Below are 72089 nucleotides of genomic sequence, written 5' to 3'. Positions count from 1 at the left end.
TAGCTCAGTAACCCATAATAACAAATGTATACTCCTCCCAAAAAGAAAGTGTTTGCTTCTTGGCAAACAGGTTTGAGGATTAATGAAAAGAGCTTCATCACATATGTTAATTACAAGGATAAGTGAATAACAATGATAATACTAAAATGTAATAATAACAGTAACGACCTCAGAGATATGCCATGGCACTACAGGAAAATCGTAAGGTAATATGACACTCGCAGCATTCAAGGACTTCAATAGCTCTTAATAAAATCTGTCAAGAGAAACTTGCCAAAATTTCAGGCAAGTAGGGGAATGGAGTCAAATGGAGCATAACAGGATCCTGAGGTTAAAAACAAGGGGTCTGGATTAAAATACTAGTGAGGAAGTCATCTGGAGGAGATGGATTTCACAAAACACTACAAAAGTGCCTTAACAGACAAACCGTTTACTTCTTTCTTTACTTGTTTGTTTGTTTACAATTAGATGTTGGGTAACAATACAGAAGAGAGACCTTAAGAGATAAAGCTAAGACAACTACCTGATTTTACCTATATTTTCTAAATATCAAACTCTTTATAAAAATGCTAGTAACTTTTTATGTTAATTGAGTTAAAATTGTTATACAACATTATATGAATTTCAGGTGTACAATATTATAGTTTGACATCTGTATATACTACAAAGTGATCACCACCAAATGTCTAGTTACCATTCATCACCATACAATTGACCCCCTTCACATATTTTGCCCATCCCCTGACACCCTCCCCTCTGGTAACCACCAATCTGTTCTCTGTATCTATGAATTTGTTTCTGTTTTGTTTTGTTTGTTAATTTGTTTTTGTTTTAGATTCTACATATGAGTGAAATCCTATGGTATTTGTCTCTCCAACTGACTTATTTCACTTAGCATAACACCCTGAAGGTCCATCCGTGTTGTTATAAATGGTAAGATTTCATTTTTTTCTTTATGGCTGAGTGGTATTCCATTGAATACATATTCCACACCTTCTTTATCCATTCATCCATTGATGGGCATTTTGGTTATTTCTATATCTTGGCTATTGTAAATAACACTGCAATGAAAATAGAGATGCATGTATCTTTTCAAATTAGTGTTTTTATCTTCTTTGTATAAATACCCAGAATTAAAATAGCTGGATCATATGCTAGTTCTATTCTTAACTTTTGAGGAATCTCCATACTGTTTTCCGTAGAGGCTACACCAATTTGCATTTTCATCACCAGTGTACTATGCTTCCCATTGCTCTACATCCTCTCCAAAACTTATTTCTTGTCTTTTTGATAATAGCTATTCTAACTGGTGTGAAAATATCTCATTGTGGTTTTGATTGACATTTCCCTAATAATTAGTGATTTTGAACCTTTTTTTATGTGTCTGTTGGCCATCTGCATGCCTTCTTTGGAAAAATGTCTGTTCAGATCCTCTGCCCATTTTCATATTGGATTTTTTGTTGTTGTTGAGTTGTATGAGTTCCTTACATATTTTGGATTTTAACCCCATCAGATATATGATTTTCAAATATCTTCTCCCATTCATTAGATTGCCTTTTTGTTTTGATGATGTTATCCTTCATTGTGCAAAAGTAGTTTGATGCAGTCCCATTTCCCTTATCTTTGGAGTCATATCCACAAAAACATTGTTAAGACCAATGTCAAGAAACTTACCACCTGTGTTTTCTTCTAGGAATTTTGTGGTCTCGGGTCTTACATTGAAGTCTTTAATCCATTTTGAGTTAATTTTTGTGTATGATGTAATAGTGTGTGATCTAGTTTAATTCTTTTGCATGTGGCTGTTCAGTTTTCCAGAAAACATTTATTGAAGAGACTGCCCTTTTTCCATTGTATGTTCTTGGCTCCTTTGGCACAAATTAATTATCCATAATTAATTATTATGTGTGGGCTTATTTCTGGCATCTCAAATCTGTCCCATTAATCTGTGTGTCAGTCTTCATACCAATACTATACTATTTTGATTACTATAGCTTTGTAGTATAGTTTGAAATTATGAAGCATGATAATTCCAGCTTTGTTCTTCTTCCTCAAGATTGTTTTGACTACATGGGATCTTTTGTGGTTCCATGTAAATTTTAGCATTATTTATTCTAATTATATGAGAAGTCTCATTGGGAATTTTGATGGGGATTGCACTGACTCTGTAGATTGCTTTGGGTAGTATGGATATTTTAACAATATTCATTCTTCCAATCTATGAGCACAGAATATCTTTCCATTTATTTGTGTCTTATTCAATTTCCTTCATCAGTGTCTTACAATTTTTGGTGTACAGGTCTTTCACCTCTTTGGTTGAAGTTATGCCAGTGTATTTTATTGTTTTTGATGCAATGGGATTGTTTTTTTAATTTCTTTTTCTGATAGTTTGCTATTAGTGTATAGAAATGCCACAGATTTCTGTATATTGATTTTTTACCTTGCAACTCTACTAAATTAATTTATTCTAAAAGTTTTTTGGTGGTGTCTTTAGGGTTTTCTATATACAGTGTTATGTAGTCTGCAAATAGTGATGGTTTAACCTCTTCATTTCTGATTTGGGTGAATCATATTTATTTTTCCTGCCTAATTGCTGTGGCTAGGACTTCTAATACTCTGTTGAATAAAGGTAGCTAAAGTGGGCATCCTTGCCTTGTTCTGGATCTTAGAGGAAAAGCTTTCAGCTTTTCACCAGTGAGTGTGATGTTAGCTGTAGGTTTGTCATGTATGGGCTCTATTACGTTGAGGCATGTTCTAGCTCCACTTTTGTGAGTTTTTATGATAAATAGATGTTGAATTTTGTCAAATGCTTTGTCTGCATCTATTGAGATGATCATTTGACTTTTATGCTTCATTTTGTTAATGCTGTGTGTCACATTGATTGATTTGTGCATGTTGAACCATCCTTGCATCCTTGAAATAAATCCCACTTGATCATGGTGTATGATCCTTTTAATGTATTGCTGAATTCAGTTTGCTAGTATTTTGTTGAGGATTTTTGCATCTATGTTCATTAAGGATATTGACCTGTCACTTTCGTTTTTTGTGGTGTCCTTGTCTGGTTTTGGTATCAGGGTAGTGCCGGACTCATAAAATGCATGTGGAAGCATTCCCTCCTCTTCAATTTTTTGGAAGAATTTGAGAAGGATAAGTATTAAGTCTTTGAATATTTGTTGAATTCACCAGTGAGCCATCTGGTCCTGGACTTTTGTTTCTTGGGAGGTTTTTGACTACTGATTTAATCTTCTTACTAGTAATCAATCTATTCAGATTTTCTATTTCTCCATGAAACATTATGTGTTTCCAGGAATTTATGCATTTATTCCAGGTTGTCCAATTTTTTGGCATATAATTTTTTGTTGTAGTCGCTTATGATCTTTTTTCTTTCTGGGGTATCAGTTGTAAGTTCACCTCCTTCATTTCTGATTCTGTTTATTTGAGCCCTTTCTCTTTTTCTCTTGATGAGTCTGGCTAAAGTTTTGTCAATTCTATTTATCTTTTCAAAGAACCAGCTCTTAGGTTCATTGATGTTTTATATTGTCTTTTTCATTTCTATTTCATTTATTTCCATTCTGTTCTTTATTATTTCCTTCCTCTACTAATTTTGCACTTCATTTGTTCTTCTTTTTCTAGTTCCTTTGGGAGTATAGTTAGATGGTTTATTTGAAATTTTTCTTGTTTCTTGAGGTAGGCCTGTATTGCAATGAACTTCCCTCTTAAAATCACTTTTGCTGCATCCCATAGATTTTGGTGTGTCATATTTCTGTTTTCATTTTTCTCTAGGTATTTTTTATTTCTTCTTTGATTTTTTTACCCAAATTGTTATCCGTAGCATGATGTTTAATCTCTATATTTTTGCGTTTTTTCAGTTTTCTTTTTGTAATTGATTTCTAGTTCCATACCATTGTGGTTGGAGAAAATACTTGATAGGAGTTCAATCTTCTCAAATTTATTGAGACTTGTTTTGTTGTCTACCTTATGGTCTATCCTGGAGAATGTTCCATGTGCATTTGAGAAGAATGTGTATTCTGCTACTTTTAGATGTAATGTTCTGTATATATCTAAGTCCTTCTGGTCTGATGTGTCATTTAAGGTTGATCTTTCCTTGTTGATTTTCTGTCTGGATGATCAAGCCATTGATGTAACTGAGGTGTTAAAGTCCCCTACTATTATTTTATTTCTGTAAATTTCTCTCTTTAGGTCTGTTAATATTTGCTTTATATATTTTAGTGCTCCTATGCTGGTGCATATATATTTATAAATGTTATATCTTCTTGTTGGATTGGCCCCTTTATCATTATATATTATCCCTTTTTGTCTTTTATTACAGTCTTTGTTATAAGTCTATCTTGTCTGATATGAGTATAGCTACACAAGCTTTCTTTTCATTTCCATTTGCATGGAATATCTTTCTCTATCCCTTCACTTTTAGTCTGTGTTCTTACTTCTTAGGTGAGTTTCATGTAGGCAGTATATAGATAGCTCTTGTTTTTTATCCATTCAGTTACACTATGTCTTTTGATTGGAGAATTTAGTCCATTTACATTTAAAGTAATTATTGATAGGCATATACTTATTGCCATTTTGTTAATTGTTTGCTGGCTGTTTTTGTGGTTCTTGTCTATTGCTTTCTTCCTCTTGTTCTTTCTTCTTTTGTGGTTTGATGGCTTTCTTTGCTGTTATGTTTAGATTTCTTTCTCACTTTCTTTTGTGTTTTTACAATAACTTCTTGCTTTGTGGTTACCATGAAGTTCACATATAACATCCTATGTATAAAATGGTCTGTTTTAAGCTGATAGCAATTAAATTTGAACATATTTTAAAGCTTTATATTTTTTACTCCTCTCTCATGTTTTATATTTTATGTCACCTTTTACTTCTTTTATTTTATGCATCACTTAACTAATTATTGTAGTTTTATTTAATTTTACAACTTTTATCTTTTAACTTTCATACTTTTTTTTATAAGTGATTGATCCACTATGGTTACTATATATTTACCTTTTCCATTGAGATTTTTACTTTCATATGTTTTATTGTTATTAATTTGTGCCATTTCTTTTCAGCTTAAAGAGGTCCCTTTAACATGGCTTGTAAGGCCAGTTTAGTGATGGTGAACTCCTTCAGCTTTTGCTTATCTGGAAAGCTCTTAACCTCTTCTTTAATGCTGAATGATAACTTTGCCGGGTAGAGAATTCTTGGTTGGAAGTTTTTTTCTTTCAGCACTTTGAATATGTCATGCCACTCTCCTCTGGCCTGCAAAGTTTCTGCTGAAAAATCTGATAGCTTTATGAGATTTCCCTTGCATAGAATAAGTTCTTTTTTTCTTGCTGCTTTTAAGATTCTCTCTTTATCTTTAACTTTTTGATTTTCATTATAATATGTCTTGCTGTGAATCTCTTTGGGTTCATCGTATTTGGAACTCTCTTACTTCTTTGACCTGGATATTTTTTCCTTCCCTAGATTAGGGAAGTTTCCAGCTATTATTTCTTCAAATAAGTTTTGTGGCTCTTTCTCCCTTCTCCTTCTGGGATCCCAATAATGTGAATGTTATTTCATTTGATGTTGTTCCAAAGGTCTCTTCACTTTAATTTTTTTTTTTTTTTTTTTTTTTTTGCTGCTCTGACTGAGTTTATTCCATTGTTTTGTCTTCCAGTTTGCTGATCTGTCTTCCTGCTTCAACCAGTCTGCTGCTGTAACCCTTTAGCATATTTTTCAGTTCAGTTACTATATTCTTTAGCTCTGTAACTTCTGTTTGAACTTATATTTTCTATTTGTTTGTTGAAAATCTCACTCTGTACATCCATTCCTCTCCTGAGTTCAGTGATCATTACTTTGAACTCCTTATCAGGTAGATTTGCTTATCTCTATTTCATTAATGTTTTTTTCTCAGGTTTTGTCTTGTTTCATTTGGAATATACTCCTATATTTCCTCATTTTGTCTGATTCCCTGTGTTTCTTTCTATGTATTAGGCAAATCAACTACCTCTCCCAGTCTTAAAGGAACAGTCTTATGTAGGAGATGTCATGTGGGGCCTAGAAGCACAGTCACCCCTGTCCACCAGAGCTAGGTGCTCAAGAGGTGTGCCATATGGGGGTTGCATGTGCCCACCTGTTGTGGTAGGGATGCAGCTGTGATGTGGAAGTAGGAAGGGATCTCATCCAGCTCAGCTGTGGCATGCAGCTGCAGTGCAGAGATAGGTGGTATTCTTGCCCAGCCTGTCTAGGGTGTGAGGCTGCAGCACATTACACCTGGGGTGGGCAGGGCTCTCTATGGAGTGCTTTCATCAGTTCTAGCAGGTTAGGGGTAGAGTTCCAAAATGGCACCTTCCAGCACTGGCGTTAGCAAGGCAGAATGAGATTGCAAAAATGGTGCCCATCAGTGTCTCTGTCCTTGGAGAGAATCCCAACAGTTTCCTGTCTCTCCAAAAGTTGTTTTAAGATTAGTAAGTGGATCTCCTTCACCTACAGCCTCCTCACTTTTCAAACTGGTGTTTTTGCACTGCATCCTGCAGCGAGTGAGTCTGCACACATGCATTTTAAGAGTAGGTTCTCCATTCCCTACAGTTCTGTGGTTTTCCTTGACATAATCCCATTGGTTTCAAAGCCAGGCATTTTGGAGTCTCATCTCTCTTGTGCAGGATCTAAGCATTGGGATGCCTGATGTGGAGCACAAACCCTTTTTTCCTCAGGAAAAGTTTCATGTTTTTGAGATCCCTCCTGATGGTAGATTGCTGCACTGGCCTGGTTTTTTTGGTCAGACCATGTCTCTGCCTCTCTTACCTTTCTCACTGCTGACCTTTTTTTTTTTTTTTTTGGGCAAGATTAGCCCTGAATTAACATCTGCTGCCAATCCTCCTCATTTTGCTGGGGAAGACTGGCCCTGAGCTAACATCCATGCCCATCTTTCTCTACTTTCTATGTGGGATGCCTACCACAGCATGGCTTGCCAAGGGGTACCATGTCTGCACCTGGGATCTGACCCAGTGTAACCCAGGCTGCCAAAGCGAAACATGTGCGCTTAACCACTGAACCACCAGGTGGCCCCTCACTCCTGTCCTTTTATCCTTTGTTGTAGAGGCTGTGTTCATTCAGTTTTCAGGTATTTTTCAGAGGAAATTATTTCACATATAGTCATAAATTTGTTGTGTCCATGGGAGGAGGTGACTTCAGGATATTCCTATGCCAACATTCTTGAACCCCTCGTATGCAGTAACTATTTCAACGGCAAAGGAATCACAAGAAAACTTTGAACTGTGTTAAGTAGTATTAGCAGTAACGTTGTATTATTATTTTAAACTAGTGTATGAACATTTCAGGATTATGCATAAATACAATTATGCTAATATCTTAGAAACCAAAGTTTTCAACAAGAGAAACAAGATGCATGAATCAAAGACTTAAAGTTAAAAACTTTGATTACCTTAACGTTGAATTGAAGGGTTCATTAGAGTCACATATATTTTCTTACACATATTACTTTTTTCCTTGTCCTGGTCAGTGAAAAAGCACAACAGTTATGAAAACCTAAGAATGAATAAGCCCAGCACCCAGATTCTGGCATCCAAATATCATTTTCCAATAATTGGTGTAGGTCTGATCCAGAATGTGCCTGAAATATTGTGTTGATATAGAAAGCAAGGAAATAATCAAAGACTTCTGATTTATGTTGTAAAGTTATTGAAGGTCAGGGGTTTTCATATCAAATGATTAGACAATGTGAGTGTCAACATAATAATGAGTTCAGTTGTTTCAGACAAATTCAGATATATAGAAATATATTAGTTCATATGATAGATATTTAAAGATACTCATTGATCATCACTCATTTTGCTATTACTGCATAAGCTTTATTTGCAATTAACTGAATAGCTTGAGGGAAAGTTCTTTATAACACATTCAAATGGAATGATAGAATTAGAAAATCCACCGTTTAAAAATTTTGAATGAAGTCACTTAAGCAGTGATCACCAGTTGATGATAAAATCGCTACCTGAAACATTTATTAGGCCATTCATAATAGAGAGATCAGGCTGTTAACAAGTGAACACACTGATCAGTTTAAACATCTTTAATAGTGAGATAACCATATATCTGTGCCTTGTGCCGTGGTACTCACTCTTCCCCAGCATGCTGAAGTTGCTCCTAAATCTTTTTGAACCTCTACGTCTATCATTTTTCAAGGTAGAGTGAAAAAAAGTAAAAACAACTACAACCAGAAGGTGGAATTTTCTATGGGAGACATATCCAAATTTTTTCAACAAACAACAAAAATTGCCTGGAGAAAAAGGAATCTGTGTTGGGGGAAGTGATTATAAATTACAAGAGACTAAAAATGGATGACAAAAGTATGGCTCTTGTTTAGACTCTGATAGAAACAAATCCACTGTAAAATCACAATTACAAGGCAATTAAGGAAATTTAATTATAGACATAAATGATGTTAGGGAATAACTGTTAAATTTATTAGCAGTTTTCATGATGTTACAGTTATGTAAAAAAGCAGATTTTTAAAAAAATTTGTAATATTACATATTCAAGTATTTGAGTGAATGAATTCATAACTTGAGTTTGCTTTAAATTACTTGAGCAAAGCAATAACAAACTAAATAAATGTATAGAAATATACCTACCTACCAACATGCATACATAAACACATATCTATATGGGTGAAATAAGGTTGGATTACAGGTACATTATGTGCTTTCTTCTTTTGTCCTTTTCGTAAATTTGGAAATTCCATAAATAATTGCATTTACCTAAGTTTTTGGCAAGGTATCTCTCTATGATCAGGAATCCATCTGCCTTTCTGAACACACATACCACCATTCCTCTTATCACCTTGCTCTCTCAATAGTGACCACCTTGGTTTTCCTCAAACACTACAGGCACACTCTTGCCTTTACATTTAACATTTACTATCATTGTAATGCACTAATCCTTGATATTCACAATACCACTTTTACATCTCTGTTCTAAAATCTTCTTCTCGGTGAGTCTTTCTTCTATCCACCCTAGTAAAAATTAAACCCTTCATCGACTTTGTTTCCTATTTTATTTTCTTGTTTTAATTTTTATATTAATTTTCACTATCTACCTTATATACTTTTCTGTTTTAAGTTGCTTTTTGTTTACTATATGCATCCTCCAATAGTATGTGGACACCGTGTGGATAGCAACTTTTATCTCTTTTGTTCAATCTTATATAACCTAACACCTAGAAAATTGACTGGCACATAGTAGTCACTCAACAAATATCTTTGAATGAATGGAAATATCATGTGACAGAAAGAGCACAGGCTTGGAATTGGACAAAATTGAGTTTGAGCATTACTAGGCATTCTCTGAACTTGAAAAAGTAAGCCTTCTCTTATGAGACTAGTTTTCTTTATATACCAAATGGCAATCACAATAGTAACTTTAGGGATTACTGTGGGAGTTAAATGAAATAATGTTTGGCAGCAATGTACTTGGCATATAGGTTTGTTAATTCTTCCTTTTGTACTTGTTATGACCAGCAACCTGATTATCTTCCCCAACCTTTACTGTGTTACTAGAAGGAGTAAACTGTTTGTGCATGTAACAAGTAACAACTGATGAATTAATATTATTTTCAACTTAGTTATAATTCACTCCATGACTTTCTAAGACATTTCTTGTGTGAATCATTCAGCAACTTGAAGTTGAACAATTCTTACTACACCACTTCATGAACTCAAACATAACACACATATTCACAAGAATTTATGTTTATGTTTGGAAAATTTTTAAGGGGTAACAGTCGCTATAGGATTTAAGTTTATTGTGAGATAAATTTACTTTTAAGTGACTCTGGTGGCACTTTAAGCCAATGTTCAGAAAGATTGTTTTTCTACTAAGTCTTCCAGATGAGCATTATAATTTTGATTCACCTGAAATATTTTTGAAAAATATGAAAAACTTTAGGAAATTGAGAGTGAAGGTAATAATGGGCTAAATGAAAAAATGGAAAGAATCCACATTGGGTGCAGGTTTAAGATATTAATTTCTTCTGGAAATTTTAAAGAAGCAAGAGGAATGGAATTTGATATATTGAAGATGAAAATGATTGATCATGTATTGTGGAAACAATGAATTTAAATCTAAATTGTTGGGAATCTATCATAAAATGCATTTTCAATCAATGTAAGACATGTGATCCACTGTTTTTGTTGAGTATTGGACACAAAGGATGTAAAATTCTATCACTATTGACATAGTTTGAGTTTACACACACACGACTAGAAAGATGTAATATCACTATATTAGTTTGCAAGGGATACCACAACGAAGCACCACAGACCGAGGGGCTTAAATAACAAAAATTTATTTAGTCACAGTTCTGGAGGCCAGAAGTCCAAGACGAAGGTGTCAGCAGGATCTGTTTCTTGTGAGGCCTTTCTCCATGAGTCGTAGACGGCTGTCTTCTCCCTGTGCCTTTCCATGGTCTTTCCTCTGTCTCGTGTCCTAATCTTTTCTTACAAGGACACCAGTTTTATGGGATCTTGGACCACCTTAATGACTTCATTTATACTTAATTGCCTCTTTAAAAGCCCTATCTCCACATACAGTCACATTCTGAGATACGGAGAGTTAGGACTTCAAAATACAAATTTTGGAAGGACACAACTGTAGCCTCTTCTTATCCATGGAGGATATATTCCAGGATACCAAGTGGAGGTCTGAAACTGAAGGTGGTACCAAAGCCTACATAGACTATGCTTTTCATATACATATAGATTTATGATAGTTTAATTTTTAAATTAGGCACAATATGATACTAACAACAATAATTAACAATAAAAGAGAACAATTATTACAATATACAGGCATACTTTGAAGATATTGTGGGTTTGGTTCTAGACCACCATAATAAAGCAAATATCATGATAAAACTAGTAGCGGAAAATTTTTGGTTTCCCAGTGCATATAAAAGTTAGGTTTACACTATGCTGTAGTCTATTAAATGTGCAATAGTATTATGTCTAAAGAAACAAGGTACATACCTTAACTATAAAACACTTTACTGCTAAAAAAATGCTATCCATTATTTGAACCTTTAGCAAGTCGTAATCTTTTTGCTGGTAGAGGGTCTTGCCTCCATATTGATGGCTGCTGCCAGATCAGGATGGTGGCTGCTGAAGGTTGTGTGGCTGTGGCAATTTCTTAAAATAAGACAACAATGAAGTTTGCTGCACTGATTGACTCTGCCTTTCATGAAGGATTTCTCTGTAGCATGCAATGTGTTTGATAGCATTTTACCCACAATAGAACTTCTTTCAAAATAGGAGTGAATCCTCTCAAACCCTGACATTGCTTTATCAACTAACTGTATGTAATATTCTAAATCATTTGTTGTCATTGAAACAATCTTCATGGTATCTTCATCAGAGTAGATTCCATCTCAAGAAGCCACTTTCTTTGTTAATCTGTAGGAAGCAACTCCTCATCTGCTAATGTTTTATCATAAGACTGCAGCAATTCAGTCACATCTTCAGGCTCCACTTTTAATTCTAGTTCCCTTACTATTTCTACCACATCTGCAGTTACTTCCTCAACTGAAGTCTTAAACTCTTCAAAGTCATCCATGAGGGTTGGAATTAACTTTTTTCTAAATTCCTGCTAATGTTGATAGTTTGATCTCTTCCCATAAATCACAAATGTTCTTAATGGCATCTAGAATGATGACTCCTTTCCAAAAGGTTTTCAGGTGAATCTGCTCAGATCCATCAGAAGAATCACGATCCATGGCAACAACAGCTTTAAGAAATGTATTCCTTAAATAATAAGACTTGAAAGTTGAAATGACTCCTTGATACATGGGCCGCAGAATGGGTGTTGTGCTAACTGGCATTAAAACAACATTAATCTTGTTGTATATGTCCATCAGAGCTCTTGGATCACCAGGTGCATTATCAGTGAGAAGTACTGAGCAGTAGTTCTCAACATTGGGATTAAAATATTCAGTAAACCATATTGTAAACAGATATGCTGTCATCCAGGCTTTGCTCTTCCATTTATAGAGCACAGACAAAGTAGATTTAGTAGAATTCTTAAGGTCCTCTGATTTTCAGAATGGTAAGTGGGCGTTGGCTTCAACTTAAATTCACCAGCTGTATTAGCCCCTAACAAGAGAGTCAGCCTGTCCTTTAAAGCTTTGAAGCAAGGCATTGACTTCTCCTGTCTAGCTACCAAAGTCCTAAAAGGCATGTTCTTCCAATACAAGGCTGTTTCATCTACATCAAAACTCTGTTGTTTAGTGTAGGCACCTTCGCTAATTACCTCAGCTGGAACTTCTGGAGAACTTGCTGTAGCTTTTACCTTGGCACTTACTGCTTCACCTTGCACTTTTATGTTATGGAGATGGCTTCTTTCTTTAAACTTCATGAACCAATCTCTGCTAGCTTCAAAGTTTTCTTCTGTAGCCTCCTCATCTCTCTCAGCCTTCAGAGAATTGAAGAGAGTGAGGGTCTTGCTCTGGATCAGGCTTTGGTTTGAGGGAATGTTGTGGCTGGTCTGGTCTTCTCTCCAGACCCTAAAACTTTCTCCCCATCAGCAATAAGGCTGTTTTGCCTTATCACTCATGTTTTCACTGGAGTAGCACTTTTAATTTCATTCAAGAACTTTCCTTTTGTATTCACAACTTGGTGAAGTGCTTGGTGTAAGAGGCCTAGCTTTTGGTCTATCTTGGCTTTAGACATGCCTTCCTCAGCTAGCTTAATCCTTTCTAGCTTTTGATTTAAGGTGAGAGATGTGCAACTCTTCCTTTCACTTGAACACTTAGAAGCCATTGTAGAGTTATTAATTGGCCTAATTTCAATATTGTTGTGTCCCAGGGAACAGGAAGGCCAGAGGAGAGGGGGAGAGATGGTAGAAAAGCCAGTTGGTGGAGTAGTTAGAACACACACTATATTTATTGATTAAATTTGTTGTCTTACATGGGCATGGTTTGCGGAGCCCCAAAACAATTACAATAGTAACATCAAAGACCACTGATCACAGATCATCATCACAGACATAGTAACAAGAAGAAAGCTTACAATACTGAGAGAATTACCAAGATGTGACACAGAGACATAAAGTGAGCAAATGCTGTTAGAAAAATGGTACTGATAGACTTGCTTGATATAGGGCTGCCACAAACCTTCAATGTGTAAAAATGCAATATCTGTGAAGTGAAATAAAGCAAAGCACAGTCAAACAAAGCATGCCTGTACTGCAATAAAAGTTACTGTAGGTCTTAGCAACCTCAGCATACAATTTTTTTGCTTTCTTTATCGAGTGGAGAACTTTCCCCTCTTCATTTAAAGGAGGCACTTTATGGCTTCTCTTTGGCATATCCAAATTGCCAGTAACACTACTCTTGTGCTTTGGGGCCATTATTAAGTAAAATAAGGGTGACCTGAACACAGCGCTGTGATACCGTGACAGTCAATCTGATAACCTAGCCAGCTACAAAGTGACTCATAGGAGGGGAGACTATGCAAGGGGGATATGCTGGACAAAGGGGTGATTCACATCCTGGGCAAGAGGGAAGAGGATGGTGCAAGATTTCATCGTACTACTCAGAATGGCATGCAATTTAAAACTCATGAATTGTTTATTTCTGCAATTTTCCATTTAATATTTTTAGACCATGGTTGACTACAAGTAACTAAACCTGAGGAAAACAATACCATGGAGAGGACTGCTGTATTCCCTTGTTTACTATATCTTTCCCTTTTAGATCTTAATACTTCACCCTTAAAATGGAAACACTGAAATTTGGTGACATTATGATTCATTATTTTGGGGAAGTGTGCCATATATAATTGTTCATTATTAGTGCTGTTGACTTGATTCCAATTCCTAGAGGCCCTCTGTACAGTAGAGCAGAACCCTGCCTGGCCTTTGTTCACCATCCTTTCACCTTCTAGCCCTATATCAGACAATTCTCTGCTGCTATTCACAGAGTGTTCATGGCCAATTTTTCTTTTTTTTGGTGAGGAAGATTTGCTCTGAGGTCACGTCTGTTGCCAATCTTCCTCTTTTTTTGCTTGAGGAAGATAATCCCTGAGCTGGTATCTGTGCTAATCTTCCTCTATTTTGTATATGGGTCACCATCACAGCATGGCTTGATGAGTGGTGTAAGTCTGTGCCCAAGATTCAAAACCAGGAACTAGGGCCAACAAAGTGGAGTGAGCAGGACTTAACCACTACACCATAGGGCCAGCCCTTCATGGCCAGTTTTTTTCAGGAGTGAATGACGAAGTCCTTCTTTCTACTCTATCTTAGTCTAAAAGCTCTGCTGAAACCTGTCCACCATGGGTGACCCTGCTGGTATTTGAAATACTGGTGGCATAGCTTTCAGCATCACAGCAACACACAGCTGCCACAGTATGACAACAAAAAATGATGGTGTGTTTCCTTGACTGGGAAATGAACCCGGGCCTCGGCAGTGAGAGCGCCAAATTTTAACCACTAGATCACCAGGGCTGGTCTGTGTGTGACAGTATCTGCATTAACAAACTTGCTTTTGTAGAAGCAATCAGTTGTTATATTCAGATATTACCTCCCAAAGTTTCAAAAAATCATTACAGTCCCATGATCTGCATATTTTCATGATCATTGTTGATAATTTTAGATGGATTACTTATTGATAAATAAAGTTTGTGCTAAAAATAATTTATTTCCTGATTCAGTATTTTCATTTTTCTTCTGTTTTCTCCTATTTAATTAAAATGAAGATATATTAAAGATATTTTCAAATAGCATGCATAATATAATCTTGTTTACTATATTTATCCATATGTATTAAACTGTTTATTGAAAATTTAAATTTTAATTGTCTAATTTCTCACTCTTTTCATGAATGATGGTTTTGTTTATTTTGATTTATCTAGTTTGTTTTTGTATGACTTGTTTTGAAACATACTTCACTTATAAAATAAAATCTATAGACCCATAATTTCTATAAAGAAAAAGAAACAGGTAAGAATTCTAAAGATTCAATGTTACCTTTCACACAAAAAACTATAATTATTGTGCCATGAACTCCCACTTCAAAAAAATCTTGAGGTGACCTTGAGAATACTGATACATTTTTTTTAGCATATGATACTTCGCAAGACTCCAGGAATGATCCCTTATAGACTATAGTATGATGTCTTTTACGACATTTCTAGCACCACTGCAAGTATACCCAAATTCTTCCAGAGTACAGAAGCCCATGAGCATAGGTTGAATCACAATAATGATAAAAAAAAAATATTTTCATACCTTCACTGCTTCACATACTGTATGGGCTCCACTTTTCTTCAAATTTCCTGAATAATTCTTGGTGTCCTCGGGAATTGCTCCTGTATGCGCATGAACTTATCTTCTCGACTAGTTTAAGGAGACCCTCAAAGTTGTTCTTCTCCTAATGTAGTTTGTCAAGATGACTCATCCTAACCAACAATTCTATGCCAAAATATCCAATCTTGTGAAAATACGCTTGTCACCCATCAGCCACTGGGATGTTGCCATAAAACCACCAAAGCATGATGCCCTTCAATGCTTTTTCTCTGCTTCAGTTGTAAGATGATTTACTCTGTGCTCATCAAATGTGTAATGTTCCCATCCAATGTCCTCACTCCCAGAGCAGCTCAAAAAGGGAAGACACCTTTCTTCCTCGCCTGCTCCTACTGCATAGTTTAAAATGAAGTGCTTATTATGCCCACAGTGTTCTGTGTACATTTAATAAAGCAACCTTTTTAGTATCACTTGCTCTTCCTTGTGATTCCTATTATCTGAAGTCACAGATGACATCACAAGCTGGGGTGGTAATTCCAATTGGGAGTTTCCATAGTGTATTAATCACTCCAGGCTGGAAGCATTGGTCACATTATTATTGGATAAATTATGTGTGTTTAACTCTCTGTTTCTTTATAATGAGTTCTCTCTGTGGTCTTACCAATAACAGAATCAATTTTTCATTTAAATGTTGATAAATTGAATTAATTATTATCTCAAGTATCTTCTCAGAGTGCCCATTTGCTTTCTTTTCTTTTCTTGCCTCTTTAATTTTTTAGCCACTTTTATTTACCTACTTTCATGTGTACTAGGTTAGAAATTTATCCCCCAATGTAAATCTTCTGGGTTGAAATCTTAATCACATCATTACATCATCAACATATCAACTTGTTTAATGTGTTTGTGTCTCAGTGAACCCACCTATAAATGGAAGATAAAAGCAGTACTGGCTTCTTTACAGTAACTGTGATTATAACTTTGACAGCATTAGAAAATTTCTCAAGACAATAATTGGTATATAATAAACAATAAATACTAGGTAGTATTATTAGTCCCTTATTTGGTTATTCAATTTGGATGCCCCCCTCTGAGTAATTTTCCTCTTGCCTTAACTCCACAATAATTATTACCATTATCCCTGCTTTTATTGTGCTCTTCAAAACAGAAGAAGCTTAGACATTTATGCTGAAGTAATTGAAAATCAAACCATCCACAGGAGTTGAGTTCAGGTCTCTGCTGCCAGCAGAGAGGTGGTATTTGATATATTATTTTGAACATATGGCTAAATCAGTTGAGTAACAGGATAAGGAATCTTCCTTTCCAGATCCTTCATCCACCTTCTTTGCATGTCTGCTGGTCATGGGAAGATCATAGCTTGGCAGTCTTTCCTGAGCCTCTGCCTTTACACTTCATTCTAGATATTTTTTGCTTCCTTAGGAAGCTCTAGCTTGTTAGTGGAACACTCTTTTTCAGTATATTGTTCTTAAAGCTACTGCTCAAGTCAAAAAGAAAAGGGGTAAAAAGTTAAAAAAATTTCTTTCAGTAGGAAGAAAAAATATGCAACAGTGACAGGCAAAATATTTGCTCTATTTTTATCTGAAGATCTTCTCTATACTAAAAAGATGAAAATCTAAGCCACAAAACTTGTGATTTCTGACTCTTGGTAGGTCTCCCCTATATTTGCATTTGTTTTTCTTTATGATTCAATTTCCCTCCTCCTTTTAGATGGCTTATTCACATCAATACTAATTAATACATGGCAAATCTGTGCACTTTCACAACTAGTTTTTCACCCTTAGAGACTTTAGACAAAAACTAGAGAGCTTTCAACTCACAATATCTTTGTCACAGAATATACTTACTTTCTTGAGGCTTGTGCCTTATCCCTATTACCCAGAATACTCCTCATCTGTACACCAAAGACAAGCAGATTGTGTCGACATCCCTTTATCCATTATCTCATTTGACTAAATATCTATCACGTGCTTTCCAATAATTTATTATCAAAAATACAATCGTGTACTGCATAACGACATTTCAGTTAACAACGGACCGCATATATGATGGTGGTCCCATAAGATTAGTTACCATATAGCCTAGGTGTGTAGTAGGTTATACCATCTAGGTTTGTATAAGTACAGTCTATGACACAATGACAAAATTGCCCAACAATGCATTTCTCAGAATGCATTTCCATTGCTAGGCAATGCATGACTGTGTATTAAATATATTATCCATTTGTTGTCATTTAACTTTTATCTTTTAAATAAAAAATCCTTCTTTCCAACTTTTCAAAATAAAATAAAATTTTATTTTGGAATAATTTTAGATTTACAGAGGAGTTGCAAAGATAGTACACATAGTTCCTTTATGCACCACGCGCAGATTCCCCTAATTATGATCATTTTGCATGCCACGCCACATTGAAAACATTAAGAATTCAGGGGTGGGCACCAAGGGTGAAGCGGTGCACCTACAATATGACTGACAAATAATAGTATACAACTGAAATTTCATGAGGTTGCAAACTATCATAATCTCAATAAAAAGTAAAAAAAAACCCAAAACATTAAGAAATCAATATTGGTATATTACTATTAACTAAATTCCAGACTTAATTCAGATTTCATCACTTTTTCCACTACTCTTCCCTCTCTTTTTTCCGAGAATCAATCCAAGATAACAAGATAATACAAGGCACTTAGCAGAGTTTTTCAAAGAACATGGTTTTCTTCATTTACCTTCTTTAGCATCTTCTAGAGAAAACTTCATAAAAATAAAAATGTAACAATCTTATTATATTAACTAACTTTATGCTAAATGCAACGCAGGTATAAAGGGCATTCTTCTAATTCCTGAAACTGTGTCCCCGTCAGTAAAATAAATAACGTGGAGGGCAAGCCCTATTTTTAAATCAAAATGTTTAGTGATTCAATTTCAGAGTCCTTTTTCAATATTGCTTAGATAGTTGCAATAGCTGTGAACATTACATAATCCTGATTCCAAAAACATATAAAAATAATGCTCTTCAATGCTCCTCAGTGGAAATAATATCCTGATCGGGGTATCTATGCTGGGTTTATGGAAAATGTCAGGAGACGTTATTGTAAAATAGAAGAAAGTCTGCTGTCAAACTAGGTCGCTAGACATAAATGGCCAGAGAATTTTGAAAACCTACTGAAATCATAGTTGTTTTCAAAACAATAGCATTTAACTTATTATATCTTAATATTACTGGCACAGACTTCTCTGGAAAGAGGTACCTTTAAATTCACATGCCTTAGTTTCCTTCACAATACTGTTTATCTTAATTTACCCTTGCTGTTTACTGATATGCTTCAGTTAGGAGAGAAGGTCGAACAGTCCTCCTCAGGGCATTTCAATCTCTGGCAACAATTTTTATTTGCTGATCATAAATGTACTTTAGATTTCTGCATTGTTATTTTATGTAATAATGTCAAGGACAAACATTCTGAAGCATGTCTAATAACATTGAGATCCATTTTCTTTCCACTACAATTCAGCACCCCATTAAATTTAAAGATAACTGGACAATTCTTTAGCTTGGTAGGGGGTATTATATTTTCTTCAAAAGGTTTTGCTTTTGTTTTTTAATTGTCCTCATTCTTTTCAGTTTGGAGAATGTCTGTGTCCAGACTAACATAAAGTATGAGAGAAGAGTCTAGAGGAAGAAAACATTCCACTACAGTTTCTATGATATCCTTATTCTTGATTCTATTGAAGCAATAAATGAGAACAAGAATTCTGAATGTAAATAATGCATGAATTAAATGAGAAAACTTGTAGTAATTTAGAATAGGTAACCTATTAAAAACAAGACAACAGGCCCCAAAATGGAGTCATGCATGCTAAGCCCCACATGACCAAACTGAGACTTAAGAACAGTTTCGGTTCTCCCAGAAACGGAATCATAAACCAGTCAGTCAAGAATTGCCTGATCATCACGAGTTAGGTAATCGACCTGATAGACCCCTGCCATCCCCTAAAGGAAAGTGACCTTACAATAACCAACTCGCTTTTTTGCCTCATATAACTTCCTTGGTCCTGCTCCCTTCTACATGTAAAGGTCTTTGACTTTGTACGACTCCTTGGAGCTTCTTACTATTTGCTAGATTGGATACTGCCTGAATTATATGTCATTGCATAAGGCCAATAAGATATTTAAAATTTACTTAGTTTAAGTTTTTTTTCTTTTTTTCTGCTTTATCTCCCCAACCCCCCCCCGTACACAGTTGTATATCTTAGTTGCAGGTTCTTCTAGTTGTGGGACGTGGGATGCCGCCTCAACGTGGCCTGACGAGCACTGCCATGTCCGCGCCCAGGATCCGAACCCTGGGCCGCCACAGCAGAGTGCGCGAACTTAACCACTCAGCCATGGAGCCGGCCCCATCCCTATTCAGTTTAATTTTGTTTTTTAACAAACTTATATGCTGTATACTCTTGTTAGAAACATTTCCTTATAGTGTAAATCATTTTTTAAAAGCCATTTAGAGAGTGTACAAGGACAAATCCACAAGAGGTGCCCATCTGTACTTAAGCCAAATATGTTTCCCACTGTGTTTCTCTGTAATGGATCAGTACACTAGAATATTTCCAATGATAAAAGCTGTGCGTTTGCTTGCCCATCATTACATTCACACAACAGTCCCTCAAGAGGTATTTTGTGTGTGTGTGTGAGAAAGATTGGCCCTTAGTTAACATCTGTTGCCAATCTTCCTCTTTATGCTCAAGGAAGACTGTTGCTGAGCTAACATCTGTGCCAATCTTCCTCTATTTTATATTTGGGATGCCACCAGAGCGTGGATTGATGAGCGGTATGTAGGTCCACATCTGGGACCTGAACCTGCAAACTTGAGGGAACCAGAGCAGAGCACGAGAACTTAACCACTACACCACCAGGCCAGCCCCAAGAGGTATTTTTGAGCACATAAGTTAGTGAATGCTCCAATATGGAATCCTTTGGGGTAATATTTCAATTTCTCGTATGTGTTTTTTCCCATTTTGAAATATTTTTTAATTATATGTTAAATAAAAATATAAAGAAATATAATATATTTTTAAAATATATTTTCTCTCATTTATGTTGCAAATACTTTCTTCCTTCCTAACATGATCTTCTAACTTTATGGCATTTATTTTACCAAACAAATTTGTTAAATTTTAATACATTCAAACATTTTAGAGTCTTATCTTAAGGATTTACATTTCATTCCATAGAAGCTGTTTACCCCATACCCAATTTACAAAAAGTAATATTTTTTATGCATTTTTAAGTATGATGTTTTACGTAGAATCTGAGGTCAGGCATTGATGTCAGATTTCCTGAGTCTGAATATCGGCTCCACCACTTACTAGTCATGTAGTTTCACTCAAGTTATTTAACCTCTCTACTCCTCAGCTTCTTTATCCATAAAGGAGAGTAACAGCAGTTTCATAAATTGTTATGAAGAATAAATCAGCAAATATATAGAGGGAACTTTGAAGAATGCCTCCAGAGTGCATAGTGATCCCCCAATAAACGTCAAATATTCTTTTCATATTTATATTTTTATTATTATTTGAATTTTTTTGTACAGTTTAAGAAGAGCTCTAAAGTTAGGTAAATATTTCAATAGACTTTCCATTCCTTTAACACATTTGTTTGAATTGTCATTCTACCAAAGATTTAAAAGGTCTCCTTTATCAAATCTAAAATCCCATCTATAGATTTCTCCATTCTTGGTTTCATTCCATTGATCTGTTTATTGATACGTCATTTATGTTCGATTTTCATTATTTTAAGTATAATGAATCTTGATACCTATATGTGCAAGTCAGTCATCATTTTCAAATTTTCTTCTTTCTTTTTCTCTCTCCTTCCCTCTTTCTCTTACGAAAATTAAGTTACTTTCTTAACAGCTTTCCTTAAGATAAAATTTAGAAATAACTAAAAAACATTGCAATTTCAACTGAAAGTGATGGAGTTTATAGACCAGTTTAGATAGAAATGTCAACTTTACAATATAAACTCATTAAACCACAAATACGCCCTGTATTTATTGATCCATGTCTTCTTTTGTATATTCTGGTTAAAATGTCATTGCTTTCTAATGTATATTCTGGCATATTTAAAAAATAATTTTATACTTTTGGTTGCTACTTTAATGGGCTATATTAAGGTATTAAATGAATTATTTCAATAAACTGATCCTTAAAATAAAAGTAAACTTAATGCTCCCATTGACCATTACCCGAGCATCACATCACCTTCATAGATAGAAACACCATGCTCATTGCAGTGCACACATACATCCACACCTCTACACATAAGTATTTTTTAAGTGTGTATAGAATGATAATGCAACTATTGTTCTAGAATTTACTTTTTCTTTTCTTTTTTTTCTTTTGAGGAAGATTAGCCCTGAGTTAACTACTACCAATACTCCTCTTTTTGCTGAGGAAGACTGGCCCTGAGCTAACATCCATGCCCATCTTCCTCTACTTTATATGTGGGATGCCTACCACAGCATGGCTTTTGCCAAGCAGTGCCATGTCCGCACCTGGAATATGAACCAGTGAACCCCAGGCGACCGAGAAGTAGAACATGTGAACTTCACTGCTGCACCACCGGGGCGGCCCCTACAATTTACTTTTTCATTCAAATAATTGTCTAACTCATTTGTAAGCCTCTGTATAATATGGATGAGCTGCTCTTTATTTAATTAATTATTAAGAGAATTCGTCCTGTTCTGGGCAAATATGGCAAAATTTTCTCTTGGCAATTATCCCTCCTCAAATCACAGTTGATGTATTTCACATCTAGTTAGCCACACCTGGGTCCACACCTAGGTATATGACTTAAGTCTAGCCATTCAGAGTGGCACACAACCTGGTGACCAATATTCAGAACCATTGATGTGCAATGACGCCAATACTGAGATCGTAGAAAAAAGCATTCCTCTTTTCTGTTCTGTACTTCAATCGGAGAGGATGTAGGTGGGGCCTGTTAGCAGTCTTCTTCCTCCCAATCGCTTGACATTCGATAGCACGTCCCATATGGAGGAAAGACCTGAGAAAGGGGTAAAGACAAAAACTGGAGTACTTCTTAAATTTGAGGCACGTGAGGAGGAAAAATCCTATTTGTTTAGAACATTTTTAACCAAAGTGGTCAAAAATGTCTAGAAGGACAGTGGTGCAAGCATGATCAAAATAAGTGTTAATTTTCTTTGGCTTTTCATACGCATCTTGAGGCATATGTACTTCAGGAATCTAATGGAGAGAAAGTGGAATGCTACTCCTAATATAAGCACATATCCAACCTTAATGCTATTAGTGAGGAAGATGTAATGGAAGAAAAGCAGAAACGGTTCTATTTGGGGTATGTATGTCTTAGTAAATTGTTTTTTATTTATATATTCTTGCAGTTAATTCTTGTCTTTAAGTCTTATAATTTCACACATTTGATAAATGGAAATCATTTCTAGATTCTATACATAAAATACATGCAAAATTTCCCCCAAATTGCCAAGTTTAGTAAAGTAATTAGATGTAATAAAGCTTAAAAATGTTCTCAAAGCTAAGACATAATTCTAGGTTGCTCAGTCCTAGTCTAGTATAATGAAAATAAAATGTGATTTTATCGATTGAAATTTAATTCTTAAAATATGATTATTATTGTGATTATTGTTGTTACTAATCATAATTCAGGTGATGTCTTATGTAAATAATTTTACTAGAATGCAAGTCAAAGTAGGGAAAGGCCACAGGAGGAATACATGCAGAAATGAAAAAGTGTTTTTTATTTCTGCTATTTTCTTAGTCAAGGCAAACATCACATATATATAATATATAGAAGTTAACTGATATGAAAACAGTATCGAAGCAAAAATTGTACTGGACAAATTTAAATAACCAAGGAAACTTTATTCAAGGCTGTTGCTTTGAAACAAAAGCCTCAAAAGTTTTTAAGAGTTGAGGTAGGGGGATCGTAGGCCATCTTTGTTTGCTAATTGACTCTGCCCAAAGAAAAAACCTTTCTCATATCGTTGTGACAAAAGGTAGTTTTACCACGTGGAGTAAAGCTCCTGTCAATATTAGGCTTCGGCCCTCCCACAAAAACTGGGAGACAGGGGCACTATCTTCCTTCATGATTACATTTCAAAGAGATGGCTCCTAGGTCCTTGAGAAACACATTTCTCGGTTGCCAACTGGCAAGAAACTTTTTAAAAGACTTCTATCTCTGAGAGGCAGAGAAAGAATTAACAATGACAAGTTTTCTAAAGAAAAGGAAGATCAGCAAGCTAGCATCAGGACGAAGCCTGTCTTCTAAACTTTGGTCAGGCTGAGGGAACATTTAGGCCCTCGTGGTCAACTGCAAACATCCAATGTTTTCACAAGCACCGCAGACGAAGGTCTTGGAAGAGTTTGTACGACTCTGGACGGAATTGCTTCTAGCTATGTTTCTAAAAATACCACAATTTACAGATTTGCAGGAAAACGCGACTATCTTCTCTATTGGAGAAGGCCTTATAAATGCATCAGCAAGAGCACAAGGCAATTTGTTATTACTGTTAAGAGCTCAGACTGATCCTGTTTTGAATTTTAATTCTATTGCTTGCCAATATGCAAGCTCAGAAAAATTATAGCCTGTATCTAGAACTTAGTTTCTTCTTCAGTAAAATTGCCTAAGTTTTAGAATTTGGGCCAGAATTAAATTAAATACAATTTGAGTAGTGATTAGTATATTGCCTAGTATACAATGTATTTTAACTATTGCTATTTTTATTTCAAACATCACATGACTTTTCCCAAAATTTTGGAGCTGATAAGAGTGAATTATCTGTGATGTCTATAAAACAAGTAAAAATAGTCCAGATACTTTGAATTCTAGTTCCTTCCAAAATCACCAGAAACAAAACTGATTTCTCTATAAGCATCTGATGAAATAATTGCACCTTCATTTTTTCTCAACTAAAGGTCAAGCTAGTGTGCTTTTAAATGTAGAACTAACCCCAGATTCATTGGCTTCCTCAAAAAGCTATTTACTAACATATTTTCTCAGAACTTAGAAGTTGTATTGTAATATTGTATTCTATACATACAATAAAATACGTTTGTTATTACAGTCTCTAGTCTATGTTCTGGTGTCCTGCTGGATGAATAAAAGAGTTCCTGTTCATATCAAGCTTATAGTCTATTGGAATGATTCATAACCATAAGTTCATATTAGAATGACCTGGAAAGTAATTCCCACAACCAAATGATCAAATCAGAATCTTATAAGAAAATACATGGCGTCAGTATTTCAGTATTATTTGAAAAGATCCTGAGATTTTATTTATTGAGGCCTGACTAAAAATTACTGATATAGTAGGTGAGTTCAAACACTACCGTAAAAAAAAGGTTGTGTGCCACATTTACAATAAAAAAGAATATCATCATTCAACATCAAGACCAGCTAAAGCACATATTTATAAAACTAGGATTTCTCTTTAAAAAATGTACCTAACAGAAGAAAGAAACCAAGGAACTAACACGTAACATTTTATATGTTCCCAAATTCATTTAAGATTATAAGCCACAATACTTTTGAGGATTCTATTTCAAATTTAGACAAGCTATATATTTTGAAAATCGAGACAGAAAGTAAGTCTGCCCTGTCCTGGCTATTTGATAAAATGCCAAAAAGGAGATGCAGTGATTTCTTTGCTCATTTGAGACTTTAGCAATCTTTGAGTTGCCTATCCACGGACCATTTAAGAACTCCCTCTCTTCGCGTTCTTCCATTTAAATTTTTATCTGAAATGCTTAGATTTATCCCTAGTCCTAAGGTACCCTAGGATATTTAGTACATCCTAGCTACTGATAACAAGATCTGAAATCATAATGAAAAGAATGACTGACCTAGCGAAAACAAGAAAAAGGTACATAAGCACCTATTGACCACTTTAAATTAGTATGTCAATGATGAGCCATCACTGTCATCGTAAATTGTCAGCACTTTCAAAATTAATCATTCATACTGCTTGTACTTGAGATATTCCAAGGAAATTAATATCCTAAATAATTTTATTTGATTTATAAAAGTGTAATTAAGTACTGCTTGATCCCTTATTCCCAAAACACCTGTATTACTGATCATTGCAGAACTGAGATTTACAGAAGTCAATATATTACACAGTTTTAATCTAACTTAATTCCGTCCATTCCATGAATATATTTAAAAGATAATATTTTTGAAATTATTTTTGATTTTATTGAACTTACTTAGCAAAGTCAGAGCCCATTGTACTGTAAGTTCTTTGTGTCTCTCTTCGAATAACTATACTGTATAACCAAATAAAGTCAGTGAAGTGTATGCAATCATATTATCTAATGCTGTTTGTAATGCTTTAACACACACTTCCTGGGAGCTAAAGAAAAATGTCCTCACTGTAGGAGTAATAAACACGGGAATTATGCATAATTATGAAGATTAAGTTCCAATTAAGGCTCAATTTCAATAATATCGCTATCCACAAATCTTTTCAAGTTTTTAGTGACATGAAAGATCAAGGTAACTCGAGGTACTAATCTCTATTGTGGCTTAAGATAAAATAAGTTGATTAGGGAGTTCTGCGTGTATTCAAGTATTCTAGCAGCCTGACACGTTCAAGAGCATATCTTCATTTGCATTAATATTTGCATAGTTATCTCTAGTAGCATTTCAGAGTCAGGAGAGAGTTTTTGTAGCCCAAAATTACGCTTAGCACTTGGAAATATACAAAAGAATCAGTTGTCCATCTGTTTTAAGTATAAAAGAATGTTTTCAATGTCAATTGCAATGTTGTATAACAAACTTTAGAGTATTTTCTGCTTAAACGTAATATGCTTTCAGAACACCAATGAAAAGTCTTTGCTTTTTATAGTATTAATAAAAGAACATGATAACACTAAAACAATATAAGAAAATTTAAGGTATTATTCCATTAAGAAGAAAGGAAAATGAAGTTATTTACTTGTTTGTTTAAAAAAACCAGAAAGCTAAATATGACTGTTATTTCCATAGTAGACATATTGTTGGAAATATCAAAATTATACGACAATTTACACATTCTTATCTAAATTATAAGTATTGGCTATCTAGTGTACTGAACCTTATTTATATACACACCATTTTGGTCATTATACATATTATTTCTTAATAAATCAATATTTGCATACTTACTATGTGTCAAGCACAGTGCTAAATTGTTCTGCATACCTCCCTATTAAATAGCTGCTACTATTATTACTTTGTACAAGTGAGGAAACTGTGGCTTATGGAGTTTAAATAGCTTGGCTGCTATAACACAGCTAGTGAGTGGGATAGCTGGGTTTTGAATCGGTGTAACAGTCTTGTGTGCTTAACAAATGGCTTTACTGAGAGTAAGCAATCATATTGATTTGAATGTAAATATCTATTTAACTTGTTATCACAGTATCTTTAAATAGAGAGCGGAATGGAAAGGGGTATACTGTGTCTTCCATGGCTCAGGCCTAAACTTCATGCCGTATTTAGGGCTCGTCTATGGAGAGGACAAACTGCTTACAATCAATTCTCTACATGGCATTCTGATATCCGACCCAAGAGAAGTTTCTTAGCCTTGCACCCTTACAGCAAAAGATCTTTCCTGGTCTGCTTCTTGCACCCTTTCCACTCCTCTTTCTTTATGTTTCCTTACATGTTTACTCCCCTTTACCCATAACATTTGCATAAATATACGGCCACAATTTGTTACAACAAAAACAGAGTTGGAAGCACAGGATATAAGACAAGAGAAAATAAAAGTATTTAAATAAAACACATGGAAGGAATCACAATTCTATTTTCATTTACCCACTTTAAGAGAAGGTCTTCTTCCATGCTCTGACATTCATTTGACAAAAAAATGTCAGGTATGTTGTTCCATTTATTAAAACCCTTATGCTTTCTCCTTAATGGGAGCACATTGGAAAATAGCAAAGGAGGGAAAAATCGTATCTTTTACAATTGCTGATGAATTTTCAAACTGTGAAGACATGTAGGTATACACCACTCACTACATACAGCACCAAGAAGATCCTAAATATCAAATGTTTACAGAGTGAAAAATTTAATCAATGAACAAATGTTGTAACATAGAACCTCACAAACACTTCCCAAACAGCCTAAAGTCAATTATTCTTCTGTGGTAGGCCTGGCCTATTGTGTTTTCAAGCAACTTTCAGGAATAAATACGTTAAGTCTAGGGTGTAGTGGGATGTCAAATGGGATCAATTATTTAGTGACAACTGAAGTTAACAGACATATGAAAAAGATGGGGTTCATGCTTGATAATTCTCATTTTGTTTCAGTGACTTTTCCAATAACCTAATGAAAATAAAGGAGGGGTATGTTACGGATGGAATGTTTGTGTGTCCCCCAATCCCTGCCAAGTTCATATGCTGAAGCCCAAACTCCCAATATGATGTATTTGAAGATGAGAACTAAAGGAGATAATTAGGGTTGGATTAGGTCATAAAGGTGTAGCCCTCATGATGGGATTATTGGCCTTTTAAAAAGAGGAAGAGAAAGATGTTTCTCTCTCCAGGAGAGCACAGATGAAAGGCCATATGAGAACACAGCGAGAAGGCAGCTGTCTGCAATCCAAAGAAAGAGTTCTAGCCAGACACTGACCCTGCTCACACACTCATCTTGGACTTCCATGATGGGTGAGATCTTCCAGAACAGTGAGAGAGAAATTTCCATTGTTTAAACTAGCCAGTCTGTGGTATTTCATTATGGCAACCAGAACAAACTAAGACATGGTGGTACAGCAAATTTTGAGACTTTTGATATGTAAAAGTGCATTTATTTCACTATCACACTGAATTGATAGAAAGGCTGGGTAAAAAATTTTATGTGGAAAAAATTTTCTTTCAGAATTTTTTGGGGAATACTCCAATGTCTTAGCTTCCACTGAGCCTAATAAAAAGATTGATGACACTCTGATTTTTTATGTTAAAATATTTGTTATGATCATTTTTTTCTTACCAGAAACTTGCAGAATTTTGTTTTACCCCACTATTCTGGTACCCAATGATGTACCTTCTTGTAAATTTATTTTAAACAATTGTGCTGTGACAGCGATGACCTCTTTCAATCTGGAAAATATTGTGTATATTTTGTCGGAACTTTACCTAATTACCTATTGGATGACTTATTTTCCTTCTGGTTGCTCTATTCTCTCACTAAGGGATAACTCTTATTAAGATATTGGACTTATGGAATTGCTTCTATAACTTTAAAGCTTACATCAACAGGTATTAACACAAATTTTGTTTTGACCATAGTAAAGTAACATTTTTTCAGAGTACGTTTCACAAAATTTGAGGCCTCCAAGTTGTTAATAGAAATTATACAAAATAAATGGTTCAGAGTTCATATTAGCTTGGGAAATGTATGGCTACACAAAGTAATCAATTTTCTTAACTGTAGGTAATACCAGAATATTTAGCACTACATGTATTTTGTAGTTTTTCAAAAAGGAAACATGCTATAAAACATATACCTATGCAAAACATTGTTATAGAGAGCATCTCACAAATCAATTCTTTTTTTTCCATTTTTTTAATTAAGGTTATGAAAGTTAACATCCTTGTGAAATTACAGTTGTACATCATTATTGGTCATGTTGTAGGTACACCACTTCACCCCTAGTGCCCTTCCCTCACCCCCCTTTCCCCTTGTAACCACTGATCAGTTCTCTTTGTCCATATGTTAACTACCACCTATGAGTGGAGTCATACAGAGTTCGTCTTTGTCTGTCTGGCTTATTTCACTCAACATAATACTCTCAAGGTCTATCCATGTTGTTGTGAATGGGACGACTTTGTCCTTTTTTATGGCTGAGTAGTATTCCATTGCATATATATACCACATCTTCTTTATCCAATCATCAGTTGCTGGGCACTTAGGTTGGTTCCATGACTTGGCTATTGTGAATAATGCTGCGATGAACATAGGGGTGCATGGAACTTTTGGAATTGCTGATTTCAGGTTCTTAGGATGGATATCCAGTAGTGGGATGGCTGGGTCATAAGGTATTTCTATTCTTAACTTTTTGAGGAATCTCCATACTGTTTTCCATAGTGGCTGCACCAGTTTGCATTCACACCAACAGTGTATGAGTGTTCCCTTTTCTCCACAGCCTCTCCAACATTTGTCACTTTTGGTTTTGGATATTTTTGCCATTCTAACAGGTGTAAGGTGATATCTTAGTGTAGTTTTGATTTGCATTTCCCTGATGATTAGTGATGATGAGCATCTTTTCATGTGTCTATTGGCCATCCGTATATCTTCTTTGGAGAAATGTCTGTTCATGTCCCCTGCCCATTTTGTAATTGGGTTGTTTGATTTTTTATTGTTGAGTTGTGTGAGTTCTTTGTATATTACGGAGATTAACACTTTGTCGGATAAATAACTTGTGACTATTTTTTCCCAATTAGTGGGCTTACAAATCAATTCTTAATAGCAAAATGCAAGTCTAATGAGATCTCCTTGACTTTCTCATATGCCTTTAGAAAGCTTTCAGTGCAAAATAGCGTCAATTTGAAATTAGCTCTAAATACACAAAAAAGACCATATTTTAAAATAATAATTATCCAACCAAAGGAGAGAATATCTTATTCTGCTTTGGGAAAAGGAAAAAGAAAACAAAAAGGAAAACAAAACAACCTTAACTAAAAGGACACATGGAGAGAGACGGGCTAACAATTCCTTCATTTAATAAACCTGTAGAGAGAACCAGTAGGGTAGGTTTTCAGACTCCAGAGAGCAAAGACAGTCACCACCTGAGGCATTCATAGGCTGGTATCAGGCAAACCCCCAGTGACCATCCTAGCTGGTATGTGGCTTCAGAGGGGTACAACATTGTTCGGAGTTCACAGAGGCAGACACTCACTTAGACTGGCAGAAGGACTGTGGTTAGTACAGGCGTTTTGAAGAGGTGACATCTAAATTTTGAAATGTGATTTGACCCTTGTGAGTGAAAGAAGCGGGAGTTGGGAGCGGGCTGCATAGATCTTTTCCTCAGAATGAGAACTCTTTATGGCACTCACTTTGATCTGGACGCTTAGCTAAGATTTACTGTTCTTTTTTCTAGTTTGCTTCTGTAACAACCCCATCATCAGAGAGAAGGCTTTTTGTTTGTTTGTTGCTTGCTTTGCTACTATGCTTTGCTTTTTTCTCCCCATATAATCAGTACTTAACATCCTGAAGTAGAACTGAGTTAAATGCAGGTGTCCAAGTATTTTACTGGTCTAAAGGCAAACTTACAGCAATTTATGGTTCTATTAAAGCTATTTAGAGCAAGTTTGGCTAATTACTTTGATTTTGTATTTGTAGTAGTACATTCATTAACAGAGGTTACAGATTAGCAGATTTAGTTCCCTGCATATTAGCACAAAGTAATTAGTACTATTTTGTTTTAAAAATAGAAAATTCATCAGAAGTCCAAATTAAGGGTCTTATTAACTATCTGGAGAAAGATATTTTAAAAGGGTAACAATTTACAACATTCCCTATATTGTTCACTTATGGAAGCCTTAGGCTGTATCTCTTTTAATACAGGATATTTAACAAAGCATACAATTCCGTTGTAACCTCTGTAAATGTTTCACTTTCATGAGGTACCAGGCACAGCCTCTCTGCCTCGCCACTTTATACTCAGCAGACGGTTCTGTCAATGTGTAGTGAATTGTGAAGTTTCCACTTTGGTTCCTTTTTTCTGTTCTTTCACTAAAGATCAGGAAACATTGGTATGGAAGCCCTAATCCATCATATCAGACACTTTTATTCAATAAATCTATTTGTAAGACTTTTCTATCCATGGTTTCTTGTTGTTGTATAAAATTCCTCCTTGATAATCACTGTCGTTGACTACACAAAGTTTATTTGTAATAATATAGGAAACATAATAGTGTTATATAAATTAAGAGAAATGCTTTTTTCATTGTGTGTTGCAATATTTCTTGGAGGAAGGGGAATATTTGGAGGCATGTTATTGATTTATTGAGGTCATTAGGGTAATGAAATAACCATTGAATAATCCATTATCCTTATATTTTATGCAGTTTTGGGGGTATACAGATTAGCTTTATGACTTGAAAAATGTTTCATAATGCAGCATCAAGAAAATAGATTTATTTAAGACATTCATACATCTTTGCTCTATCTCCTTCATGCCGTTTCAACCCAGCAAAATTTTATTAAGTGAATTACATTTATAAAGTAAAAAGGCCAAATTAAATCTTCACTTATTCAGGAAATTACATTTTTCAAGGCACGAGGCATAGCAGGGAGAAAAGTTTTGTTTGTTGTAGACTTTCATTCCTAGTATCAGAAAATCTAATGTTGAATAATACATTCCATAAATTCAAATTCATTTACATATTTTCTTAGTTCTTAAATATTCCAAAGATAGTCATGTGTCTAAGACTAGAGAAGATCTAGCAAATGTCCCATATAATAATCCCTGAGTCTTTTGCTTTTTCATATTACCATTTACTCCTCGTCTTGGGGTTTATTTGAAGCCAGAAGGGCAGAGCAGTGTGGTCTCCCAGGCCTGTAGTTACAGCTTCTCATTCTGACAAATCAATATAAAATGTGAGCCTGAAACCTGATATCAGCAACTACATTTTCTCACTTTCACAGCAGGAAATAAAGTTATTTCAGAATCCAGGGCACCAAATGCATAAGTGTTTATCATATCATAATTTTGCTAGGCAAAATACTGAACCTTAATTTTCTCATAATACTGTGGCTTAAAATAGTTGATTCAATATTTTTGTAAGAATATGCTGTAAAGTATAAACTAGCATAAATACACCCCTTTTTATATGCATACCTGTTGACAATATCTATTATTTGAATGCACTTCAGTCTAGTCCTAATCATAAAAGAAGTAAAAATATGTTTTCAATAGTTTACCTTTAATGGTTTTATTGTTTATCCTGTTTTTATGCACATCTTTTCTATCCCTTAGCATTCAGCGCTGTTGTAGTGTCTAGTCTATCTGGAATTTACTAAAACTGAGAAATCACTTGTATAAATATTTAATACAATGATCTCACTTTTGCTATACTTTCAATAAAATGAAGGAAATATTTGACATTGAGTGGTTCCCATTGTCCATAATATCACACTATGAAAATCATTACTTACAAAGTATGTCCTAGTTTGTAAAACTCAACGTATGATTGTTAAAGTTTGAGAATTCTAATATTTTGAATAGTAGGTATATTGGTTATGGCATATATTTTAAGGCAAAGAATCATCTCTCTAAATCATTGCTTCTTTGACATTCTAAAAGGAAGCTGGGTGAATAACATCTTGCTGCTCCAATGTTAGACCAGCTTCAGTGTTTTTCCCAGAAACAGTGTGCTGGCATTTTTCATATTGTGTGAAGGCTTTGGAGTAACCTGGAATATACTATGTTTGGGAATCTCAAGAACTCTATGACTAGCACTACACTGAGCCAGAATTGAGAATCTTTAAAACAATGAGACACAGTGAAAACAGAAGGAAAAATACATTTTAAAAATGTTAAATATTTCTCCCAATCCATATTTTTCTACCTGAACTGGAACAGAATGTATGTAGATTTCAAGGTTTGAGCCAAGTCTTGTTTGTTTGTGAGAAGATTATTATCACATCATAGACAGATGAATGTATAATTTGAAATATTATTTCCTGCAACAAGTTCCATTTTCTTTTTCCAAAACTGCCTCAAGGAATTTTAAGATAGAAAAGTTTTAGAATTAAGCTATTATGAATACTTCAATGTTAAAAGAATTTCAGCGTCAATAAGTTGGATTATTGATCACTTATTACTTATTTGTATTTACATTGTGATAGCATGCAAGATATATAAACACCCCCAGCTATTTTGGGGAATTAATTCAGTTTATTAGTTACTATATGTTCATGATGTTTACTTGTACCAAATGCAGGAAATTTTTTTCCCTTTAATTGTATGGAAAAAAGTGTCAAATATATACAGAAGAAATAAATCAACTTGTGAAGATGCCGGGTACTTTATCAGGTAGTACAGCTCCAGCTGTTTCAAGCGTTGTTTGTCATTTCTATAGAGTGAATCGAATGATATTCAATGGAGAGGAAGGAGCTTCAGTGAAGAGGAAGGAGAAACTTGAAACAGTATAATAGGCCCCAAGTAAAGCACATGATTACTTCTTAGAAACTGAACAAAAGTTCATCATTCAAATAGTTCTCAACAGTTTAAGTCTATTGAGAAGGATGTTTATGTTGTATGTCAAATTCGAATACACTAGAATCATTCCTTAGGCAAGCCAGATTTTAGCTCAGCGGGCGTTGGAGTTTATCCAGGTAGCTGACACAAGGCCCCAAATAAATACACATTGAAGAGTAGTACACTGCAACAGCAATGTTAAATTAAACTTGACATACCTAACAAAAAGATTCATTATTTGTACACTTTTGGGAAATCTGATTTGTTCCCATAGTTCTCTTCCCTTGGTATTCTGAGCAGCTAGTGTAAAGTAAAATCTGTTTCTGCCACCTTAATCTATACTCATAATTAATACTTTTGAAAATACAAATATTTACAAATCACTGTAATTTTCTAGTGGAATTAGTTAAATCATTGGCAACATAATTTGAAATCACATTATTATGCAGCTATGAGCCATATGAAAAAAATCCATTAACTTATGTAGTGTTACTTTGTGTTTCCCTTGACGATACCTATCTTTATGTAATAATGATGTCAAAATAGCACTAAAATATTCATCTAAACCTCACCTTTAGAGGCTATGCTTGCACTTTGGCCTCTTCAAATTATTTTTGAACAATATTTGAGGACCTCTAGGGAGTTCTATTTCATGGATTCACGTAGTATTCCTTTTTGATGCTCTGCAGCAAATGCCAATGTCTTCACCTAGCATCCTAGGGTATCAATGACTATAGATATGGCCTACAGACAGACAGGTATGTGGGGGGTGATTCAGTTCCACAATATCTGCCTGCACCATTGAGACAGAGACCTCCTTCCAGATGAGATGTTTCTCCATCGACTACTTATTAGTGATAAACAAGCTGCACGGCTGCTCGTTCCTCCTTTTTCTTAACCAAATTGTTCTTGTACTAATAAAGAAAAGGAAGTGCCTTTCTTCCCTACAAATGGAATTCTCCATTATTTCATGCCTACTTCCTGCAAGTACACACCCTATATGACTGTATCTACAATGCATATATGATTGTGTATCTCTGTCTTAAGCTGCCCTGGTGAATGGGTTCAGACCCTGGGCGTGGACCTACACTGCTTGTCAGCCATGCTATGATCATGATCCACATACAAAGTGGAGGAAGACTGGCACGGATCTTAGCTCATCGCTAACCTTCTTCAAGCTAACAAAAAAAGCATAACACAGTTAAACCATTTTCTATTTTCATTTTATATGAATATAAATCTGGAAAATCCAAAAACAGTAATTGCAAAATTTTTACAATAACTACTTTAATAAAATAACAGGTTATAGGTTTAACATACAAAAATCAGTAGCCACCATATATACAATAAAAAAATAATGAACCGAGTGGGCAGCGGTTAAGTGGGTACATTCTGTGTCAGTGGCCCAGGGTTCACTGGTTCGGATCCCGGGTGTGGACATGGCACCGCTTGGCACACCATGCTGTGGTAGGCATCCCACAGATAAAGTAGAGGATGTTGGGCACGGATGTTAGCTCAGGGCCACACTTCCTCAGAAAAAAGAGGAGGATTAGCAGCAGTTAGTTCAGGGCTAATCTTCCTTAAAAAAAAAGTAATAATGAACCAAAAATCTAGGAGATACAATGGTAGAGAAAATCCAATATATTAGAGTAAATGAAATAATATACTGAGTTGTAAGCCTGACAAGGAATCTCCAAAACTCATATGGCAAAACTATCAAGTACTAATAAATGACATTGGATTAGACCTGAATAATTGAAGAGACTCATTATGACCTTACACCAAAACACAATATCTTAAAGATGGCACTTCTCCTTAGGTTAATTTATAAATTGAGTGCTGTGCCAATAAAAATGTCATCAGATGTTTTTATGAAGCTAGTGTACCTATTTATAAAGTTCCTTTAAAAAAATCACTAAAGTCAGAGGAGAAAGGATGGACTTTTTATTAAGTGGTAGTGAGATAGTTAGAGAGCCATAATGTAAAAAATTTGTAACTGTTCTTTACAAAAGATAAATCCCAAACGGAACAGATATATATCATTTTTTAAAGTTATAAAAACATGAGGCAATGTAACTAAATCTCTCTATAATATTAAAAAGGGGAAAAGTCTTTAATTATGTCTCAAAATCTAGAAACAATATTGAAAACTATGGCAAATTGTTTTCATTAAAAAAAATCCTTAAATGGCTAAGTATATAATCGGGAGGAACACTTTAGTCATCTTTGGGTAGTGCAAGATAACCAACTCATTTTTTAAACAAGTTTAACAAAAAATTTTAAAATTAAGCCTTTATTTTGCTTTCCCAAGTGATCTATGCTCCAGGATAATAAATTTTTAATAGAATTATGTTTTTCTTGGGGGCTGACCCATAGCCAAGCTGTTCAGTTCACACACTCCGTTTCAGTGGCCCAGGGTTTCGCTGGTTCAGATCCTGGGCATGGACATGGCACTGCTCATTAGGCTGAGGTGGTGCCCCACATAGCACAACCAGAGGCACTCCCAACTAGAATATGCAACTATGTACTGGAGGAATTTGGGGAAAAAAGAAGAATTATGTTTTTCTTCATTGAAGTTCATCAAATGATTGAGAAAGAATTGATACAAAAGGTGACAGAGATTGTAAGTGCTGGGAAACTAGTGGAAAAATACTGGAGCACTTTAGGTGGCAGGTTGGTCAATGCGATTAGGCCACCATTGTTTGCTAATTGGAGTTTATGGAAGTTAGGCCCCTACCCTCCCACAGAGACTGGAAGAGAGAGTGCTGTTTTTCTGGAGGATTGCTTCCCAAAGGATGGTTCCCAAGTCCCTGAGAAAGACATTCTTGAGCTGTAGAGTTGTTTATATCTCAAAGGGGTAGAGAAAGAATTTACCATTATCAGTTTTCTAAAATAAATGCTCTAGGAAAAAGATGTTCTCTTAACATCTTAAAAGGGACTTGTGGTCAGGAAAAAGCCTGTCCAAAGTTTAGTTAACCTAAGAGGAACTTTAAGGCCATTTTGATCACTGAGCACAACAAAGTATGAAGTCAATGATAACTCTTTTTATGTCAGTATTTAGCTCTAAGTGTTATTTGATCCTGGTTATCCTACAATCAGACCAACTTCTATTCTCAGTTTCCTGTTGTTTTACTTTTAAATTTCCAGTCAAAACTTTTCTAGTTCATGCTTTAATTTCCATTGACAATGTTTTTCTAATAGTATCTTTTTCTTCACAGCTTTGTTCAGGTAGATTAATTTGGAATCTAATTTCACAAATTTTTTATTACTGCTATAATAATCAGGGTCTTGTCAATTGCATATTTTTAAAAAATCATGATTATTTGCATTTGTTTTGTTTTAAAAACAAAGTAAACATTGTAAGTGATTTTCTATCTTCAATAATTCCAACACATTATCAACAAAATTCAAAAAACAAAACGTTTCCATGACCTGAATCTCTGGTCAGAAATGCAGGCTTTAGGAATTCCAAATATCTTTATGAAAATCAAGCACATTCATATAGGGTAGACCTTTACGTCATTAATTTGTCAGCAGATATTTATTAATTGCCTCATGTTCCAGGCACTGTCTTAAGGTTGGGGATGTAATCCAGGAAAGAAAACAGACAAAGTATAAATGAATGGATAAAAGAATAAAAAAATAAAATATTTATTTATTTAGTAAAGTATAGGGTGCTCCAGGCAAAGAAAATAGCAAGTACAAAAGCTCAGAAATAGAAGAGCTAGACCCATAAAGAGGAGGCTAGAATGTATGGTGCAGGGGGGGCTAGAGGGAGAGAAATAGAGAATGAGGCCCCAGTGATAACAGAGGAAGAGACTGTATAAGCCTCTATACATCATGAAAAAGAGTTAACTTTTTATCTGAGCTAAAGGAGAAATAAATTTTCCTCTACCCTTACAAGTTCTCCTGGATGGTCTAAGAATTAAACTGAGATGAGCCGAATTAACAGGAGAAAAACAAAGTTTTGAATATACCCAATTCAAAGGTTCTATTATCTGGCACAAATATTTTCTACTGGTAATCTAAATTTAGAATAGAGAGAGAGAAAAATATTCTCATCACTTGCTTCCACTGGACCCCACAGATAGAGATTCTGGGAGGCTGATACAGTAAGAAATCTTACCTATTGCTGGCCTTTGTCAGATGATGCAGGATTTCTTCATCTGCAACAGTCCTAGGGAAAAGACAATACTTCCAGCCAGAGAAGATCTTGGCAGCCAGTGAGTATCCTGCCAACTATGCCAAAACTGTTGGGGAGGGGAAAATTCTTCCCTTCTTCCCTTCTTGGTTCTTATGACTGGTAGAACATTTAAAATGACATCAGGCAGGTTAACAGGAGAAAATCAAATTTAATACATGCACTTGGGGAATTCACATAATCATGAAAAATTCCTAAGGCAGTCAGGTAAAATGAGGCATACATGTCTTTCTGGACTAAGGAGAAGGAGGTAGAGGTCTGGGACTCCAAAGGGAAAGACGGTAATTTACAGGAAGATGAAAAGAGTTAATGTTTGGTAAACAAACATTTGTCTGTTGGGCCACCTATAGACAAATGAGACCCAGAGAGGACTTTGATCCAAGGGGCCTTGCCAGGTTTCTCCCTGTCTACCACACCTAGTATTACACTAGAGTTGTCTATGGGGATAGCTCCTTCCTGGACAGGCCTTTCTATCTTAAATTCTTGTAGCCGGTTTGGGGGAAAGTCAAAAGTTCTTTTTGAGCCTTCTGAACCTTGATTATTTTCAGCTCAAAATAATCTACATACCAGAGTTAGCACATTTTAGAGTGGTCTTCCCTGAACCCCATTAGTGACGTGGGCCCATTGGAGCATAGTTTTGACCTGAGATATAATATATATTAAAAGGATCATTCTGGATATCCAGTAGGAGAGGAAGTACAAAATTAGGGCGTATCTTTACAGAATTTTTGCAATATTCAGGTGGAAAAGTTAGTGGCTTTGCTCATAGTGTCACAGCAATGAGAAGTGGTAGAATTCAAGATTTGGACCTAAGTATAATATGGGATGTGAGGGAAACTCCAGGATGACTCCAAGGGTTTGGGGTCCAGAACCTGGAAAGGTGAAATTGCTATTGACTGAGATGGGGATGCAGTCTACAGTGGCAAGGTGATTTGAGAGGGGGTTTTAGACACATTAGGGTTGGATACCTGTAGAAATCTAAGCTGGTATTTGGTTATGACTACAGTTCTGGGAAGACCTTCTAGCTGGACATATATATTTGATATTCTTAGCATATAGATATTGTTTAAAACCACGAAGCTATCAATTTGCAATAAATACTGTTTATTCTTGCCTTCAATATTTACTTCTCTCTTAAGGAACTTACCAAACAATATTTATATTCACAATACTAATAATCAAATGATCATTACAAATTTTAGTGCTTCATAATTTTACTTCACTCACATTAAAATGATTGAACTAGTTATAATTATACTTAAAGCTGAAATTATAAAATTCAGAGAGGTTAATTAACTGATTTGTGGTCTTACAGCAAACAGGAGGTTAAACTATATTCAAGCATTTAGGCAGGTTACACACCATGATCTTCCCAAAGCAACCCAGAAACACTTTACTTGGTAGCCCCAGATGGAGAAATAAGCATTTCTTCTACTCATCTATGACAGCAGGATAATTATCTCACTGGTATTGTGGTTTTCTTGATTAAAACTGCTGGAGTTTAAACTCTTTAAGTAAAAGATTTATATTCGGTGCATATACATCACTGATTAAGAACAACAGTATAATGATTCTGGACCTGAGTCCAATGTGAGTGGGTATGTGGGGGTTTCCAAGCAATTCTCCGACACCAGCAGGGTATCCTACAATTCAACTCAATTCTGACACTAACTACCTGGAGATAGCATCAGATACCATATGTTAAGGCTCAGTTACATAAAACTGTCCCCATCCCCACCATATCAGAGGTCAGTTGCAAGTCCAGGTTGTCACCTGTGCTTCTGACTGAATGGCTATAGATTGGAGATCCAATGATCCCCTCCTTGGGTTTGATTAATTTGCTAGAGTGGCCCACAGGACTCGGAGGAACATTTTACTTACTAGATTACAGATTCATTATATAAGAATATAACTCAGGAACAACCATATGGAAGAGATACATAGGGCAAGATGGGTAGAAAGAGTGCCAGAGCTTGCACACCCTCTCCAGGCACACCACTTTTCCAGCATGTCCACGTGTTCACCAACCCAGAAGCTCGCTGAACTCTGTTCTTTTGGTTTTATGGAGGCTTTATTACACAGGCATGATTAACTAAATCATGGGCCACTGGCAATTGATTCAATCTCCAGCCACCCCACCCCTCCTCAGCGGTCAATGGGGTGGGACTGAAAGTTCCAACCCTCTAATTATGATTGGTTCTTCTGAAAACCAGCCCTCATCCTTAGCTGCAGTCCAAAAGTCACCTCATTAATGTAACAAAGACCTCTTTGTTGCTTCTTGAAAATTCCAGGAGTTTTAGGAGCTCTGAGCCAGAAATGGGAATGAAGGCCAAATATATATTTTTATTATAAATCATAATACCAAAACAGTTTAAATTTTATCTGAGAAAGGAGTTTTGATGTATCTGACTATAATTGTGACTTTTTTCTATTTCTTCTCAGGTCTATCATTTTTTAATTCAGATCTTTTTGAGCTTGGTTTTTAGGTGTATATGCATTTAGAATTGTTATGCTTTCTTGAAGATCATTATGTATATCCCTATTTAAGTGTAAGAATATTCTTTCTTCTTAAGCATAAGAATATCCATCTTTAAGTATAAGACTATACTTTGAAAATTAAGATAGCCATTCTAGGATATTTACATATCCATCCTTTTATTTTGAACCTGTCTTTATATTTTAAATAGATTTTTATAGATAGCAGGTAGCACAGTTTTGACTTTTTATCCAATGTGAGGATCTCTGTCTTTTATCTGGTGTGTTTAGATCGTTAAAATCTAAAGTGCCTATTGATGTGTGCGATTGTATTAAAATCTATCCACTTTCCAGATGCTTTCTATTTATTCCATTTGTTGTTTCTTTTTCCTCTTTATCTGTCTTCTCTCAATTTAATTGAGCAAATATTATGATATCATTTAATCTGCTCTACTGGTATAACTTAAACACAATTCTAACTATTTTTGGTGATTGCCTTTGGGTCTACCATGTACATTAAAATAACCTGAGTCTTCCTTCTAATAATATTATAGCGCTGCACATGTGGTATAGGATCTTACAAATTTTCAATTCTTCTCTCTATTTCCTTATTCCAGTGTTGCCATACGTGTCACTTTTACATATGCTATCTTTGAGATATCTTTAGAGTAATTAATATATTGAAAATAGTTTAGGTTATCCCAAATTTTTTCTTTCTGTGGACCCACATTTCTGATCTGTGTCATATCCCTTCTACCTGAAAGAATTCTTTTGAGTTTTCTTAAAGACTAGGTTTGATTTCAGTTAATTACCCCTGATTTTGTTTGCCTAGAAAATCTACTTATCTTTTTTAAATTTAAAATAATTTTTGAATAGTTTTAGATCCACAAAACAGCTCAAATAGAGCACGGTTTCCCTTACCTACTTCCCTATAATGTCACATTTCACATGAACATGGTACATTTGTCAAAACTAATAAACCAACATCGGTAAGTTGCTCTAAATTAAACTCTAAACTTCAGATTCCACTAGTTTTTCTATTAATGCCCCTTTTCTATCCCAAGATTCAATGTAAGATAACACACTACATCTAGACATTATGTCTATCTCCTCCGGCCTAAAAGTATTTCTCAGTCTCTTCTTATTTCTTATGAAGCTGACAATTTTGAGGAGTACTGGATAAAGTTTGTAGGCTGACCTTCAATGTGGATTTGTCTGATATTTTTCTCATGAATAGACTAGGGACAACAATTTTGGAGAAGAATACCGCACAGGTGAAGTGCCATACTCACCTGAGTTTACACGCTAAGAACATGTACATTAACATAGACCACCTGGCCAAAGTAGTGTTACCAAAATTTCTTTCACTATAGTTATTTTTCCCCTTTGACATCCTCTAATGAAGCACATCACTAAATCTAGTACATATGGGGTCGAGTGAAATTAAGCTATTTCTCCTGTAAGAGGAATATCTACATATGTAATTTAAATTATTTTGTAAGGGAGATTTGTTTCTCCCATTTACTTATTTAGTCAATCATTTATTTATGTCAGTTTGAACTTGCGACTATTATTTTATTCTTTCGGGTATAATCTAATACCATAGTTTTTTGGGATTCTTTTTATTCAAATTGTATTAGCTTTAGCCACTGGGAAGCTCTTTCAGCTGGCAGTGCTCTGCCATACGGAATATATTCATTCAACACTTTCCTTTAAACTTCCATTTCTACATACATGGGAAAAATAAATTAAAATTAATTGTATGAAAGATCAGGGTGACTGGCGGTATGTGCATGTAATAATATACGTACCAACATAATATAGTATTGTTAGTGGCATACTCTAAACTCTTTTCAAAATTCCACTTCGTTACTATTTCCCATCGTCCACTAGAATGAAGAAATGGTATGTCCTAAGTAGATTTCTCTGGCACCCACAATTTCATCATGCTCTAAGAGAGGCCTTTAAAGGGAGGAATAATTTTCTTTTATTGGAGCTTGTAATCTCTTTCAAATCTCTTTTCTTTTGTCTATCTTCCATGTGGATGGTGTGGAAGCAAGTGCTCAAGTCCTTCTCTCAACTCTCCTTTAATGGAGCAGTATCCAGCTGAGAGGCAAAGATATAGTTTAGATAACTTAGGCCAGTTCTGCTGTTGGGGAAAAAACAGTACTTTCCTTCAGTTATTAGAAGTAATTCTGTTTTGCTGTAGGAGGTTCCAGAAGGTATGTGAAACCAGAGAAAATGAAACAAAGAGGCTATTTGTCCTGCTTCATTTTGTTTCATTCAACTCACTTTGTCATTCTAGGGGATAACATACAGATTAAGTGCCAATGTCCTAGAAAGTAATAAAGTATGGTTTGCCTAAATTTTACCTTGATTATGCAAATTCAGCTGGGAGAAAGTTAACAAAATTATAGTGCAGAAATTCTCTGATGGCTCCGTAATTACAATGGTTGCTAAAGTAGAGATTATGCTCCATGCTTAGTACTAACGGCTTTACCTGAATTGTGTTATTTAATCTTCATGACAAACCTGAAAAATGAGTATTATTATACATATCATAGAAAGGAAGACAGCAAGCCTTAGAGTAGTTAAGTGACTTAGCCAAGGTTACACAAATAAGAAGTTGTGGATCTGGGATTCAAATCTATAAAGCTTGATTATGCAACGTGTGCTCTTCACTATTCTATATAATCTTTATCTGTACTTGTACATGCGCATATACATATGTATAATTTGTGAGACATAACATAAAGACTCTGGATGGTTAAGAATGTCCTCCTTTGTACCATTATGTATGTTGATTATCTTGTTAGGAAAATAAAATTGTAATGTATTTTTCAAGAAGAAAGAGAGGAGTACAGTGAAATGAAATTTTCATAGTTTCACACTTATCACAGAATAATATGACTTTGCTGTTGAATGTGAAATAAGGTTCAATCTCCTCATTTTGAAGATGATGTAATTTAACCAAAATATATTAAACGATTTATTTAGGTTCAAATATTTAACTGGTGATAAATAATTTCTGGTTTTCTAAGCCATATTTCAAATTGTCTTGAATATTAGTATTAGGCCACTTTTATCTATTTTTTTTCCATTAAACTAAACTATGATTTCTAATACGTTTTACTGGGAATATTAAATTAGAAATGGACAAAATGTAACTAAGCTCATAGTTGAATGCATGCCTTATACAGCAGTGTAACAAAAGGCAAATCATATTACTACAAGGAAAATGTTTGATTCTAGACCAAATAGTCATGAAGAAAAATTTACCCATAGTATCAACTATAGTGCAGTGGTGAACCATGAATAAATGAATATTTAAATACAAGTGACTGAGCTAAGCCATATATTTACGTATGCACATCAGCCCAGACAGCATCTCAATAAAGGAAGGCATATTTTTATAAACTTAATAACTATAAAAGTGATAAAACCATTAATAGGAATGGAATAGAAGAACTTATGTGGTTTTGTTTTTTACTCAACGTTAATTAAAAAATACATTTTGTAAGCAGTGCGAAAAAGTTTAGAATTAAATATATGTCAAATTTTTGATGGTCATCTTTGAAGCAGGAATACCTGCTTACATTCGCTCGAGACCACCTTTCTCAAGCTGCCAAAAGAAAGGAAGTTGATTTACAACTGAACTGTAGAGAAAGTGTCAAAGTAAAACAGTTGTGATACATTTAGGAAAGTCTTCTCAGTCAATAAAATCTCCCTAAAGATATCAGGCTCTGGACAAACTGAAATAACGTTTTCATGACTTTAGGGAACCAAGAATTAATTAACACTTTAATCAGTAACTGACTCTGAGATTTTTAAGACTTTCATAATGTATTCGATTTTAGCAAACATATTTGTCTCCTAAGAGTAAACATCAACTAACTTCATAAAAAAAAAGTACAGCCTAAAAACTGAAAATTGTAGTAAGATTGAAATATAAATCATTCGTCCACACTTCCTTAAGATTTCACAACAAGAAATGAAAGTAAAGACAAAATGGGATGAGTCAGTCAATGATAATCTAACATGGTTGTGTAAGCTTACTTTTCTGTATATTTCTTTATATATCTAAGCAAACAACTAGAGTGTCTGTGCTATTCAATGACATTTCTATTTCCTTCCAAGGTATATAGTGGTTGGGGTTGAGGAGCGTCTATAAAAACAGGGATATATTCATCCAAATGCTACTTTCTTTGTGTCTTATTTCAAATAATTTATCAGTTTTGGGTTCAGTTTAAGATCAGAATAATGCATATATTTGAAACAGAAAAACTTGATAAATACATGGCCACCGTTAGCTCTTTATAAAATGTAATGAATTTTTTGTAAATGACATACATGGGGTAAAAAAATAAGAAAAAAATCAATAATCCTTCCTTTGTGCATCTTCTTTCACTACAGATTTACGTCCTGGGTTCAAGAACGACAATAAAGAAACTTGCTCACTGCCTATCACAAGTAATTACTCAGTTTGTGCCTTATTAAATTTATTTGTCCATACTCAAAAAAATTGTGGTTTTATTTCCTAAATACTGTGTGCAATTCAAGAGAAACTCCAAAAGAAATTTGTGTCTGATTTTTGGTACTTGGTTGGAGAGGTCTATACAAATTCATTATAATGAGATTTTAACTACATTGTTCAAATCATCTAAGGACTATACTTTTTTATCTGTTTGATATTTGAGTTTTTAAAATTGTATGTTAAATTTCCTCTTTTGGATTATATCATAGATTTGTCAATTTGTTGTTGAAATTTTGAATTTTTTATGCTATATTTTATGAGAAAGCATCATTAATTGCATTGAGATTTGGGATTTCTATATCTTTTGAGAAAGTGTTTCTTTTTTATCTTTTTGTAATAATTCACTCTCAGTCTAAAATATTTCTATGAATTCATTTTTTATTTATGCATAAACATGTTTATTTTTGTAAAAAAGTATATGTATATCTACACATATGCATTTTCTTAAACCACTTTATTGAGTTGTAATTGACATACAGTAAGCTGTATTTATTTAATGTATACACCTGATGAGTTGGAAAATAACTATGTATCTATGAAACCATTACTATAATCTATGCCATAAACATAGCCATGGCCTCCAAAACTTTTCTCCTGCCCTCTTTGTACCTTTATTATTATTATCCTTATTGTTTTGTGATAGGAACACTTAACATGAGATCTACGGTCCTTGCATATTTTTAAGTATGCAATACAATGTTGTTAACTAAAGGCACTATGCTATACAGTAGATCTCTAGCACTGAAAATTCATACCCTTTGATTAATACCTTGCCATTTCCCCCTCGCCCAACCCCTTGCAGCTACCATTCTATTCTCTGTTACCATGAGTCTGACTATTTTAGATTCCTCATGTAAGCGGTAGCACGTAGCATTTGTTCTTCTGTGTCTGGCTTATTTCACTTAGCATAACGTCCTTCATGTTCATCCATGTTGTCACAAATGGCAAGATTTCTTCCCTTGTTAAGGCTAAGTTTCCATTGCATTTATATACCACTACACGCATTACATGAAACTAAAAAAGCTTCTGCACAGCAAACGAAATAATTAGCAGAAAGAAAATGAAACCTACAAAGTGGGAGAAAATATCTGCAAACCATATGTCTGATAAAGGGTTAATAATCAACTCCTGCAACTCAAACAAATAAACAAATAGCTGGATTAAAAAGTGGGCAAAGGAACTATATATACTTCTTTATGTAGTAATACTATAAATGTATTTTTCTAGTTTTTTCCATTCCCGTGCTTAAATTTCTTTTAAATTTTTAATTTGTTACCTGTTAGCAGATATGAGTGGATGTTGTCATATAATGCAAGCTGATAATCTTTTATTTAACCTAACATATTTATCCATTTACATTTTTCTGTATTAATGACATATTTGAATTTGTTTCTGCTTTTAATTTTGTGTTTTCTTCTCATCATATTTTCTCTCTTTTTTTCTTATGTTTGTGTGTGTGTGCTTTTCTATATGCAATATAAATATCTCAAATAATACAATGTAATCAATAGGAATAAGAGAGAGGATTCTGGGAATATAGTGGCCTATAAATGGCTCATTCAAGTATATTCTAATCTCCAAATATAGAATAAAACAACTGCTACAATATCTACACAGCTGTTTACAAAGCAAAGCTCTTTTGGAATTTCTTCAGGAGAAATTGTTCTTTTCTTTGTCTACCTTTCATGTATTGTGCAAACACCTGGATAACAGTCCTTAAAGACGTATCTTTTGCAAATACTTTCTCCCATTCTGTGGCTTGTCTTCTCATTCTCTTCACATTGATTTTTGCAGAGTAGTAGTTATTCATTTTAAGGAAGTCCAGCTTATCAATTATTTCTTTCATGGGTCATGCCTTTGGTGTGGTATATAAAAAGTCGTCATCGCCATACCTAATGTCATCATAGGTTTTCTCCTATGTTCTCTTGTAGGACTTTCTTTTTTTTTTTTTTAAAGATTTTATTTTTTCCTTTTTCTCCCCAAAGCCCCCCAGTACATAGTTGTATATTCTTCGTTGTGGGTCCTTCTAGTTGTGGCATGTGGGACGCTGCCTCAGCGTGGTCTGACGAGCAGTGCCATGTCCACGCCCAGGATTCGAACCAACGAAACACTGGGCCGCTTGCAGCGGAGCTCGCGAACTTAACCACTCGGCCACGGGGCCAGCCCCTCTTGTAGGACTTTCATAGTTTTGTTTCTTACATTTAGGTTGGTGATCCATTTTGAATTAATTTTTTTTGAGATGTAAGATGTGTGTCTAGATTCATTTTTTTCCAAGTGGGTGTCCAATTGTTCCGGCACCACTTGTTGAAAAGACAATCTTTGTTCCGTTGTATTGCTTTTGCTCTTTTGTGAAAGGTTAGTTGACTGTAATTATATTAGTCTATTTCTGTGATCTCTATTCTGTTCCATTGACATATTTTCTTATTCTTTTGTCAATGCCCCCATCTTGATTATTGTCACTTTATAGTAAGTCATGAAGTTGAGTAGTGTCAGTCCTCCAACTTTGTTCTCCTTCAATATCATGTTGGCTATTCCAGGTCTTTAGCCAGTTATCTTCCTGTTACTGGTTTTCACTTAAATTGTATTTTGTTCTGAGGGCAGGAATTATGTGAGTTTTACCCTTTTAATTTTGTTAAGGTGTGTTTTATGGCCTAGAATATGGTCTATCTTGATGAATTCTCCATGTGAAAAGAATGTATATTCTGCTGGTGGTGAATGGAGTAACCTATAGATGTCCTTCATATCTATTAGATTGATGGTGTTGAGGAGTTCAGCCAAGTCCTTTCCGCTATTCTGCCTGCTAAGTCTGTCTGTTTCTGAGTTGAAGTCTCCAACTGATAGTCGATTCATCTATTCCCCTTTGTAGTTCTGTCAGTTGTGCCTATGTGGTTTGACACTTTGTTGTTAGGTGCATAAACAATTAAGGATTGTTATATCTGCTTGAGAATTGACCACTTTATCATTAAATAATGGTCTTTATCTTTCATAACTTTCCTTGCTTAAAAGTCTGCTCTGTCTGAAAATAATATTGTTACCCCTGCTTTCTTTGATTAGTGTTAGTGTGGTATATTTTTGTCCATCCATTTCCTTTTAATTGATAGGTGTCTTCATATTTAAAGTGGTTTCTTGTAGACGTCATATAGCTTGGTCTTGTTTTTTGATTCTCTCTGACAATCTCTGTCTTTTAATTGGTGCATTTAGACCATAGACATTCAAAGTGATTATAGATATTGTTGGATTATATTTACCATATTCATTACTCTTTTCTGTTGTCCTTGTTCTTTGTATTTTTGTCCTCTAGTCTTTTTATGCCTTTTGTGGTTTTAATTGAGCATTTTATATGATTTTATTTTCTCTCCTTTCTTAGCATATATATTATGCTTTTTTTTTTTTTTTTACCTTTTCTAGTGGTTGCCTAGAGTGTGCAATATACATTTACAATGAATTCAAGTCCACTTTCAAATGACACTATACCACTTCATGGGTTGTGTGAGTACCCTATAATAATAACATAATCCTAATTACTCCCTCTTGTCCCTTGTATCATTGCTGTTATTTATTTTGTTTATATATACACGTACATAAGCATATATAATTGAATACATTGCTGCTACTATTATTTTGAAAAAACTGTTATGTGTAGATCAATTAAGAATAAGAAAAATGAGTCTTAATTTTGCCTTCACTTATTGCTTCTTCTATTCTCTTTTTTTCTTTTTGTAGATCTGAGTTTCTGACCTATATTATTTTTCTTCTCTAAGGAGCTTCTTTTAAGATCATTTTTTGCAGGCAGGTCTAAAGGCAACAAATTACCTCAATTGTTGTTGGTCTAAGAACCGACATTTCTTTATTTCTCCTTCACTCTTGAAGAAGAATTTCACGGGATACAGAATTCTAGATTGCTGTTTTTTTTCTCTCAACACTTTAAATATTTTACACTGCTCTCTTCTTGCTCACATGGTTTCTGAAGAGAAGTCAGATATAATTCTTGCCGTTGTTCCTTTATAGGTGAAGTGTTTTTTTTCTGACCTCTTTCAGAATTTTTAACTTATTTTTCGTTTTATGTAGTTTGCAAATGATCTGCATATCTTTAGTTTTTTGGTATTTATCCTTCTTGATGTTCTCTGAGCTTTCTGGATATGTAGTTTGATGTCTGACATTAATTTGAGGAAATTTTCAATCATTATTGTTCCAAATATTTTCTCTGTTTATCTTTTTCTTCTCCTTCTCCTTTAGTAGTTGTCCTACAGTCCTTGGATATTCTGTTCTGTATGTTTCAATCTTTGTTCTCTTTGTTTTTCAGTTTTAGATGTTTCTATTGAGATATCCTCAAGTTCAGAGATTCTTTTCTCAGCTCTTCAGTCTACTAATAAGCCCATCAAAGGCTTTCTTCATATCTATTTCTGCGTTTTTGATTTCTAGCATTTTTTTTTGTTCCCTCTTAGGAATTCCATCTCTCTGTTTACATTGCCCATCTCTCTCTGCTTTTGCCAATTCCCTCTCTACTTATATGACTGTTCTTTCATGTATCTACTTTATCCGTGAGATCCCTTAGCAATTAATCATGGTTGCTTTAAATTCCCAGTCTGATAATACCAGCATCCCTGTCTTATCTGGTTCTGATGTTTGCTCTGTCTCTTCAAATGTCTTTTTTTGCTTTTTGCTTTTTGCTATGTATGCTTTATAATTTTTTCTTGATAACCAGACATGATGTACAACACAAAAAGAATTACTGTAAATAGGTCTTTAGTAATTTGGTGATGAGGTGTTGGTGGGAGGGACAGTAATCCATAGTCCTGTGATTCACTCTAAGTCTTTAAGTGAGCCCATGCCTCTGGGCTGTTAACTTCACAAGTATTTCCCAGTTCTTTTCTTCCCCTTTAGATGGGAGAAGATGGCTAGAGGAGGTTGGAGTTGGTTATTTCTTTTCTCCTGTGTGGAAGGTTAAAGATGATTGGAGTTAGGTAGGTATTTCTCTTCCCGCAGGCAAGTTAGGTTCTGCTAATACCCCAGCAGGTTAGGCTCTAGTTAACTAATTTCTCCTGAGGGCAAGCCTTGTTAAGAACAGAGCACTCTGGCATATTTAAAAATGGTTCCTTATTTCCCTTCCTTGATGAAAACACGAGAGGATTTTTCCCTGACATTTACTGTGAGAATCTGGTTGAGCTCTTGGAGGTAAATCTCACAAAATTGTCAGGGACTCCTTGTGATTGGGTCCTTCTGGAGTTTTTTACTCCCAGAGTTGTTTACATTGAGCCTCCAAAAATTCCTCCTATGCAGGTTAGGTTTTCCTACGCCTGCAGTGGTTTTAGAGCAGATTCCACTCATGAATTTCTGCTCAAGTAAGTCATGACTCTCTGCATTCGCCTGTCTTTCCAATCTTTGGTTTGCCTTGTGTCCTCACCTTTCCTATGGATCTTAGAAGAGTTGCTGATTTTTCAGTTTGTTCTTCTTTTCACTTGTTGTTAGGATGAAGTGGTGACTTCTAAGCTCCTTGCATGCTTTACTGGAAACCAGAAGTCTTTCTTTGCATTTTTCTCTATTCTTGTTAGACCCTCCACTACAATATTGAAACGGTTTTCAGTGGACATCTTTTCCTGGTTCCAAGTTTATAATGAAAGCATTTAGTCTTCACCACTAAATATGATATTATCTTTAGGTTTTTTTCAGAGATGTCTTCTATCTGCCAGGTTTTGTATCAATTATTATCATGAATAGATGTTAAGTTATACCAAAAACTATTATGGCATGTATTAAGAATATCATGTTTTTCTTTATTTTATTTTTCTTCTGCAGTCTGGTAACACGGAAAATTCCATTTATTTATTTTCAAATGTTAAATCAACTTTGCATTACTGTGACAAGCCCCAATGGGACATGTTATCTAATTAAAACTAGAAAAATGAGGAATATATCAACAGAGTAAAATAAATCTGAAAGGAAAATGTAACAAAAAATATTACATAACTAAGTTCGAACATATACATAATAAAAGTAAATGAAAATGAACATATCTATTTAAGAAACACATCAATAATTGAGCAAAACATATCTTGATGCTTTGGGGTTTTTTTGAATATTGGCCCTGAGCTAACATCTGTTGCCAATCCTGCTTCCCCCCACCCTGCCCCAATCTAGACTAGATGTAAAAGACAGTGAGGAAGAAAACTCTCCCAAAGTATAGACCTTGAGATGCGTGTCTGGTGTGCCTTTTGCCTAAAGAGGAAAGGCTCAAATATGTGGATCTATACTGGCTTGATCAGAAGTGGCTAATAACTTGGCTAAATGATTAGGAGCTTAGAGGGAACAAGATCAGAGGATTGTATAGGTATATGTTTTGGAAAATATATGTGACTGGATCTGTCAGAAAGAGTATATAAAGAGATTTGTGTTCCATTTGAATGCTCACTGAATACTGATGAAATCCTTAACAATCAGGTGGGAAAGATGACTTATTCTGTGAAAGTCAGTCAGCCTCTTTCTCGGCTATCCCAGCATGTGCTCAATAAGAACAACGTAACTATGGTGGCAGGAATGGGAGTGTTTGCAGGGACTGAACTACATGAGTTTTTCTTCTTCAAGGCTGAACTTACTCCAAAATCCAAAAGCAGAGATCGATTGAGAGTCCAAAATGGCACCATTTCCCAGCAGAGCAGTAGGTGGTTTTCATTCTCACTGATAAAGATACTTAGATTGGACATAAATGTGTATCTTTTGCCAAAATGCTTTGATAGTTATACCATCTGTTGACTTAGTGAAAAGTTTATTTATATGGTGACCATAGGAGAGAGGCATGGAACAGATTCTCCCTCACAGCTCTCAGAAAGAACCCGCCCTGCTGAACCTTGATCTTGGACTTCTGGTCTCCAGAACTGTGAGACAATAAATTTCGGTTGTTTAAGCCACCCAGTTTTTGGTACTTTGTTATGAGAGTCCTCGGAAGCTTGGTACAATAAAAAAAGACATATTGCAGTGTAATTTTTCCCTTAAGTTTAATTGTAAGTAGAAGAGTACTTAGGAATGCTGAGTAGTATGGTTATTCTCTGTTGACAATGATCACGATTCCTGCCTTTATAAGCTTTTGCCCATACTACAGGAGCTGGAAAGCTCTCTTGCCTGAAAGTTTTTAGTTTAAGTTCTGCCATTAAAAGACACTTGTGCAAAGAGTTGTAATGTGAAATCGAAGTGAGGTTTTCCCCTGCAGCAGTGGTGACTAAGCACATTGGCTTTGGCAGATGATAGATGTGAGGTTTTGTTGGTAGCTTATGGGCATCCTCTTCAAATCCCCTGGCTCGACACTGCAGGCAGCTCATCTTAGCCGCAGTGGCTCCTGAGGATGGCTGCAATTCCTGATTTGTTGAACAGGATTTATGGATTCTTTGACCTTCCCACCTCAACATTTCTGACATTATTTTAAGACTCTAATTCCCGATATTACATCCTTGGCAGTTTGAAATACCTAAAGCAGTCTGCTTTCCTAAACCAAATGCACATTCCCTCAAACTTTCTAAAAGAAATAAAATTTAGAAATAGGAATCTTCACCTAATCCAAAAGTAATGAAAAAAACTTTATAAATTATTACTATGAAAGCAAAATTGTATGACCTTTAGAGCAAAAGACCTATTTTATTCTCCAAAGATGAATGCTAATTGATACTCTGCTTATTGTAGCTTCACATTGTATTATAAAATGTTGTGAAGTGATATATATCATGAAGCATTAATGTGAGTGTCTTGTCAACTATGGGTTGATAGTTCAGACAGCCCTGTGGATTAAGCTCCCTGGATGGTTTCTATGTCTCCAAAGTGATGATGACTTATAAATGAGAAAAGGTAAAAGAGGTACCCTAGTTGACTAGAAAATATTTTCCATGTTAGATGATTTCATATGAAACAAACTGAGACTGCTGTCAAACTGATTTTATCTTCCAGAAAATTATGCTACATTTTCTATCACAATACAGACATTTATCACAGAAGCAAAGTGAATCTGGTGCATAGTTGTCATAAGATAATAACTACTCTTGGGAATTACAGATCCTTGGTTAAGTTTAGTGTCTCTTACTGCCTTAGGGATGTGGTTATATTATGACAAACATAGCCCTCATCACGTCTTTCTTACATATATTATTAGTATAGTATTTTAATACTATTAAATTTTAAGTTTTAAATTTCCGCATTGGAGAATTTTAGTTGTTCAATCAGTTGAGAAGTGTTCCTAAACACTTTAGTCCTGCTTTAACTGACATGCATTTCATAGATTGAGCAGTACAGGGGCATTTTGTAGCCTAAATTCTCAGTCACGGCTGCTATGTTTTCCACAAACTGCATGATGATAAAGTTCAAATTTGTTTGGGGAATTATGTTCAGCCTGAATTCTTAAATGGTACTTATATTCAGGATTAAGAATAGCTGCTATTAAAAACTCATTTTCCAAATAATTCCAAATTGATGATGCTAAGACATACCTGAGTGAATCAAGATGCCGCATTGTTCAGACTTCCATTACGTCCATATTCTCTCACAAGCAAATCCTCAGTTGTCTTTAGGGCTTTGTATTATGTAGGATAAGTCTGTGGGTTTGCATATTTATAATTAAGTTGATTTGTTTTAATCCCTGCCACAGAGAGCACCATATCAGACTAGCATGCTTAGTGATGTTGCAAAAATAAAATAATTAGGCAGGTTCTTAGTTCAGGAACCTTGAAGATTAAGCAAGCATAGTACACCCGTTCTCTCCCAATGAATGCAGCTATAAAACCTAACAGAGCACCTGGGAGTTATGTGAGGACTCTGAAAAGTCAATAGTGCTAGGCAGATTGAGATCAGAATTTGAAATATTGTGGAATAGAAGTGAGTTGACTAGTTTTCTTTTTCCTCTGTTATTTCTCAATCTGATCTCAAAGCGATCCGACAGCTACAATTGGATATCAGCACAATCAGAGAGAGTGCCAGGAGAAGCCTCTAGTTCAGACTTAAGTTGCGGGACAGGATTCTTCTGGTAAGAACAGCAGTGGCAGCCAGGGCTTGTAAGGCCTAAAATCCTGAGCTAGGGGAAAATGCTTCTTCAACTCAAAAAGCTGTATTACCAAAAATTAAGACAAGCCCCATTGATATTTTTCTCTCTCCTCTTCCTGCCACGTGTTCAGAGACGCAGGTACAGCCAAGTAAATTGCTTGGGAATTGATAGGGAAGGGGGTAAATAGAGTCCCATTTTTCTGGCCAGCAAACCTCAAAGGGAATCTAGAAAGTACCAGGAAGACAACTGAGAGAGAGGACCTGGGAAAGTAAACTGTTGGGTGCACCCTCAGTGGAGCATGTGTGAATCTAATCCTAAAACAGCACAAAGATAAATGTTAAATAATTTTATTTGATAAAGTTAGCCATACACAAACATATGACTCAGCAATCTTACTTGTCAGAGCTTACCCTAGAGAAGTGAGGAGTTATACAAAAACAGGTATGCAAATGGAAGTCTATTTATAACACTGGAAAACTGGAAACAACCCAGATGTCCTTCAAATGGTGAATGGATCAACAAGATGCAGTGTATCCCTATAATGGAATAATAGGGAGTAATAAAGAGAAATATTTATGTTTAGATGCACCAAGTCTCTTGGCTTCCCAACAGCAGGTTCGGTGATGTGCACAACAATTTGGATGAATCTTAAGGCTACGTGAAAGAAACAAGTCTCAAAAGTTACTTATTGTGTGATTCTACCTACATGACTTTCTCAAGAAGACAAAACCTAATGCCGGATAGCAAATCAATGCCTGCCTGGAATTAGGAGTCGGGTAGGTGTGCGATTACAAGAGGATAATAAGAGGGGTCTTTGGGGGTGATGGAACTGTTCTGTATCTTGATAGTGGTGGTGTTTACACAAATATACACCATGTACGAATTCATAAAACTGTACCCTATAACAATGTCAATTTTGCTGCATGTTAATTTAAAAAGTAAAATGATATTAACTATAATGAAAAGTGATGGTATCATTTTATTACATAAGTGATCTAAAGGCTGTCAATTTCCAAGTTAATATTTCAGCTAAGATCTCTCTTCTGAGTTCCATACTTGAATAGCCAATTATCTGTTTGACAACTCTGCGGATCCTGGGATTGGAGTGTTCCATATTTATTCAGATAAAACATATGAACTCACAACATTCAAGAGAGTGCAGACACTGTCTATTTAAAACCTGCTCCATTCTTCTCCAGTGCAGAAAACAGCAGTGCCAACTACTCGATTTTACATTGCAGAAACAGCAAATCCATCTTGGCATCTATCTTTTGTCTCACATTGAATGAATATCAAATCTCATTGGTTCCGTCTTCATTGCACGTATGCACATGCACACACACACACACACATTTAATTTCTCTTCCATCATCAGTACTTATTTCAGTCCTAATGACCTACATCTCTTGCCTAGCATCTTGTAGCAGCTTTCTAACAGATTGCTTGTTTTTTTGATCATCTCTCATTCTCTTTAAATCTATTTTCTAACCAACATGCTGATGAATGTTTTAATGTTTTACTAGGACATTAGCACTCTATAGTTTAAAGTCTTTCCTTAGTTTTGTACTGGATTTATAATAACATGCAAAACAATTAAGGAAGCTATGAGCCCTTATATGATCTGGTTCCTGCCAGTTTCTCAGGTCTCATTCGGTGCAACTCTCTTGGTTGTTACTTACTAGGCTCTCTCTTTAATTTCCTCCTTTCATTTTCTTGATTAAGAGAAGCTTTTGCTCTCTCTTTGGTAAACCTCAGAGCCTCACCATGTTGGTCCCCATGACTATGGTACCCCCATCTCCTTCTACACCTTGACTGTGTAACTGCTATTTATCATACAAATATCTACCTAAACGGCACCTTCTGGAAAGCGCCTTGATTCCTATCTTCCAGAGAAGCAACTAACTGCGTTCTTTCATACTTACCCATCACTTTAGCTAGGATCTCTCTTCTGAATTCCATACTTGACTAACACTATAACATTATGTGATTAGGTGCATTGTTGTGGATTTTTAAATTATCTGAAGTATTAGTGGCTAGTCATTCCATTAAGACAAGAATCACAAAGTCTGTTTTATCACAGCTCTAGCCACAGTGCCTGAAATCATCTGCATATAACAGGGCTTTAATATTAAAATTAATTAATAGGTGAATTTCAAACGTCTCACTACTTTTATAGTAAATCATTAATACCGGGAGAGAGACAAGAATATAGTATATTGTGTCATTTATCTAATGTAATTTTGTTGAGTATGAGTTGACACTATAAACAAATTAACATATATGTTTAAATCTCCTAAGACCCTTGCCAATAATAGAGTTGCTGAGCATTCATACCAATTGGCAAAGAGTAAATTGTTTCGTGCCTGCAGTTTTCTTTAAATGAAATAATCTAACCTTGTTATGATGCAAAAACACCTTAAAAGTGAGCAATTTAGGAATAAATATCTCTTATGTTCCATTCTATATATCCCTGTTTTTTATTTTGCATATAGCATGTCATAATGATATACGGTATAAAAATGGTCTAAGAATCTTCTTTTTAAGTCCAAACTGGAGAATTAACTTCATCATGCCTTAGTCAAGAAGGGCAATATATTAATGAGATTTATGTTTTAAGTAATGTAAAACCTAACTCATACCACATTAAACAGGTAGAGCTTTTAATGGCATATGAGGCCAGCCTTGTAGTGCAGTGGTTATGCTCCCTTGCTCCACTTCGGGGGTCCAGAGTTTGCAGATTCCGTATCCCAGGTGCAGACCTAACACCACTCATAAAGCCACGCTGTGGCAGCAACACACATACAATAGAGGAATATTGGCACAGAGGTTAGCTCAGCGACAATCTTCTTCAAGCAAAAAGAAGATTGGCAACAGATGTTAGCTCAGGGCTAATCTTCCTCAAACACAAAAAATAATAATAAAACATTTAGAATTAAGGCCTTTGACTCGAAAGTTGAAAAACTTTCCAAGCTTCTGGACTGTTCTGAGTGATTCAATGCTTTTGTCTCCCAGGCTGTTTCTTTCTGCACTTTGCCAATGTCAGCTTTATTCAATAACTGGTCCTTACTTATTACAAGGTATTAACCAAGACAGTGGCATTACTTTTTTGCTCATCCATGAGGAGAGAGAGAGGAAAACAGAGAGACAGAGAGAAGGAAGGAGGGAGAAGGGAGAAGGGGGAGAGAATGGTTCCCCCCAATCAAGAATAATAATATTATTAATAATAATGACCCAAGTTTCACAGAGATGGGAACAAATTAAGACAGGCATCCTCACCTAAACCAATCACCATGTTCAAGAGAAAACCTTGGATAGACTGGGTGACAAGGGTTCTGCATTAATATTTATTACCATAGGCTAAGGGGGGGCCTCTCTTAGATCTGAGGTGGGATGAATTTCATTCAAACTATTAAAGGTTTGATAAATTAGCTAATGAAATATCACATGAAAATCCTGGTTTATTTATATTTAATAAAGCTCTTTTCAACATGCAGCCATCTATTTTAAATAAATAGCACTTTAACAGCAATCATATCACATAAATACATTGGTTTCAAAAGTCCATCAGTTTTGACCCACAAGCACACACACCCAACAAAGATGATTGCCGATTACTTAAAAAAAGTGGATTTTCTCTTAAAAATTATATCTACTTAAAAATCATACATTTACTATATTTTAAAAACTGTTATGGATAAGAGTAAGAGAAATTAAGCATATTGCATTTGATAAAAAATGGCCATACCATTAATTTTTCATGTCCTCACACATGTTAATTATAGCATCTTATTGTATCATTATTACAATCTATTATTTTTATATACAATTCTACATCATATAAAATGAATTATATAGCATTCTTGCCTCAATGAATTTTATTATATACATAGAATATGATAAAAAGCAAAAGATATTGTACAATAAAAAGTGTAATTTCAATTGCTCTATTTTTGTTAGAGTAGGCTTTCTATAGAAGAAGAATCCTTTACACAAATAATCGTATCCACTAAATCTAATTAACTGTGTAGAGAAGGTTTTCTTGTTCTTTTATGTAGAAGAAAGACCATCCTGAGCAATGATTTGCATGAGGCATATAACAAAGATGATGCTTCCAAGATTCTTTCCAAAACGATGAGAGATCTGTTCAATACACATCAAACTGGACTTTTTGTGAAACTAATCATTCACCAATTTGGACAGCTATTCTTTCGTTCATGCTAAAAACTGGGGGTACTGTGTAGCAGCTGTTTGCCTTAAAAGTTTGTGAATGTTGGCCGCACATGCAATTTAGTTTTGTTGCTATAGCAATTGCTACAGGGAAAGAAAAATAAAAGGAAGAAAATTAATCTGCCTTACAGTTTAGGTTCCTAGAATGCACCCGCTATGTGGTGAGTACAATAATTAAGTCTTGTTTACTGTGTTTTCTTTAAAACCTTTGATGTACCTGACGATATCATCACTGCCTGACAGATTTTTCAGGTAAGGAAAACAACCAAAATTAATTGCCCCAATCTTCACTCAAGGACAACACATACATTTTCAGCTGAAGCAAATTGTTTTTTTTTTTTCCGTGGGTTTTTTTTCAGTTTTAAACAGCTGGAGATTTTGAATTTACTTTTCATTTCCTTTTCTGTATTATAAGAAAAGATATTCTCAGGGAGGGAAAAATTGTTGTAATCCACAGGTTCAGATTTTGGATGTGGAGCTTGAAATGGACAGGACAAAAAGATTTACTCTTAAATTAATGCAACTTCCTTTCTGATACAAAATGACAGCAGGAAAAAAAATTCTTCTCAGATCAAGAAGCTGTGTTTAAAGGAAGTTGTAGTTTAAATTGGACGTACTGTATTATATTCTAAGACCAAATGATTTTTTTAATTGTTTATAAGTTTTTCCTCTGATTGTTATGCCATGGAGTTAACACATATATTAATGATTTATGAAGTACTATATAGGACTATTCCAGAACAACAAAAAAAGAAAAATAATTTAAAAATGCATTTGTCTTTTTTATGGCTTTGTAGCTGTTGTCAGTGTAACACAGATGGATATAAAAGTCTTCACATATCATGGGCATGAGTTTCTAATGATTAATCAAAGAAAAAGTAGTTTCTGCCTTTAGGGAAAGAATCAACTCTAAGCAGCCAGTCCCAGTGCATGCTAGCATTTACAGTAATTACTTAAGACCAACATAAAATGCTATTTCACTCCTCCCATTAATTGTTTTACTTGTTGTCAATAGCTGGTTTCCTTTTACATCCTTTAACAACTAATCCTATTTTTTGCCACTATCCTGTTAAACTTCTAGCCCTTTCATACAAACAGAAAGCCCAGCTTTTCATTTTCTAGACAAAATGGAGAACATTACGTATGCAATCTCCTAAAATTCGCTGCATTGCAATTACACAGTTTATAGAACCATGCCCATTCACATCTCCTTTTCTCCATGTGTCAGGAAGATAGATCTTTCTTTCAGTTTGAAGGCAGTCTTTGCAGCTATTATTCTTAACTTCCTTCTCAGAAGGCTATGGATAAGTGCAAATCACGTCTATCCCCTTCTCTCAATTTTAATCCCATCTAACTACCTACCTGTATCATTTTCTTTATTAAGACATTTCTAATAAGATAATATTTATTACTAAGGCCCTGAAAGAAGGTTTATGCCCCGGATTTTTCTCTTTTCCTTGACAATATTAAATGTACTCTTTGTGTAATACAGACTAATTTCTAGTTATGATTTAAGGATTTTTTGAAGATCTCTGTAACCATTTATAGTCCCCTCCTCAATTTGGCTAATTATTTAGGTTAATTTAAAGTTTGTCTAAAATGATTGTGTTTTTTTCTCTCTCTCTCCTAAATTTATTCTTAACTGGAGTTCATTTGCACTGATTATTTTTATCCAACTTTTGCCTCTCCTTCTATATTCTCCTTTCGTATCCTGCTTCAATATAAATCCTTCAAGTAAGTAGAAAGTTTTTATAATCTTAGATTGAGAAAGACTTTCTACATCAAGATACAAAATAGAATCCAATCTCTGAAACATCTGAAAACAACTAGAACAGTACATACAGTGGCTTCTGAGGCTAAGTTCCATTTTTTCTTATTAAGAAACACCCTACAATTTCACTCATATGTAGAAGATAAACAAACACCTAGGTAAGAAGACCAGATTAGTGGTTACCAGAGGAGAAGGGTGTGGGGGAAGACGAAAGGGGTAAAGGGACATGTATGTGTGATGACAGATAAAAACTAGACTATTGATGGAGAACACATAGCAGTCTATCTAGAAACTGATATATAATCACGTAAACCTGAAATTACATAATGTTGTGAGCCAATATGACCTCAATAACGTAATTAAATAAACAAAAAAAGAAACTGGTGATAACAATCAGAACTTACTTTTCAAAGCTCACCTAGAAAGTGACAGAGACTTTATAATAATAACGTCAAGGTAACAAATTAGCACCAAGAAATAGAATTACCCTATAATTCTGAGCCTGTTTTAATTTCTTTCTACGTCTACATGCCCTTTCATGTGCTCCACATTTTCTTGTTCAGTGACATTTGTACTGGAATTCCCACTGTTGCCTCACTGGACATATAGCAATTGCTTTTTTCTTATATGGTTTTCAAAGTTTAGTTTTTTAAACATTTTTAATTCAGATGTTAAGACAAATTCCAAATGGCAAAGGCACATATATCATGGCATTTACTACATAACCTCAATAACCTTGTTTGGAGTATATCATGGGAGTCACTGTGAATAACAATTATTAAAGTAATTAATTAAACAAGGAAGCCACTAGGCTGGGGTGGTTCTAATGCCTTTGCAGCCTAGGTAAGCAAAGTGAAATCTAAGCCAGAACAAATTCCTGCAAATGCCTCAAGGTTAAGAAAGCCAAAGCGAAGAATATCCAATCACAAACAGCCAACTGGGCTTTCCCAAATAAGGCAATCACTCAAGCGATAGCCAATCAAATAGTCTCCTTGCTTTGCCTCTGCTGCTTTTTCAAAACCTTTCCCCTAGCTCCTGTCAGCCTAGGGGTCCTAACTACTTTCAGTCTGGTGCTACTCCCTTATTTGAATTGATTTTGACTCAAATAAACTTTTGAAAATTTCAGTGTGCTTCAATTTATCTTTTAACACAACATACCTTTGTATTCAAGATCATATAAGATGGAGGAAATGGCTGCTTTTAATAGTAGTCCGCAATGCTCTAAATGAAAATGAGAAAGAGGGCAGTTCCAATGACATTGCTTTGATTAATATTTTGTTTCGGGCATAATTGCCAATGAATTCTTACTTTCTTCAAGAGTTTTCAAGGCTTTTAGATCCCCCAAAAAAGCCTCTCCAATATTTATGTATTAAGTTCTATAAGTCTTCTGAGTAGCTTCACAGATACAAGTATAGCTCGTTAGCTACACGTTTGCAAACACACATGCACACCACAGATATTCTTATAGATTTATTTTTATGTAGATGTAAACTGATAGAAAATTTAGATCCATATGTTAATATCTCTGAACTTACATGAAAATAATCCATTTTTCAAGCAAGAAAATGTTGTTAAAATAATATTAGAAACAAAATAATTAAATTAATTATGGTTGCCCTATTTCCTAATAATTAGGGGTTAGGTTTTGTTTGGCAAAACACACCAATCACCATTATGACAAATTCAAACATTATACAAAGACAAGCTCTCATGTTTTAGTTTTTGAATGGAAAATAAATATGATAATATAAAACGTAAATATATCTTTCTTTTTATTTATATAGATGGTCTTGCATGATTTAAAACTTCCTATGGTTAGTATAACAATATTGTATTTTAACTTGTGAGAACTCATAAATGTTTGCAATGCAAAACCTAAACTTGACTTTTTTCTAAATATTTATTACATTAATATTTGTTTTTCACCTTAATTACTTGTAAGTATTCAGAGATTTTATTAAAACCTGAACAATTTTTATATCTCAATTGTAAAACAAAGCAATCTGAGGTTCAGTTTTACGAACTAATTTATATGAAAATAGAAGGGAATTACATTCATGCTAAAAAAGTACAGTTGATTATAAGCCACACATTTAAACACATGATAGGTTGATGTTTGTGCTTAATACGTTAGTCATAAATCCTATTTTGAGAAATATACTGGAGGTTAATAAATTGTGAATCAAATCATAAAAATATTGCCATCATGAGAAATATTTGAACTCTGATGGTCACTCACACATTTGTTTAATGTCTGAGGTATGCTAACTACTGTGTTTTATTTGAAAATAAGTAAATTTCATAGCATAAATTCAATGTCTTTTAAGAAACAGTGGAAACAAATTATCAGGGCTGCGCCTACATGAGGGCATTTTGCATATTGCACAGATTGGATGTATCCACACTGTGGTTAGAATAATATTAACAAATTCCCTGGCAAATATGTATTCATCAGCATCATGAAAGCACTTATTAATTCCCTACACACCTTACATTAATTCTTAATTAGTAACTAAAAATGTCAAAGCCAAATGGGAAATGCTGTACAAATTAAAAATAAATGAATTATTAGCATTAGTCATCAAATGGGGAAGAAAACCAAAATTGTTTCTCATTACATGGTATAGGATACTGTTAACATTCATAATGATTTTAATGATGTTTAGATTAGTAAATTTATGATAATTTCCTGAATGGTGAATTGTAATTATGCACGAGTTGATGATAAAAATAAAAAAGATGATTTGTTATGTGAAAACATATCAATCTGCATATCTACATATCTATATACATAAATGTTAATTTTCTAATAAAAACCTTGGGGATTAAGTAACCTCTTGTATGTAGAGCATCATTTTGAAAAAGAAATAAATGGAAGAAGCATCTAAGAAGAAAGTAAGTTTATGTATTTATATTTAATGTGTTTAAACATTATAAATCTACAGTATAGGATGCGTTATATTTGCCCACCTGGGTACATTTAATAATTTGACTATTTTGCAGTATTTTATTAGAAGAGGCAGAGAGGTGAATTGGCTAAAAGCCAATCAGTAAATTATACTAGAAATGAAAAATGGGGAAAAACAAACAAGGCAAGAAAACCACCAGCAAAGTAATAAATCCTGAACATCTTAATATATCTGTAGATTCTAAAAACAGTAAATATGTGAACTTGCTAAATATAAGCATATTAATGCCAGAAGAAAAGAAATATGATGTATATATACTTTCATTCTTGGGCTAGGAATGCCTTTTAGTATCTAAACATAAAAAACCCAGAAATTTTAAAGAGAACTATTGATAAAGTGGAAAACGAAGAAATACTGAAAATGTATCTGGGTAAAAAATCAAAATGTATTTTAAAAGGCAATGATCTTGCTGGAGAAAAGTGTTGCAACAAATCGCCAGCAAGAGTTTATATCCTTAATGTATAGTTGTCATATAAGAACATTTATATACATGTTCATATATATAAAATGTCATGTCTACATATGTATATACATATATATAATATGCCCACACAGAAAAATTAGACCAAATCAGAAACACAACAAATAAAACAAATACAAATGTTCAATAAAGAATAAGATGATATATTTTCATATATTCATTATTTATGTGTGATACAAATTTTAATTTTCACATTTAAATGTCTATACTGTATTAACAGAAAAAGCAAGTTCTAGAACAATATGCATACATATCGATAACATTTACCAAATTCATTATTGTGTGAGTGTGTACACCACCAAGTTTTGCAATCCAGTGACATTGGGCGGCTCTCCATTTGCTTAGAACTCCTCTAAGATCTTTCAGCAATTTTCGTGTAGTTTTCACTGTAAAAGTCTTGCACTTCTCAAGGTAAATTTATTGCTATGTATTTTATCATATTTGATATTATTGTAATGGCATTATCTTTTTAAATTTCATTTTACATAGTTTGTTACTAATATATAGAAATATGGTTAATTTTTGTATGTCATCTTATATTCTGAGGCCTTGCAGATACGAGGAACTTAGTTTTAGTAGTGTTGTATGGCAACTTGACGATTTTGGATATCTTGGATCATGTTGTTTGTGAATAAAAGCAGCTTTCTTTCTTCCTTTCTGATCTGAATGATTTTAATTTCTTTCTTCTCTTTTCTTTCTCTCTCTGGTTTTGTTTTTGTTTTGCCTTACTGCACCAGGTGGAATCTCCAATGCAATGTTGACTGGAAGTGACAAAAGTTACATCCTTGCTTCAGTCACAGTTTCAGGGGGAAAAAATCATTCTTTCACTATCAATAGTGGTGTTAACTGTAGGTTTTTCCATAATGCTCTTCATTAGGACCAGGAAGTTCCTTTCTATTCCTAGTTTGTTGCAAATTTTTATTATGAACAGATTTTGGATTTTGTGAAGGGATTTTTGTGCACCTGTTGAGATAATCATGCATTTTGTCACTTATATAAGTGACATAATGTATTATATTAATTGATTTTTGGATGTTGATGGAATCTTGCATTCCTGGGATAACATCACTTGGCCATTTATATACATATATAAAAAACGTGTGTAAGGTGTATAATCCTTCTTATATATTTCTAAATAAGGTTTGATACATTTTCCTCTAGGTTTTTCATCTAAATTAATGAGGGAAATTGATCTTTAGGTTTACCTCCTATGTTTCCTTGTCTGGTATCAGGGTAATACTGGCTTCTTCGAACAAGTCAAGATGCATTCGCCTCTCCTCTTTTTCTGGACTACTGTATGAAGGATTTGTATTATTATTTTATTTTTTAATAGAATTCTCCAGTGAAACCTGTGTTTTTCTTTGTAGAAAGATTTTTTTAAATGCAAACTCTTATTATAGGTCTATTCAGGTTTTTTACTTTTTACTAGTTTTGATAATTTTTGTCTTTTGTAGAAATTTATAGATTTCATGTAAGTTGCCTACTGTATTGACAAAGTTATTAACAGTGGTCCTTTATAATCCTTTTAATTTTTGAAAGATCATTAGTTATATTTCTACTTATATTCCTGATTTTGATAATTTTTATCTTCTTTCTTTTTCTCCATGATTAGTCTAGCTAAAGATTTGCCAGTTGCTTTTATTTTTTTCATCTTTTCAAAGATTAGATTTGTATTCGTTGTTTTCTGTTTTTATTTTCTGTTGTCTCTTCATTGATTTCTGCTCTAATTTTTATCACTTTTTTGACTGCTTTTATTTTGTGTGTAGATTGCTCTTTTTCCTAGTTTCTTAATGTAGAAACTTGCATTAATGATTTTTATTTCTTTTCTAATATAGACCTTTACGGTCATAAATGTGCCTCTAAACATTGCTTTAGCTACATCCCATAAATTTTGATGTGTGTGTTTTTTATTTTATTTATCGCAAAATATTTTGTAATTCTCCTTGTGCTTTCTTCTTTTTACCCTTGGTTATTTATGTGTGTTTTATTAAGTTACAAATAATTGTGTTTGTACAAACATATCCCTTCTGTTGTTGATTTCTAATGCCATAAAGGTTGGACAACATACGTCAAATTATTTCAGTCTTTTTAGATTTATTGGTATTTGTTTTATGATCCGGTATGTGATTTATTATGGAGAATCCTTCCTGCGTATTTCAGAAAATTGTTCACTTGGCTGTTGATGTGTGCTCAGTGTCTGTTAGATCAAATTGGTTGACAGTGTTGTTCAAGTCTCCTATACTCTTGCTGATTTTCTGCCTGCCTGTTCCATCTATTATTGAGAATGGAATATTGAAGTCTCTGACTATTACTGTTAAACTACTTCTCCCTTGAATTCTGTCACTGTTTGCTTCATGTATTTTGTGACTTTGTTGTTAGTTGAGAAAACGTTTATAATTATAACTTTCTAATGAATTTATCTTTTTATCATTATAAAGTTTCTTTGCCTCAAATAGATTTTTTCTTCTAATCTTTTTTGATAATAGCATAGCCACTCCGGCTCTCTTACTGTTTGTACACTGTATTTTTTCCCATCCTTTTACGCCCAATCTATTTGTGTTTGCATCTACATTGTATCTCCTGCAGACTTCAAAGAGTCGGATTTTGCTTTTGTTTTTGTTTTATTTAGTGTGGCTCCCACTCCCATATGGGTAGAGTATTTAATCCAGTCACATTTTGAATATGTCATGCTATGCCTCTGGCCTTCACTTTTAAAATGAAAAATCAGTTATTAATCATGCTTTGTGCCTCTGTACTTGATATGTCAGCTTTCTCTTGCTTCATTCAAGATTTTCCTTTTGTTTTGGTTTTCAACAGTTTGGCTGTGTTGTATCTATATGTGAATTATTTTCTGTTTATTATACTTACATTTCTTGAGCTTCATATCTGTAAATTGTTTTTAATAAAATTTTGGAAGTGTTTGGCCACTATTTATTCAAATATTTTTATTTTCCATTCTTTTTCTCCTCTCATTCTGAGTATCTCATTATTCTTATGTTGATATACTTGATATTTTCTCTCAATTCTCTAGTCTCTTTTCATTCATTGTTGTTTTACCTTTCTGTTCCCCAGATAGGGCATTTTATATTGATCTATCATTAAAATCGCTGATTATTTCTTCTGCCATCTTTAAATCTGCTTTTTAAAAATTTCATTTATTGTGCTTTTCAACTACACAATTTCCATTGGTTTGTTTAAAAAATTTCCTTCTTTTCTTTGAGATTCTTATTCAATACCTCATTATCATTATACTTTCTTTAGTTTCTAACCAGTATATGCTTTATTTCCTTGTACATATTTACAAAGCACTTTAAAGTCTTTTAGAAATATAATATATGCCCACCTTGCTCCAAGACAGTTTCTGTTAGCTGCTTTTTTTCTTGTGGCAAATCTCCTGTTTCTTTGCATGTCCAATAATTTTTCTTGAAAAGTGGAAATTTTACAATATGTATTAAAACTGGATTCTGATCCTTACCAGGGGTTGCTATTGTTATTTTATTTGTTTGCTTGTTTATTTAGCAACTTGCCTGTACTAATTCCATGGAGCCTATTTACTCTGTGATAGATAGCCGCTGATATCTTTTCAGTTTTAACTTTTGTATTTGCGTGTGTGTGTGTGTGTATGTGTGTTTAAGCCCACTTCTTCCTAGGGGTAATTTCTATGTCAAGTTTTTACTTTACCCCAGTTTCTCTCATGTCTCCTCTGCATGTGCATATGACCTCACATTCTGAACACATGTAGATTCTTGGGGGACCTTCTGTTCTCTTCAAAGTTTGCATGTAGATGGCCAGGACATGTGTGAGTTTATCAAGGCTACTGTGGCTGTTTCATTGCCCTCGTTGCTCTGCTAACTTTATGGTTAGTCCACCAGTCTACTGTTGCCCCAACCAGGATTGCAAACCTCAGGTTTGCTGAGACGTTGGTTTCTCCAGTTCATCTGACACTGAGATTTCAACTGTTTCTGATAAAGCTCAGGGGCCTCTGGTTTTTCTCACTCTCTGCTCAAATTAGGCACCTCCCTACTTGTAGCAAAGCTGCTGATTTCCATCACTTGCCCAAATCTGCAAGAACTACTAAGCTGACAGAGCTGGGGCAATGGAAGCAACCCTCTGTTCTTATTTTCATCATAGCACATATCTCGCTGATAATAGTTGCAAATTCAAATGAATTATTACCAGATTTTAATTTCATTGAGTATAACCCCAGTGTACTAACATCATCATGGATATTTTATAGTTATTAAAGGGTAATCATTTGACTCATGATCATACGTATTAGGGTAATGTTCCTCATACATTTAACTCAAGGGAGATTCAAAGTTAAAATAGACAAAAGTAATTTATTCATTTATATGTCGACAAAAATAATCCATAACCAATCTATAAATGAAAACCTGGGAGAGTTTATTCTGAGCTAAAATCTGAGGACCATGGCCCAGGGCCTTTCTTCCCGAAGGAAGAAAGGGCACCAAAGAAGTGGGGTGCACAGAGTGGTTATATACTCCCAAACAGGGTGTTTCACATATGATTGAAATGTCCTTTTACAATAGTCACAAGACTGCTCTGTTGGCACAGAGATTGATGGACACAGCAGGTAGGTCTGCTGTCTCGATGAACACGGCAGGGTGGCATGTCTGTTGTCTGGAGCTGGGTGGTCACCGGTGAGCTGGATGGTCAAAGGTGAGCATAGCAATCAGTTCCTAGCCTAAGGAAAGATACTCATCCCTAAGGAAATGCCAATGTGGGGGGAAGTTGCACCCTTATTTTAAGGCCATTTGTTCTTGCCATAGGAAATGTTTTAAAGCAGATATACAATGTGCACTCAACGGCCACAGTCAGGCCCTTTCGAAAAACACAAAGTCAGGCCGAATTAGGTTTACACCAAATGGCTTCCTCATATACTCCAATATATCCTATTGCTTGCCATTTCTATTTGTTGTTTATGAAAGATTTGGAAAAAAATCTTTCCAGAAACTTCAAAAATTGTTTGTACTCTAATGTTCCACCCTTATAGTAGCTTTTCCTTAAATAACAATCCAAGTGAATTTTAAATACATTTCACTGTCAGACTTTCTTCACATGAAAATCATTATAAATATGCATCATTCATCAGTGTGTAAGTGGTATTGTTAAACTTCATCTTGCTTACCTTGAAGGTTTTAGATATTCTCCGAATTTTATAAATAAAGTCAGAATTTGTGAGCCTAGATTTTGGTTATCAGAATAACAATTGCATACCATGCTGAATGAATATTTGTTAAAACACAAGAGAGGAAACCATCTTAGTTACCTATATTATAAGCCCTGCCAGTTTTTTTTTTTTTTTTTTTTTGTAATTCGAGTGCCTGACTTAAGCTTTGATTGCTGAGGTATTCACTGCAAAGAGGCATCCACTTCAAAGATGGCTATCTGAATAAACATCTTGCCAGCCAGAGATAAAGAGCCAGCCCTCCCCCCACCCAACCCCAGGCTTCTTTGTCTTAGAGAATTTGGTTGATTTCCATGCTTGACCCTTTAGGCTGCTTGTTTTTTCTCTCTGCTGTGCTTTAAATTCCCACCCTCATGTTTTAAATTCACCAGTAAAAACTGAGCCTGTGAAACCCTAGGTCTCCACCCTTAATCTCAATAAAAGGAAAACTCTAGGCCTGTACCCTGTCTCTTTGTCTTTACCCATGACCTTGCTGTGTGGCCTCAGGTGTGCCATGTAATTTCCAGGATTTGTAAGTAATAAACCTTTTTTTTGAAGTTTCCTGATGTTTATGGCTGAAGGTTTCTTACCATCATAATAAAAATCACAAGGGCCAGTCCAGCCACAACATTTGTTATCAATGGGTTGAGACCTGCACACAACAATACTATACATGAGTTTCTCTACTTGACTAAGAATGAGCATTAGAGTTAGCGTTCAGTTTTATACAACCATGTCCACCTTGGAGAGTCATGCACAGGAAAAGATTACCTCTTTAGACCAGAACCTCTTTTGATTATAGGATGAGTGCTAGGATAGGAGTCAGTAAATACCAATATGCATCATTAGAATTGTTACTGTTATTTTTAATCTAGCAGGAACAAAGTTGATTTTAAGTGGGAAGAATTCTGTTAAATGGAATGCTCCCAATATCACTCCTCTTTTTCCCCAGTGCATTAGAAGTTTGGCGTATTCAAGTTTTGCATAGGCCCTGAGAGTAACCGAATGGCATAGCATAATGAACAGAGAAGAATTTGTGTTACTTAGGAAGAAGGGTCAGAAGAGAACCGTCGAAGAGAGTGAAGATGCTGGAGAGAATGCAGGGAAGAGTGAGGCTGGAGATCGAAGTAAAAAAAGTGGAAAGTAACCTAAACAAGTTTAAGAACAGATTCTAGGGTCATCAAAATTATGTGGGAATTTAATGTTTTACTTTATCTTGTTTTGTTTGACTTATTCTGGTGTAACTTTTGCTACATGCTATGTGTTGTAATCTCCTCAAACACCAATCAAAGAATTATCATCTCAGAATCTCCCTTTAAGTGTCATTTTAATATGGTTTCCAGTTTATATTAAAGCAAATGGTATTTTTAAATAATTAACGTATATGATGATTGTTTACTTTGTCTTGCAGTGTATTGTATACCTTCCTACTTTTGGAATATTCTGGTCCAAGCCTACAATCTATATTGTTCTTGAGGTGCCCTACTGTTGATTCCTGGTCAGGTCCTTGAAACAATGGGGACATAGATGTTTAGTGGCAGATTGAGAGGGGAGGATCAGTAATTGCCACTCCCTTTTTGCCCACATTTTCAAATTTCATCTGTATATAACATTGATTACTTTAAGAACTAGAAGATAAAAATAAGTTGCCTAGTAGTAGAGTATTTTTATTGGCTGAGATTTTCATTCCATCACTTTATTTTCTCAGAAATATCCTTAATTCTCATCGAAGATTTGATATAATTGAGCTGCTAATACATAGTATATTGTACACCAAGATGTCCTTTGAATATGGTTGGAACATACCTACACCTGCTGAAGATGATTGTCATCATTTATATCAGTTGATGAAGCCCTTTTCTTACCCACAGAGACTTATCACTGCTTAAAAGGTTAGCATCTCTTCATTTCAGGTGATGTAGTTCTGTTCAACTTGAACAGCATTAGCCCAGCAACCAATGGAGAAAGCATCTTAAATTTCACATGACATGAGAATATACTTTAACTGATTCTGAAAGAGATTCTGTAATAAGCAAAAACATACGAAAAACTTTTCTATTTGAATGTTAAAGTACAGAATGTGGAATGGCCATGCCATGATAATCTTGCTTATGAATTTAAAACCTATTTGTTGCAAAAAGTTTAGATTTTGGAGAAAAAATTACCTCACACTTAAGATTATTCAATGAATTTATATTTAAATCCCATTAGGATTTGCTAATTGAGAAAAAATAGATGTAAGACTACTTCTGATCTATTCACACTTGTGCCAAAAACATTGAGCTGTAGATTGTAACATTAAATATATAATTGTGACCAGGTTATACAAGGAGCTCCTCAGATTCCTCCTTTTCTTTATAATGATGTTTGTTATTATTTATTTTACTTTTCAAAAATTCTCTCTCTCTCTGATTTTCTACTAGGGAAAAATATCTATATTGCGTGCTCTATACCCTATCAAGAAAATCTAACACAATATCTAAGGTAGAGTATTTTTGGTACAAGACAAAAACTGGTACATTGTGATTCTAAAAACATATAGAGTAATTAGAAGTGGTAACAAATTATGTAAAGATCATCTTTACAGGAAATTCCTGAGATTCTATTTACAACACACATATTCCATAGCTCCTACTGAATAATAGTTAAAAAATTTTTTTAATTCATCTTGATTTCAACCTTTGTTTTTAAAGATTGGCCCTGAGCTAACATCTGTTGCCAATCTTCCTCTTTCGTTTTCTTCTCCCCAAAGCCCCCAGTACAGAGTTGTATATTCTGGTTGTAGGTGCTTCTAGTTCTCCTACGTGGGACGCCACCTCAGCAAGGCTTGATGAGCAGTGCTAGGTCCATGCCCAGGATCCAAACCAGTGAAACCGTGGGCCACCAAAGTGAAGTACATAATCTTAACCACTCGGCCGTAGGGCCAGCCCTGAATAATAGTTTTTGATGGTGATATTTTGGAATCTGTATCTTTGCCAGGCCAACTGTCAATTCACATGTATATTAATGTCTAAGAACAAATAATTTAGAATCACTAAAGTAAAGGATTCAGCTGGGTCCATGCCACTTCAAAATCAATTACAACAAACCTATCCCTGGCTCCAGCTTTAGCATTGTGTATACCTCAAGAAAAGACTAGGCTTGGCTAAGCTAAGCTAATGAGAAGCAATACTTTATAAAATGCTAATTACAATGAATTAAAACAACTTTTATTGTTGGTTCTTTAGATCACAGAAAAAAAGAAACTCCTGCACAATAAACCTTTTCCCCATTTTATAGATAAGATGAACTTACCTTTAAATTAAAGTAATTGAATTGTCAAAGTTCTATAGTGTCAATAAAAATAACTGTATTTCCACAGAAAATGAACACGACATTTCTGTCTTCTGACAAAAGTATTTTTCCAATATATAATTTAAATTATATTGTAGCCCAGAAGAGAAATTCTGTGTCCAGCATAGTTAGAGAAAATGACAAGTCTGAAGGGAAAAAGAGCTATTTTGATAGAGAAAGATGATATTGAATAGAAAAGACATGTATAAAGTTTAAAATCAATTTCACTTTGCGGATATTTCAAGCAGAGTGAACAAGTGGTCTGGTACAGCTTCTACTACTATAGTATGCAGATTAAAGCAATTTAAGTGATCAAAGCCCCTTGCACTATATAGAAGTTGCTCACATAACATGC

Source organism: Equus asinus, chromosome 11 (assembly GCF_041296235.1).
Source record: "Equus asinus isolate D_3611 breed Donkey chromosome 11, EquAss-T2T_v2, whole genome shotgun sequence".
In the NCBI taxonomy this organism is placed as follows: domain Eukaryota; kingdom Metazoa; phylum Chordata; class Mammalia; order Perissodactyla; family Equidae; genus Equus; species Equus asinus.
This window is presented reverse-complemented; position numbering follows the sequence as displayed.